Source organism: Chiloscyllium plagiosum, chromosome 1, assembly GCF_004010195.1.
Source record: "Chiloscyllium plagiosum isolate BGI_BamShark_2017 chromosome 1, ASM401019v2, whole genome shotgun sequence".
Lineage (NCBI taxonomy): Eukaryota > Metazoa > Chordata > Chondrichthyes > Orectolobiformes > Hemiscylliidae > Chiloscyllium > Chiloscyllium plagiosum.
In genome coordinates, this window is record NC_057710.1 from 86,076,171 (window position 1) to 86,148,259 (window position 72,089).

Genomic DNA, 72,089 nt, shown 5'->3' on the forward strand with positions numbered 1-72,089 from the left:
AATGTTCAGCAGATACTGATCCAACTAATCTTATCCAACCAGTCTTATCCAACCAGTCTTATCCAACCAGTCTTATCCAACCAATCTTATCCAACCAGTCTTATCCAACCAGTCTTATCCAACCAGTCTTATCTGCAACAGAGCTTGGACAACCTTCAGGTTAGGGATTTTTTTAAACTTCACTTGTGTGGACATAGTAAGACCTTGGCATACTGCTGCATGATAGATACTTGACCAAGGTAAAAGGTGACCTGGCTCTCAGGCTTGCAGCTGTATTGGAAAAATACTGCTGGAGATAAAGACTGAGGTTGAGGAATTATAGTTTGATGAAATATAGAGTGTATCTTCAGCTTGTTAGTCTCTCTGTCCTTGAGCAACATTGGGAACAAAGGGAGGAGCTACACTGTGCTTTTCTTTATCTTGAATTATTGTATTCAACATTACTTGAGTGCTGAATGTAATCTAAGTAAAACAAGCAAAGTTTTTGTATCATTGCATAAATATAGGCTGACTGTTTGGCTCGGGAGAGTGCTGTGAGACATTGAAGACTATGGCATCCTCTCCGTGAATTCACGAAAAATAAGACTTCTTGAAAACAAGACTTGAAATCTCACACTAAGTAATTTCCTCAACAACTTGTGCTATATGGACATCACTGGCTGGCCAGCATTTTTATTGGCCTTCTCTAGTTGCTCTTGAGAACGTGGTGGTTAGCTGCTTTCTTGAACATTGCAGTTCACAAGCTGTAGGTTTACCCACAATGCCCTTAGGGATCGAATTCTAGAATTTTGACCCAGCCACAGTGATATATTTCCAAGTCAGGAGGGTGAATGGCTTGGAGGGGAACTTGCAAGTGGTGATGTTCCCATGAATCTGTTGCACTTCTCTTTCTAGACGGAAGAGGTCATTGGATTTGGAAGGTGCTGTCTGAGGATCATTGGTGAATTTCTGCATTGCATCATATAGATAGTTCATACAGCTGCTATTAAATGTCAGTGGTAGAGGGAGTGGATGTTTGTGGATGTGGTGCCAATCAGGCTGCTTTGTCCTGGATGGTGTCAATTTTCTTGAATGTAGTTGGAGCTGTACCCATCCAGGTAAGTGGAGAGTATTCCATCACACTCCTGACTTGTGCTGTCTAGATAGTGAACAAGCTTTGGGGAGTCAGGAGATGAATTACTCACCGCAGTATTCCAGGCCTCATGATAAGGATGATAAGTGGCAAATAACATTTTGCTTTTGTCTTCACTTTCTAGGATACCAAGTAACATTGCAGTAAAGTTATAAATAAGTAAGTAGAAGAATGAGTGGAACTTAGTGAAAATACAAATCCTTAGAGAAGTGGTACTGAGCAAACTGATCAAACTGTGAGCTAACAGGGATTTCATCTTAGGCCCTTAAAAGAAGTGACTAATGAAATATTAGATGCATTTGTGCTAATGTTCTAACATTTACAAAATTTTAGAATGTGCCATCAGATTGGAAAGTAACAAATATAATCCCTCGGTTCAAGAAAGGAAGGACACACAAAAAATCATTTAGTTTTATATTCGTTGTGGAGATAGCATTAGAATTGATAGCATTAGAAATGAGGTTATAACAGTACCTTCAAAAAATCAAGGTATTATGGTGGAGTCAGCATAGATTTGTGAAACAAAAATCATGTGGTTAGGTGTGAGATTAAAGTGATGGGTAAGTAGGATAAGGTTAGGGTACACCAGGGAAGCTAGATTGAGGAGATTGGGGCTGTGGGGTCTGGGCAGATGGGGTACCAATGCAGGAGTTGGGTTATTGGGATGTGAGAGCTGGAAATCAGTCCTGTTGGGGTAGGAAGGGAAAGGTATTGAATGGATCTGGCAGTATCTCAGTGGTGAATTCAGCATTCAGGAGGGTAGTCCGGAGATAGTTGTGAATGGGAGTCAGTAGTGAGTCAGTGGGTGTTGGGGAGAAGGGTTTATTGTGACAGTTCTCTTTGGAGAGAAGAGGGCTAAGAATAAATCTGATAGAGGTTTATTAAAATCATTAGCGGATTGGATAGAGTAGGTAGGGAGAAGCAGTTCAGGCTGCTTGGAAAAGGAGCAAGAATAAGAGGGCATAGATTTAAAGTGATATGCAAAAGAAGCAAAGGTCATGTGAGAGAAAAAAAGTCTGTTCTGCTCAGGGAATAGAGAAGGTACGGAATGTTCTGCCTGGAAAGTGGTGGAGGCAGGTTCAATTGAAACATTCAAGAGGGCTTTAGATGATTTCTGAATAGAAATGGTATGCAGGTTATGGGGAAAGTGTGGGAGATTGGCAGTAGGTAATGATGCTCATTTCAGAGCTGGCATAGGCATGATGGGCTGAATGGTTTCCTTTTGCATCATGACAATTCTGTGTTCCTGTAATTCTACAACTACTGTCTTCTATCTGAACCCGTGGTCAACAGTTGAACAATATTGGTGGTGACAGCAAAGAAGCTGGAACCTTGAGGGTTACACTTCAAGGGATATTTGGAAAAAGGAGTTAATGCATCAGTTTAAAGCAGATGTGAGAAACCAGTGAGAAACTGTCTTGTGTATTCTTTAATCAATAACTCTGTTCAGCATTTATGGGGAGATTAGAACAAAAGAGAACAAAAAAGAAGTACAGCACAGGAAAAGACCCTTTAGCCTTCCCAGCCTGTGCTAATCATCCTACCCTAACTAAATTAGAAAACAAACCATGTACCCTTATTTGGTCTGTATCCCTCTATTCCCTCCTTATTCATGTAACCATCCAGATGTCAATGTGTCTGCTTCCACCACCTCTTCTGGCAGTGCGTTCCAGGCTCCTACCACTCTCTGCGTGAAAAAAATTTCCCTTCCATATCTCCCTCAAACTTTCCCCCTTCACCTTGAACCAGTGTCCCATTGTAATTGAAACTTCAACCCTTTGAAAAAAAACCTATCTGCTCCTGTCATAATTTTGTAGACCTCTATCATGTCTCCTCTCAGCTGCCATCTTTCTAGTGAAAACAATCCTAGTCTTTTTAACCTTTCCTCATAGCCAATACCTCAAGACTAGGCAACATCCTCATGAATCTTCTCCACACTCTCTCCAAAACTTCCACATCCTTCTAGCAATGTGGTGACCAAAACTGTACACAATACTCCAAAGGCAGCCTAACAAGGGTTTTAAGTTGCTGCAACATGTTTTGCCAACTCTTGTACTCCATGCCCTGGCCGATGAAGGCAAACATATCATATGCCACCTTAATCACTTTGGCTATCTGTGTTGCCACTTTTAGGGAACTGTGGACCTGCATGCCCAGATACGCCTGTGTGTTAATGTTCCTAATGTTCTGCCATTTACAGCACAATTCACACCTTTGATCCTCCAAATGCATCACCTTGCATTTGTCTGGATTAAATTCCATCTGCTATTTCTTTGCCCACATCACCAATCTATCCATATCCTGTTGTATCCTTTCACAGTTGTTGGCACTATCAGCAATTCCACAAATCTTTGTGTTATCTGCAAACTTACTAATCAGACAACTCACATTTTCCTCCAGATTATTTATATATATTACAAACAACAGAGGACCTAAGACTGATTCCTGTGGAACACCACTAGTTAGTAGTCTCCATTCTGAAAAGCATCATTCCACTGCTACCCTCTGTTTTCTATGACCAAGCCACTTCTGTATCCATCTAGCCAGCATATCCAGAATCCCATGTGATTTTAGATTTTATACCAGTCTGCCATGTTGGACTTTGTCAAATAGCTTACTAAAGTCCATATATACTACATCCACAGCCCTTCCCTCATCAATTATCTTGGTCACCACTTCAAAATATTCAATCAGGTTGGTGAGACATGACCTTCCCTGGACAAAACCATGCTGCCTGCCACTAACTAGTCCATTTTCTTCCAAATGTGCACATATCTTGTCCCTCAGTATCTTCTCCAAGAGCTTTCCCATTATAGACATCAGGCTAACAGGCCTATAATTTTCTGTATTGTCCCTGCTTCCTTTCTTAATTAAGGGAACAACATTGGCTAATCTTCAGACCTCTGGAACTTCACCTATGGTCAAAGAGGATGTGAAGAAATTTGTTAATGACCCGACTATTTCTTCTGTTGCCTCTCGCAGTAGCCTGGGATAAATCCCATCAGGCCCTGGGACTTGTTTACCTTAAAGCAATTTAGGATACCCAAGACCACCTTTTTCAATATATTGACATTCTTCATAGTATGCACACATTCATCCCAGGCCTCAACCATCAGTCATGTCCTTCTCCTTGGTGAATACTGAAACAAAGTACTCATTAAGGACGTCTTCCACTTAGAACATAGAACCTTACATCGCAGTACAGCCCTTTGGCCCTCGATGTTGCATTGACCGGTGGAACCAATCTGAAGCCCATCTAACCTACACTATTCCATTCTTGTCCATATGTCTATCCAATGACCATTTAAATGTGCTTAAAGTTGGCAAGTCTACTACTATTGCAGGCATTGTATTCCACGCTTCTTCTACTCTCTGAGTAAAGAAACTACCTCTAACATCTGTCCTATATCTATCAACCCATAAGTTAAAGCTATGTCCCCTAGTGCTAACCATTGCTATCTGAGGAAAAAGGCTCTCACTGTCCAAACTATCTAACCCTCTGACTATCTTATATATCTCAATTAAGTCACTTCTCAACCTTCTTCTTTCTAACAAAAAACAGCCTCAAGTCCCTCAGTCTTTCCTCGTAAGACCTTCCCTCCATACCAGGCAACATCCTCGTAAATCTCCTCTGAACCCTTTCCAAAGCTTCCACATAATTCCTATAATATGGTGACCAGAACTGTACGTAATACTCCAACTGCAGCCACACCAGAGTTTTGTACAGCTGCAGTATAATCTCATGGTTCCAAAACTCAATCTGTCTACTAATAAAAGCTAACACACCGTATGCCCTCTTAACAACCCTATCAACCTGGCTGGCAACTTTCAAGGATCTATGTACCTGGGCACTGAGATCTCTCTGCTCATCTACACTACCAAGAATTTTACCATTAGTCCAGTACTCTGCATTCCTGTTACTCCTTCCAAAGTGAACCACCTCACACTTTTCCGCATTAAACTCCATTTGCCACCTCTCAGCCCAGCTCTGCAGTTTATCTATGTCTCTCTGTAAACGATAACATGCTTCATCAATTTCCACAACTCTACCGACCTTAGTGTCATCTGCAAATTTACTAACCCATCCTCCTATGCCCTCATCCAGATCATTTATAAAAATGACAAACAACAGTGGACCCAAATCAGATCCTTGCAGTATCCCACTAGTAACTGAACTCCAGGATGAATATTTCACATCAAGTACCACCGTCTGTCTTTTTTCAGATAGCCAATTTCTAATTCAAACCGCTAAATCACCCTTAATCCTGTGCTCTGTATCTTATGCAACAGCCAACCGTGGAGAACCTTATCAAAATGCCTTACTGAAATCCATATACACCACATCAACCACGTTATCCTCATCCACCTGTTTGGTCACCTTTTCAAAGAACCCTGAGGTTTGTGAGGCATGTCACAAAACCGTGTTGGACTATCCCGAATCAACTTATTCCTTTCTAGATGATTATAACTGCTATCTCTTATAACTCTTTCCAACACTTTACCCGCAACCGAAGTGAGGCTCACAAGCCTAGAATTTCCAGCAGCTTCCTGTGGCTCCCCGCATAACATCCCTTCTTTGTCTTTGAGTGGGCCTACTCTTTCCCTTGCTACCTTCTTTCTTCTTATATATGTATAAAAGGCCTTGGGGTTCTCCTTGAACCTGTTTGCTAAAGACATTTCATGGCCCCTATTAACCTTCCTAATTCTGTGTTTAAATGCCTTCCCAGTTTCTCTATATTCCTCAAAGGCTTCATCAGTTTGTAGATGCCTAGACCTATTGAATGCTTCATTTTTTCTTTTGATGAAGCTTGGAATTTTCCTTGTCATCCATGGTTCCTCAATCCTGCCATTCCTATCCTTCCGTTTTGCGGGGACATGCATGCCCTGTACTTGAATCAACTGGTCATTAAAAGCCTCCCAGGCATGCCAGACGTGGATTTGCCCCCAAGTAACTGTTCCCAATCCACATTCCCCAGTTCATGTCTAATTTGGATGTAATTGACCTCTGCCCAATTAAGAACCCTCACTCGAGGGCCACTTTTGGCCTATCTACTCGACATCGCATGGAATGTGAAGGTCTCCAAGCAACTGAAGGTAAAAGCGCAGGAACGCTGGCTGTGCAGAATTGAGTTAAAAATCACACAACACCAGGTTATAGTCCAACAGGTTTAATTGGAAGCACAGAATCGAGCAGAGTAACTGCCCCGGGAAATAGCAAGCCACCCAACTTTAATAGCTGAGGGGAATTTGGACAATAAGAAGATGGATGGGTCCGATTTGAACTCTGCGTTAGTGGGTGGCTTTTGAATGAGACAAAGCCTCGCCCACCTACAGGGCTGCCTCAAATATCCCCCCCGAGCTATCAGCTTGAGCGAAGGGTTGGACTGCTGCTTTTCAGTAGAAACAAAAGATTCCCCCCAGAAGAAAAGGGGTGCTGGTTAGACCGGAACTTCTTCAAAGTCCGGTTTGAGAGTGAATGCCAGTACATGGTGTGTTTGTCTCACCATGTCCTCAGGACACATGACGTTCGGACATGTCGATACTGACGTGGGGGCTGTTTTTTAAGAGTGGAGATGCACAAGCAGTGAAAGTCCACCAGGATCTGAGTTGTCGAGTTGAGATCGTGTGGACCAGCATGCTGGGTTTCAATCTGTGTCAGTGCCGAGGAGAGGAAAGACCGCCGCGGAAGATCAGTATGAGGCACCCTCCCTGCATACTCGCACTGTCCCTGTTCCTGCTCTCCTGCTCCTGTGTCTCGCAAGGTACCGGGGTTACTTTCCACCTCTCCGCCTCCTCTTCTCCTTTGTTCTTTTCTAATTATATTTCTGCCAGCATTGTCTTACTTGATTCCATTCAAAGTGTTTTTTTTCAATTCCTTTAAACTTCAGTCTTTCTATTCTTTTTAAATCGTTTCTACTTTTATTCCGTTACAAAAAAAACACCGTCTATTACCGTTGATTTCACTGTTAAGTTTTAGAGAAAGCCTTTGATTTGTTTATGCAATAAACAACGCGTACCTCGGCATAAGTAGTGGTATTGCTTAACAAGGTGCAATATTGTACAATATCAATGATTAGTACTTAGTTATAACATAAAAGTAGCATGCAAAAAACACACTATTAAACTAACTTATTTGATGTAGTCTTGAAGGAGAGGAAAACAAATCACTGAATTCCAGGAAAGGACCATGTTTCTTTCGGTGTTAAATTTCATTGTTACATGCTTCAAGAGAGAACTACATTTTGTATATTCGTTCTAAATAAAATCTGGTTTATAGTTTTGGTTTCAAATTCATAAAATATAATACTATTTTCGTAAGTCATATTTTTGTGATAACATATTTTTTAAAATCTGTATTTGAGTAGTAAACCTAACACTGGATTTCAACTTGTTTGGTCACCCTGTTTTGCCACTTTACAGACAGATGGAGTACAATGTGGCAACAGGATTCTTCAGGTCAGAGAACTGAAAGTGCAACATTTACTATCTTAATGATAGTAACTATAGACAATATGCAGGATCAATAGCCAGAGGCAAATATACAATAATAGTTATAATTCTCAAATCAGCCTTTCAGTATGGTGTACATTCCTTTGTAGTCAGTTTTTCTTTAATGCAAACATATTATAATAGTTCTACTCACAGAAGTAAAATGTTCTCACCTTGAGAATATTATATGTTGTATCCTCAATTCACAATGTTTTCTGAGGACGTTTTTCACATAACTTACAAGAAGGCAAACCCTTAGCTATCTATGGTTAAACAGAAAAAAACCTGATAGTTCTAGTTTGTCTAGCTCACCTATTCCTTGAACTTAATAATCAAAATAAACATGCTAAAAGCCAAATTCACAATCTGTTTTATTATAAGTCACTTATCCAAAGTTTATAGTCTAACGGTAACAATTTTCAGTAACAACATGTTTCTTATTAATTTGATAGATTTCTCCAAAGAATGAATTGCATTAATGCCTATATGAGATTACACTAAATCTCTGTTTCTCCACCTCTCTGCTATTCTCCAAAATTGAATTATAATTTACTTCTTTATCTAAACTCCTTAACAAGTGTCAAGGGTCCTAATGATTCCTGCTTTGATTCAGTGTCATTTTTTGTCTGATTATATATTTTCAAAGTGTTTTCTAATATTTTACCAAACTAGAGGTGCTATAACAAGATGTTATTATTTTTCAAATCAATGCTGGTTAGTATCAAGAAGCAAAAAATGTTTTGGAATAATTTCTCTGACAATATAAAACTGGTGATGGCAAACCAGTCCCCTTATTACATCTCATCTTTTATTTACATTATTGTCATTCGCTATTGGCTTTTTATCCTATCACACGGAAGCTAAAATTTCTTCATTATTCTTAAAAATAATAATAAAAACTGAGTTAAAAGCAAGTATTCAATTTTGTTGTATCAGTATTGTATGACATTTGTAGTTTCTGGTATATAGGTGGTGTACACAATCTTATGTCTAACTTATTTTGCAGAGGTTCTTGCATCACCCCAACGGTTTCCAGCAGAACAAGAGCTACGTCTGCGGAGTGAGGTAATTGTAGCCAAACTGAATTTGAATGAATCAATGAACCAAACCCAGTTTTATTAATGAAAATGAGGAAGCAAGGGGTTGAAAAATATGTGTTGGGTGGCACACTGCAAGAAGTGAAAACTGTTGATATGGAAGATGTGATTATCTGAAAATTATGTCCTACTGGATTTGCCAGATTTAAGAACCACATCTATAATGCGTTTGTTCACAGTTCTTGGACAATAAACAATGTAGTCCTCCTGTAAATATCACAGATATGCCAACTCCATCAAGCACTTCATGAGTTTTAGCAGCTTTTTAAAAAAATGTAAATGTTTTAAAAAGTAATCATTATTTTGCATTTTAATAAATGTGATTAAGGCACATCTTAAGTATTGAATATTCTGAGAGATCAAGAGAAATACAACAATCAACGTAAATGTAAAAGTTGTACTCTATATATATCCTCCCATTTTGTATTTATCAACATTATATTTACTTAAAGTCAGAGATGTACAGCACAGAAACAGACCCTTGGTTCCAACTTGTCCATGATGAACAGATATCCCAACCTAATCTAGTCCCATCTGCCAGCACCTGGCCAATATCCCTCCAAACCCTTCCTATTCATATACCCATCCAAATGCCTTTTAAATGTTGTAATTGTACCAGCCTCCACCACTTCCTCTGGCAGCTGATTCCACCTTCTGGTGTCACAACATCCCTTCTTATAAACCTCTATAAGGTCACCCCTCAGCCTCCAACACTCCAGGGAAAACAGCCCCAACCTATTTAGTCCCTCTCTATAGCTCAAATCCTCCAAACCTGGCAACATCCTTGTAAATCTTTTCTGAATCCCTTCAGGTATCACAACATCCGTTCGATAGGAAAGAGACTAGCATTGCATATGGGACGATTCAAAAATCCCACTGACCATCTGCAAATTGAATGAGTAAATACAATTAGTGTACAAATAAAATCCCACATATATTCATTAAAAACATAATAATCACAAGGTAAGTTCTTTTACACCTTCAAGTTAAATAAAATCTATCAAGGTTAGTTCTTTTTTGCGTTTTAACATTCTTTGTATCTCCCGTGGACTTCTTCTATTTTCATAGAGTCATAGAGATTTACAGGACAGATACGGGCCCAACTTGTCAATATATGCTATGTTAAGATCTTTTTGTTATATTGTGTGCAATATATTTATAACCTAACGTTACATAGATCCAAGTAGCTTCATCCTGTTTCTCTTTTAGAAATTCACTGCCTATTTCTTGTTGTAGTGCTTTTGGAATGTTGCTGAGCTGAATTAAGCAAAGTTCTAGTAGAGGCATGCCTTATTTGCCAATGCTAATATCTCAACTATCTCTTTTAGATAGATGACCTGTGTTCTTCCTTTCTTTCTGCAGTTCCTCAGTCACAGGTGAGAACCAATGTGTCAATCCAATCATACTTATAGAAGAGTTAATGAAACTGTTTCTGAGAAATTTTCCCTTTGTTTTTTCAGCCATCCAGTACACTCAAAGAACTGTGTTATATGGCCTTGACAATTCTGGAGCGGCCCCAGGTAGTTATTTCTTTATATCAATGTGGCAGGAATTTTGTGAAATAAAATGTAAGGAATTTGAACTTATTGTATATTTATCATTTACCCAATTGATGCTTTTAATTTTAGAAACAAGCAACAAAGAGGTCACTTAAATGGACAATTAGGAAAAATGATTTATATGATTATCCTTCTCTGTCAAAAAGGCTCTACCAAATATCTGCAGATCCAGACCACTACTGTATCCAGCTCTAGAATGTTGTGCCATTGGGAAGATTGTAAAACCATAAGAAATAGGAACAGGAGTAATTCACTTGACCCCTCGAGCTTGCTCTGCCATTAGGTCCATGGTTGTTATGAAATTCCTCACATCCACTTTCCAGGCCCTACTCTGTAACCCTTGATTCCCCTACTGAGCAAGAATCTATCTCAACTGTAATATATACAAAGATTTTGTCCCTACAGCTCTCTGTGGCAAAGGATTCAAAGACTGCCAACACTCAGAGAAGAAATTCCTCCTCATCTCAGTTTTAAATTGGCACCCCTTTATTCTGAGACTACACCCTCTGGTCCTACACTGTTGCAAGAAAAGAAATATCCTCTCAGCATTTAACCTGCCAAGACCCTTAAGGATCCTATATGTTTTATGAGGTCACTGCCCATTCTTCTAAACTCCAATGAGTAGAATCCCAACCTATTTAGCCCTTGCTTATAAGACAATTCCCCATACTGGATATTATCCTATGAACCTTCACTGAACTGCCTCCAATGTAAAGAATCATTCCCTAAATGAGGGGACCAAAACTGCTCACAATATTCCAACTCTTACACTCCAACTCCCTTGAAATAAGGGCTAACATTCCATGAACCTTCCTGGTTACCTGCTGCATCTGGGTGCGAGCTTTCTGTGTTTCATACACAAGTACCCCCAAGTCCCTTTGTGTTGCAGCTTTCTGCAGTTTTCACCAATGAAATAATACTCTATTCTTGCGTTCTCCCTTGCAAATTTAATTTATTTGAAATCACTAGCTTTTGAAGCGCTGCTTCTTCATCAGGTGGTTAAGTGGCATTTTGAAAGCTATTGATTCCAAATAAACCTGTTGGACTATAACCTGGTGTTGTGTGATTTTTAACTTTGTCCACCCCAGTCCAACACCAGCACCGCCAAATCTGTGTAAATTGTTTGTAAACTGTCTGTATCCCTCTCATAACCTGCCTTTCCACCTATTTTTGTGCCATTTACAAATTTGGCTACAGTACATTTGCTTCCTTCCTCCAGGTCATTAATATATATTGTAAACAGCTGCAATTCCAGCACTGATCCCTCTGGAACCCCACTGGTTACATTTTGCAAACTGTAAAATAACCCATTATCCCCATTCGCTGTTTCCTGCCCACTAACTAATTCTCTATCCATACAATATACTACTTTGAAGACTATGGGCTCATATGATTTAGCCTTTCGTGAGGTACCTTGTTGAATGCCCTCTGGAAGATCAAATATAAGACATCTACAAGTCCCCCTCTATTCATTTTGGTTGAGAATTACTCAAAAAAGTCTAATAAATTCGTCAGACACAATTTCCCTTTCATGAAGCCATGCTGACTCTGCTTGATTAGATTATGATTTTCTGAATGTTCTGCTTTTACTTCCTTAATAATTGATTCCAATACTTTTCCAACAATAGATGTTAGCTAATTGGTCAATTGCCACCCTCCCTTTCTGAATATGAGTATCACATCAGTAGTTTTCCAATCCTTTGTATTTCTCCAGACTCCTGTGAGTTTTGAAAGAATACAGTCAATGAATTTACTATTTTAGGACCCTAGGAGGAAACCATCAGGGCCAGGGGCTCATCTGCCTTTAGCCTCATTAGTTTGCCTAATACTACTTGTTTAGTGATTGTGATGGTACTTAATTCCTCCCCTATATTCTTTAATATTAGTAGGATTTTGAAGTATCTTTCATCATAAAGTTTGTATATTCCTTGCTAGTGTGCCCTCGTATTTTATTTTCTCTGTCTTTATTATCTTCTTTGACTTCCTTTGCTAAATTCTGAATCTCTCCCACTCTTTCCTTTCACCCTTTCAGGAATATACTTTCTCTGGATTCTTGTTATCTCATTTCTGAAGGCTTCCCATTTTTCAGCCGCCCCTTTACCTGTGAACATCTGCCCCCAATTAGTTTTTGAAAGTTCTTGCCTAATACCGTCAAAATTGGCTTAAATCCAATTTAGAGCTTCAACCTTTAGATCTGGTCTATCCTTTTCCATCACTATTTTAAACCTAATAGAATTATGGTCACTGGCCCCAAAGTGCTCCCCCACTGACACCTCAGTCACCTGCCCTGCCTTATTTCCCAAGAGTAGGTCAAGTTTTGCACCGTCTCTAGTAGGTACAGCCATACATATTCTGCCTCACTTGACCTGATTTAACATCCAACAGGCACTTAGCTGGTTGGCAAATGGGTCCTTGGCATCTTAAGGACAGATAGTCCACCTCCAGGAGCTCCAGGACTGAGACTGAAGATCACTGCGGGAGCTCTGGACAAATAGTAGGTGAGAAAGAATTGCTGGGACCAGCTGGAGCAGCCCTGATGGAATGTGGGGCAAGAAATCTTCACATGTGCAGTCCTTGCCACTGGCCACAGTTTTATTTATTGAGCACAAGCCGCAGACTTGCTTTACTGGAGGCTTACCACATTCAGAAATTCAGAAGAGGCAGAATAAACCCTGAAGTGCACCTTTTGGGGCAAAAGGCACACCAGAAATAATTGGTCATGAGTGGAAGTGTGATGGGGTCTCCACTCTTACCTTCCTGCCAAACTATATGATTCCCCCTTCCAGATGTCCTTCAGAGGAACACTACGTTCTGTCATTGTGTCAATGCTAGTGGAGAAATAGCCATCCAAACTCAACCTAACTTTCTGCTTCTGCTATGAAGGGCTGGGGATTTCAGCATTTCCGGGAGACAGTCATAGAATCCCTGCAGTGTGGAAGCAGCCCATTCAGCCCATTGAGTCCACACTGAGCATCCCACCCAGCCCCTTCCCATCCCTGGATCTACCATGGCCAATCCACCTAGCCTGCACTTCCCTGGATACAATGGACAATTTAGCCTGGCTAATCCACCTAACCTACACATCTTTGCACTGTGGGAGGAAACTGGATCAAGTGGAGCAAACTCTACACAGACAGTCACTCAGGTTCCTGGCACTGAGGCAGTAGTGTTAACCATTGGACTATCATGCTGTATATTTTAAGTGTAAAACATATGTTTTAAATGTAATGAAAGTTTCTACTTCTAACACCCTGTCAGGCATTGAGTTCCAGATCCACGATCTTATGACGATGATCACTGCTTAAGTGCCAATTTTATGGTCATAAATTAGACCTCCACAAATTACATATTTCCTCCATCATATGCAGTAAATTTTAAATTTTAAGTAAGTTCCTCTTTAAAACACGACTCCAAGATTTTTGGTCAAAAGTCACACAACACCAGGTTATAGTCTAAGAGGTTTATTTGAAATCACAAGCTTTTGTAATGAAATAAAATTATGCATTAACATGTATACGTTTTTAAAATTTTAATTTGCTTTTATGTTTTTTTTGCTTATATTGTGCTTTAAGATGGAATATGTTTTAGTCAAAAATACCAAAATAATAGATAAGTATTTTGGAACTTTGCTCAGTGTTACTTGACGACAAGGGAGTGCTGGTATTTATACAGAATTTTGCTTAAGCAATCCACCTGTTTCAGTTGTGGTCTATCATGGATTTGGTCATGCAGTGCTATAGAGTCATATAGCATGGAAATAGGCCCTTTGGCCCAACTCATCCATGCCAACCAGGTTTTCTAAACTGAACTTGTTCCATTTGCCTACATATGGTCCATTTCCCTCTAAACCTTTCCAATCCATGCATCCGTCCAAATGTCTGTTGGAACAGTACCTGCCTCTACCACTTCCCCTGGCAGCTCATGCCAAACGTACACCATGTGAAACATTTGCTCCTCAAATCCCTTTCAAATCTTTTCCCTCTCACTTTAAACCTATGCCCTCTTGTTTCAGACTCCCTGCCCTTGAAAAGACTTTGGCTATTCATCCTATCCATGCCACTCATTAATTTATAAACCTATATAAGGTCACCCCTCAGGGAAAATTGTCCCAGCCTATTCAGCCTCTCCTTATAATTCAAGCCTTCCAGTCTCAGTAACATCCTTGCAAATCTTTTCTGTATCTTTTCCAGTTTAATAACATCCTTCCTATAGCAGCATGAACAGAATTGTATGCAGTATTCCAAAAGTAGCCTTACCAATGTCTTGTACAGCTGTAAAACATAGATTCATGCAACACACAAAAGGCCCATCGAGTCTGCACCAATATAGCTACCACGAAAGGTACGCTCACCCCAATTGTCCCATGTCCTTACATGTTGCTACATTCGAAGTGCTCATCCAAATATTTTTTAAAGCTTATTAAGGTTTCCAGCCTACACTACATTCCCAGGCAGTACATTCCAGATTCCCATTGTCAGCTGAGTGAATTTTTTTTTCCAAAATCCCCATTGAATTTCCTGCCCCTTACTCTAAAACTATGCTCTCTTGTGATTGACCCATCATCTAAAGGGAACAGTTGCTTTCTATTTACCCTGTCCATACCTGTCATAATTTTACACAGTTCAATAATGTCTCTCCTCAGTTTTCTCTGCTTTAAAGAAAATAATCCAAGCCTATCTGGTCTCTCATTATAGCTCCAGTTCTCCATCCTAGGCAACATCCTGGTGAACCTTCTTTGTACCCCCTCACGCTTTCACATGTAGTGAGGCGATCAGAAATGCACACAATACTCCAGTTGTGGCCTGACCAAGGCTCTGTACAACTCCAACATTACCTCCTTGCTTGTACACTCAATGCCACAGCTGATGAAACCAAATATCCCATCTGCTGCCTTACCTATCTCATTCATGTGCTCTGCTGACTTCAGGGATCTGCAAATAATTACTGAAAGATCCCTCCGTTCCTCTACGCTACTCAGTATGCTGGCATTTATTAAATAATCCCTCATCTTGTTTCTTCTTCCAAAGTGCATCACCTCACACTTATCATGGTTAAATACTATCTGCCACTGGTCTGCCCATTTGACAAACCTATCTATATCTTCCTGTAAGATACTTCTTCACTATTAACCACTCTACCAATATTGGTGTTGTCTGCAAATTTGCTTAACATTCCCCCCACGTTTTCATTTGTATCATTTGTTAAAAAAACAAACAATAAGGTCCCAGTACTGATCCTTGTGGTACACTGCTGGTTGCTCAAACAGCCTTCTACTACTACCCTTTGTGTCTTATTACTGAGTCAGTTTCTGATCCATCTCGCTAAGTTTCCCTCAATTCCATGTGCTTTAACCTTCTCAATCAGTCTCCCATGTGGAACCTTATCAAAAGCATTGGTAAAATCCATATAAACTACACCAACAAAACTTCCCTCATCCACACACTTGATCATGTTTACGAAATACTCTACCAAATTTGTTAGGCATGACCTCCATCTTACAATCCTTACTTAACTCTTACCTTTCAAAGTGGGTATTAATTCACTGCTTCAGAGTTTTCCCCAATAATTTCTCGACCAGTAATGTGAGACTTAGCAATCTGTAATTTTCTGGTCAATTTCTATCATCCTTCCTGAAAAGTGAAACCATATTACCCTTCCTCAAGTCCTCTGGCACTTCCCCAGTGTCCCAGCTCCTCTATTCAATGCTCTGATTGATGAAGTTAAAAATCACACAACATCAAGTTATAGTCCAACAGGTTTATTTAGAAGTACAAGCTTGCAGAGCGCTGTTCCTTCGTCAGGTGGCTAATATGGTAGGGTCATAGGACGCAGAATTTATAGCAAAAGCCTCCACATCCTGATTGATGAAGGCAAGCATGTCAACTGCCTTTTTCACCACCCTGTTTACTTGTGACCCCACTTGTAAGGAACTATGTATCTGCACTCCTAGGTCTCTCTAACCAAAAAAGAGAATTTGCTGTAAAATCTCAGCAAGTCTGGCAGCATCTGTAACGAGTGAAAAGAGCTGACGTTTCAAGTCTAACTGACACTTTGTCAAAGCTGAGGAGCTTTGCAGATGCTGCCAGACTTGCTGAGATTTTCCAGCATTTTCTCTTTTTTGGTTTCAGATTCCAGCATCTGCAGTAATTTGCTTTTACCCCTAGGTCTGTCTGTTTGACAACACTCCCGGGGCCCTACCATTAATTGTGTAAGTCCTGTCCTGGTTTGGCTCATCAAAATGCAGGTGACGCAATTACAAGCTATGGCAATTTTTTGTTTCCATGCCTATCAAAACTGATTAAATAATGATGAATTGGACTACTCAAAAACAGAACAAGAACCAGTGTGGGGCATTAGAACATAGAACAGTACAGCACAGAACAGGTCCTTCAGCCCACAATGTTGTGCCGACCATTGATTCTCATGTAAGGTAAACCTAATGTCCGAACCCTCAAATTTCTGTGACCATATGCATGTCCAGCAGTCTCTTAAATATCCCAATGACCTCGCTTCCACAACTGCTGCTGGCAACGCATTCCATGCTTCCACAACTCTCTGCGTAAAGAACCCACCTCTGACATCCCCTCTATACTTTCCGCCAAACAGCTTAAAACTATGACCCCTCGTGTTAACAATTTCTGCCCTGGGAAAAAGTCTCTGGCTATCAACTCTATCTATGCCTCTCATTATCTTGTACACCTCAATTAGGACCCCTGTCTTCCTTCTTTTTTCCACTGAAAGAAGTCTGAGCTCAGTCAACCTCTCTTTGTTAGATAAGCCCTCCATTCCAGGCAGCATCCTGGTAAACCTCCTCTGAACCCTCTCCAAAGCAATCACATCTTTCCTGTCAATGTCACGCTGCAGCCTACAACAGTCCTCTATACTGTCAACAACACCTCCAAACTTTGTGTCATCTGCAAACTTGCTAACCCATCCTTCAATCTCCTCATCCAAGTCATTAATAAAAATTACAAAGAGTAGAGGCCCAAGAACAGAGCCCTGTGGAACACCACTCACCACTGACTTCCAGGCAGAATACTTTCCTTCCACGACCACTCGCTGTCTTCTGTTGACCAGCCAATTCTGTATCCAGACAGCTAAATTTCCCTATATCCCATTCCTCCTGACCTTCTGAACGAGCTTACCATGTGGAACCTTATCAAATGCCTTGCTGAAGTCCATATACCCCACATCCACCGCTCGACCCTCGTCAACTTGTCTACTAACATCCTCAAAGAACTGTTTTTAAATTTTATATCTTCCATTAATAAATTAGTAATGAGAATCTTGTCCAACTTATATATCATTCTGGCTGAATTAATATGCGCCAAGAGTCGTGTTCTTGGATACTATTGAGTATTTCATTTCTGATGCTATGAGTTTCTGATGTCATAGTGTTTATGCATTGTTCAATGTATCCACCGTGTGGCCTCATTCTGTAAATATCTATGAATCTATGAATATATTTGGATTTCTGAAAGGCATTAGTTAAGGCTACATAAGGCTACTTAATAAGATAAGAGCCCATATTTTTGGTGGTGATGTATTAACATGTATAGTGGTTCGGTTTAACTCATAGGCGACACAGAGTAGATAGATAGGGCATTTTTGAGATGACACCTTGTAAATAATGAGTAACACAGGGATCAGTGCTGGGGCCAGAATTATTTACAATTATATTAATGACTTGGATCAGAGAAGTGAATGTAATACTTCAAGTTTGTTGTCATACAAAAATAGGTGGGAAGGCAAGAGGTGAGGACAACACAAAGACTTTACAGAGGGAAATAGATAAGTTAAGTGAGTGGGCAAAACTCAGCAGATGGAATGTAATGTGGGAAAATACAACCTAATGCACTTTGGAAGGAGCTGAAATAATTTAAATGGAGAAAGATTGCAGAAATCTGCAGCACAGAGGGTTGGGGATCCTCATGCATAAATCTCAAAAGGCGAGCATCCAAGTTCAGTAGGTAATAGGGAAAGCAAATGGACTTAAGATGCAGAGAAACAAGCTGAGCTTGAGTGACTTCAGAGTCAGTGTGACTGCAACACTAAGATGTTGGCTTTCCACAATATGTGATGGAGTAGAAACTGAGACATTGGCTATCTGATACTGCATTTGTTCACATGAAGTAGGCCATCACTTTGAGAAAAAAAGGATGAAGCTAAAGCTCTGTGCAATGCCCTTTGCCAGGTTCATTCTGATACATCCATGCTTTTTGGTAGCAGAATTTCTGACAGCCCTGTCAAGACACCGCACATTTCTATGTGCAATTCCATCAGGCTTTTCATACAATCTGTCCCATTGAAATCCTCATCTGAGTGTTCAGCAGAAGTTCTCTTGTGCAGTGTCACGTTCCATTGATCTGCCATCTCCATTGCCCTTTTCCTCTAACCTAGCTGCAGGCTACTTGTGTCTCATGATTAAGCTAATACTCATTTCAGCCCTATGCTATCCTCTGAAGTATGAACAATATCTGAGGTGATGGATACAGGTATAAGGTTGAGTGGAGTGTTTCATCACTATTAGTCTCTTCTTCCTCTTTCACTTCTCTCCTGTAACACTTTCTGATCAGCTGGCAGGTTTTGGATACCTGGAGACAGAACAGAGAAGATTTACAAAAATGTTGCTATGGCTTAAAAATTGCAGCAACCAGGAAAGGATGATTTGGCTAGGTCTGTTGACCTTAGAACTGAAGATGTTAACATTCTGACATCTTTCAGCCCATTCCTTGCCCATAGCTTCAGTCAGTGTAGCTACAATGATCTTGAGAATTGTCTCTTCCATTACGCTGAAGATATGCAACTGTTCCTATTTCCCTCCGGTTCGCTACCCCTGCCTTCATACTGCAGTGGAAAGGAGTGTGCATCAGTGAGTACACTGCAGTGGGCTTGGGTCATGTCTCTGTCATGATTAGGTATGATAGGAGATAAGAGATATGGGTGAGCTGAAGCTATGCATATTAGGTATGAGTTATGATTGACAGAGATTGTGACATGGTAGTTCAGTGGTTAGCTGCCACATAGCGCAAGGACCCTCAGGTGACTATCTGTGTGAAGTTTGTACATTCTCCCTGTGTCTGCGGGGTTTCCTCAAGGTGCTCCGGTTTCCTTGCATAGTCCAAAGATGTGCAGATTAAGTGGATTGGCCATGCTAAATTGCCTTAGTGTCTAAGGATGTGCTGGCTGGGTGGATTAGCAATGGTTACAAATATAGAGAGGGGGATGCATCAGAGCGGGCTGTCTTCAGAGGGTCAGTATGGACTCGATGGGCTGAATGGTCTGTGTCCACACTGTAGGGATTCTATGGTTGTTGCTAGGTGAGTGGTGTCGGTGTGGTGAAGTGTACGAGACTAATGTGCAGTTGGTAAGATATGGCATTTGAAGGTGTATTGACTGACCTTGATTACTTGCGTGAAGTTCATTGAAATTTCAGCATTGCCATTACCCCTAAGGGCAACATTGCTGACATTGCCTTCTCAGAGTTGGTTTGGTGGATCTCCTGCCTCCCTGTGGAGATAAGACCTCACTTTTTCTATTGATACACAGCACTAATACTTACAGTAGTATGTAAAAGAATCTTGGAACCTCCTCCCTGCCACAATGGGCCATTGTCATCTCTTTTCCAGCTCCAAGTCATTGGTGTGATGAACTCCAGCATTTGCTGCAGCCAAAACTTACCATCACTCATTGCATGCTTTGGACAGGCTGGATGTTACAAAGATAGATATGAATACATAACCACAGAGTCTACCTGCTGCTTACTTTGGAATGTCAGGGAGTGGTTACCTGCATCCATTTTCAAGCCTTGTCCAATCTTTCTACCTATGTATTACTTTCTACTATATTGTTTGATAGATTATAAATTTAAGTATAACTAGTGGTCCAACATTAATACCAGGCAATCTATTTACAGGATTCACAAGACAAGGGCGAAAACAAAAGGGTAAGCATTATAAATTGCAGACTTTAAAACAGAGTATGTATATATGAGGAGTCTTAAGTAATTGATATATTTGACGATAAAATACTTCTCCATTTTTTTGTGCAGTTCTTATTTCATTATTCTAAGACCCATGACACAGGCAACTCTAATTTTATGGTAAGTGATGTGGAGGACGTCTTAAACTGCCTGGTAAGATTGTGTTAAAGCCTAACTTTCACTCCACTCCAGACATTAACTTCCAAGTTAGTGATCATTAACCATACCACCAAGGCTTAAGGTTATTATTTTTCTGTTTATTGCAGAAGCTATTGTCACTACATTATTACAGCTTTGCTGGCTCAATCGGTGAGAGGAGATTTGATATTGCTTTTTAGAATTCCTAGCTGTAATTCCATAAGAACATAACATTAACTCAGCATTCTGCAGCCTCTGAAGATGCTAGCTTTTAATTTCTTCATCACGATAATGAATATTGAATGTGGGAACACATATAATTAAAACATCAGAAACTAATTATATTCAGACAAGCCTAGAGACCTTTTTTTTATTATTTTTCTTAAGGCAATAGTCTTGTGACAACACTTATCACAATGAAGTCCAGCTACTCTACTTCAGAGACTGCCTTGGTCCCAGTGGTGGCTACTGCTTGAATTTGGTGCTGTTGGGACTGCTGGCTAACAGCCCACTGAGCATTAAATAGCTGCAGGTAGCTCATATTTGCAGGGATAGATTCCCTGACAAATCTTCAGAGGGAAGTATGGGAAATCCTGTCATCTGAAAAGTCTGACAATGTGTGTTTATAAGATTCAGAAACATTCTCTCACTTTGCAAATGTCAGGAATATAAAATGAGTCATATCACATTTGCTTCTTCTGACTTGAATTTAGGAACTTACAAGCATATATCAACCTCTAAATGTTGTCAGGGTTTGTATTATTACAGTAATTAATTATTGTAGCATAGAGGCAAGAGGTGAGAAATTGGGCTCATTATAACTGTTTTTTGATTGCTACATGTGACGGTCAAGCTCAGACATGATGCTGCTGGCACAGTCACAGATCTATAGGATCATGTTGGACATCCTTGCCATGATGACAAGAGTCTGAGCTTCCACTTCAGCATCCAGTCATAAGTTAACTGCTGCAATGTGATGACGCATACAGCATCAGCATTTATCCCCAAGTGTGCGAATTGCGTTGGTTACCATTTCAGTGTTGATAAAAATGGAATTTAAGTTGAGTGCAAAACTCTGTTCTAAGTTGATAATGGAACACACCTTGATAGTGATTGTAAGATTTTTGTCCAGTTTCCTCATGTATCACCTACTTTTTGGTCCATACCCATCAACATTATACTGCAGATTGCCTCATCAATGTTCATATCTGAGTCTTCTGCAGTAGAAGTTGTTTGCAGCATGATAGTCCAGAACCTGCACTGACTCCTCTGGCTGTCTATGGCTAGTGTATGATCACATTTTGATCTATTCCTATGTTCTATTCAGATACATTTAGTGTCAATATCTGAGCTAGTACCTGTGAGCACAAAATGTCTATGATGCAGTGGAGAGATGAAGAAGGAGTGGGAATAGGAAAGAATTATGTGTGAGGAATTATATACGAGAAAACCAGCAATGATGGTTTTAGCCCTGCCATTGTCCATTCCCTAATTATTGGGCATTCTATTAATACTTGGCATCATCACTTCCATTGTTGGGTTAGGATCCGCACGAGCACTTATTCCCTCCGGTTAGCTCCTGCTGAAAGAGAGCAAAGTGTATGTAGAGTCACTGTTATTGTTGAACAGCTGGTAGTGTTTTTAATCTGTGAGAAGTGGGTGTGAAGTTTATAGCAATGCTAAATGTGTGAGGATGATCTAAACTAATGTCAATTATGATGGATAGAAAGAATTAGCAAGTGAGTGGTGGGGCTGGCGTGATTTGATCAGTAACTAACACTAATGATGCAGTTGGCGGGGTATGACATTAAAATTGACTTTAAACCTATGGCATTGTCACAATATTAGACCCCTGCTGAAGTGTCCAGTTACTGAACAACATGGTTATTCTGGCTGAATGCTGAGGTCATGGTAATGACCAGGTAGCTCAAAGGTTTGTACTGCAAATGTTGCAACTAACAGCATGAATGAATTGTGCATTGTGATTCCCATGTTTGTTTTCAGGAAGTATCCAAGTTAACCTAAGATGCAATTGTGCTTAATTCTAATTAATTTCATGATAGTAATGTCTTCTCCATTATTGTCAATGATGACAGATTATGGTTCGTCACCAATTTATGTATTTTGTGAATTCAGTTCTCATGAAGAATTATCACACTGACCTGGCATCAAGCTAGTAAATCTTCTCTGAATGACCTCCAATGCATTTACATCTATTCTTAAATAAGGAGACCAAAAATGCACACAGTATTCAAAGTATGGTCTCACTAATGCCCTATTTAGCTGAGTATGCCATCCTTACTTTTATGTTCAATACCTCTCATGATAAAGGATAACTTTCCATTCATCATTGTAATTACTTTCCAACTTGCTAAATTACTAAATTTATGCGACTCATGCACCAGAACAATTAGATCCCTGTACACATTGTTCTCCATTTAAGTAAGTCTCTCAAATGTCTGACTGGCTTTAAATATTTATGGTTCACTTGACCATCTAAGAGCACATCTCAGGACATGGTATTTCCTTGGCAACTCAACTGGTCCACTGCAGGCAGCATAATACCCAATTGGGTAGTATGTAATGTGTTCATAGAGCAGGTTTCTATATATATCTTTTGCCTTTTTCAGTCTGATAGGGGCAGGACAAATATCAAATAAGCATCTGAAAAATGTTGCATGATGACTTGGAAACCCTCTTCTATTCAACTGTGGCACAGTCCTCAGAGCTGTCAAATAGCTTCTAGTTAGCATGTTCCCAGGGCAGGAGAGATTATATAATTTTTCCATGTCTTGAAGCGAATATATTCTCCTTTATTCAAGATTTGTAAAGCATACGTCAGCATTGAAGTAAACAAGGTACTAAACAAAAACAAAATGCAGTTACTGGAAATTTGAACTAAAAATGGAACATATTGTCAGTAGTTAGCAGGTCAGGTAAAATCTATAGAAGAAAAAGCAAAGCTAACTTTTCAGTTTAAAGAGATTTCGCCAAAACCGTAAAAAGTTAGAGCTGCAACAGATTTTTTTTAAAGCACTAAAACAGGGAAGGGCAAGGGGTTGGGGAGGAGGCAAACAACAAAGGTACAGTATCCTATAGGGTTTAATGTATAAGATATCAAATGATAAAAGGGATGATGGTGCAAGTTAATGGACAAGTAAATGCATAAAAGATGTGTCCACAGGAAGCATAATGATAATGTCAGCAACATCACAAACAGTTGTGCAATAAAATGGGAAATGTGGTGATGATCTGAAATGTTTTGAACTGAGTTTTGAATCTGGAAAACTGTAAAGAGCCTAAACATAAAAAGAAGGGTGTTGTTACTTGAGTCTGCTCTTAGCTTCACTGAAATATTGTAAAAGTTTGAGGACAGAGAGGTCAGAATTGGAGTGGAGTGGAGAATTAAACTGGTAGGTGACTACAAGCTGGTTGTTATGCATGCAGACTAAACAGACGTGTTCCACAGAATGAATACCCAACCTGTATTTGTCTCCCAGTGTATAGGAAACTGCATTGTGAGTAGCAAATACAATACACTAAACTGGAAGAAGTACAATTCTTTGATTAAAAACAAAATACTGCACATGCTGGAAATCTGAAACAAACAGAGAAAGCTGAAGAAACTCAGCAGATCTGATGGCACCTGTGGAGAGAGAAACAGAGTTAATGCTTCAAGTCCAGTATGACTGTTCTTCAGAACTGAGTTTCTCCAGCATTCTCTGTGATAGTTACAAGTCCTTGATATTTTACCTGAAAGAATTTTCTGGGGCTGTGTGCAGTGAGAAGGGATGAAGTAAAACAGCAGTTATTTAATCTCTTGTGTTTGTTCAGGGAGGGACTGTGAGAATGAAGATGTGGTGTGAGGTGATTGAAGCATGGATCAGGGTGTTTGAAAGAAACTTTAAACAGATGATATGAGTCTTTTCTACTTCAGTCTTTCAAAAATCAATCAAAGAATATTAAATTTTTGGTATTGCATTCTCATTGTATGTGTCACTTTAAAAGAAATCTCTGCTGCTTGTCAGTAACAGATTTATAATCTGCAGGAAATTTTTATGCAAGTGACTTTTCAGCAAGAATCATTTCAGCCTGTCTGTTCTGTTTTGTTCCACATCATGTCGACATGGTTTTCTTTGAAAATGTACTGTTGTGTCACATGATCAGTTGATCATTGTTCCTCATATGTCCTTGTTCATGTCCTCTCAGTCCTCTGTCCTGCATCCTTTGCTGCAACTTGTCCCTGAGCTTCATGAGAGAAGAATGAAGAAAGGCAGAGGTGATGTACGTAATTCTTTAGTAATCCTGCCAGCACTGTCTTGTGACATTAACCGTTGTTTTTGTTTTTACAAGGAGAGATGGTCGTTTGGGCCAATGAACAGCTATAAGTGTGAATAGGTTGACATCAAATGATGAAGCCATTGTCGGTGGTTTCTACTTTTGTGAATTCAGCCAAACTAGTGTTTGCCCTACATTTGTCATTTGCAAGGTTTAAGGAGACCAATAGTCAATTTTCAAATTTTGTGCTTAAAAATTGTTCAGTGTTTTCTAACTTTAAGATCATGGCTATTCTTCAACCTTACTTCCATACACTTATTAAAAATGAACTCTAGGCTATGGCTAAACTCCAATTAGTACATCCATGTGTAGGTAGTTCTTTATGAGTTAAATGATTTGATAGTACTAAACTTACGACGTGGAGTGTTAAGCATGATAGGACTCTCTGTGGGAAATTGAATGGGAAAGTTCAGGACTGCTGTATCTGATCTTCCAACTATCAGTTTAAGTAGGCGAGAAGCTAGAGGTTGCATATGGCTACAATTTCCTACCCAGTATTCTCTGTCAGCGTCACACCTCCCTGAAAAGGATCCAATCGGGTACTATATTTTTTACTATCGATAGATATACATCAATACATCAAGAAAGATTCTTCAAATTTCTCTAAGCTGAGATATTACTTAGATGAATCTGTGAACGGAATAAATATGTGATATCAACATTGCTTTCTCTCAATGAAAGTCTTTTCAATATCCTAAGGTTGTAAAAGGCATTAGATAAATGCAAGTTTATTCTATTACAATAAATGGATGAGACTTATGTAACTTAGTGAGATGTGACAGTTAAGTACATTTAATGACTGCTTTTACGACAGTTAAGAATTAAGATGGTGTAATTGATTAATTCCTTCAAATCCCTATTATGTGCAGACATATTTTACAATCTTCTGCATTTTGGGACACTACAGATTAATATATTGACAATGGATAAGTACAGAGTAATACACTATTAAATTATTCTTTGTCTGACCTATATTAAAATTCTCACACACCATTAAAGTGCTGACTCACTTGACTGCCAAAGCACATTACTGCTGCATTAAATGCTTCATTTTAAAAGTACTTTGTAGAAAATCCAATTAGACCTTTTGTTTAGAAAATGTTGCAACTAAACTGTGACATTCCTATATTAAACACTTACAAACAGAAAGAATTTGAGATTTGTATTTTCCAGCCTTTCATAACTATTTCCATGACTAGATACTAAAGCTAGACCCCAATCATCGAGGATATAATATCTGCCTTATGGGGTATCGGTTACATGGATCTCAAGATAATATCAAATTAAGACTGAACATTAATAATAAGGACCTTGTTGTAATCTTTTTCTCAATAACTTCCTGCTTGTCACTATTGGTAACAATCAATGGATAAGTTCTAATCATCAACATTGGTGCAGATTGTTACTATCATATATTTCACAGGATAAACTACAGTGCCATTTTAACCATTGTCTGGAAAAAGTGCAACTGACTAGAAATACATATCTCATTCATATTATCGATTAATTCAATTCTTTTTGTTCTTGTTTTAGGAAGAATTTCAAGGACCAGGTGGAATTCAAAGTCGAGGTTTTTTTATGTTTAGGGTATGTGCAACAATCTGTAAACTCACATAACAATTCTGCAAACCTCTCAGCATTTGCATCCAAACTTAGATACATTAAATGGCTAGGATATGCTCAGTGGGGGACTTGGATTGGAATGGGGCATGGGCTGAAAACAAGGTTATGATGCAGCAACATAACTGTTAATTCATTGAACTTTCATTGAAAAGAAATTGATCAATAACATGTGATCAAAGTATCTGTACAATAGGTTTTCTGATAATTCTGCTATTAAAGTTCTTTTGATTGGCATAATTCATCAAAGTTTGAGCTTAATGGTGTATATTAATGGGCTTGATGTAAGTTTGCTCACTGAGCTGGAAGGTTTGTTTTCAGATGTTTCGTCACCATGCTAGGTAGCATCATCAGTGAGCCTCTGGTGAAGCACTGGTGGTATGGCCCGCTTTTTATGTATGTGTTTAGGTTTCCTTGGGTTGGTGACATCATTCCCTATGGTGATGTCACTTCCTGTTCATTGACTACAGTTCAGCCTTCAACACTATTATCCCCTCGAGACTGATTACTAAACTTACTGATCTCGAACTAAGCCGCACGCTCTGCAACTGATCCTCAGTTTCCAGACCTACAGGCCACATTCAGTGAAGATTGGGGACAATATTTCATCCTCATTAACACTCAACACTGGGGTGCATACTCAGCCCCCTACTGTACTCACTGTATACCCATGACTGCATCGACAAATACCAGTTGAATGCCATTTACAAGTTTGCTGATGACACCAAAATAGTCAGTCGAATCTCAGATGGCAATGAAACAGACTACAGACATGAGGTGGAAGACCTGGAAAAATGGTGCACTGAGAACAACCTAGCTCTCAATGCTGGCAAAGCCAAGGAACCCATTATTGACTTTCGGTGGGATGTTACTCATGCCCCCTGGCACATTAACAGCACAGCAGTGGAACGAGTGGAGAGAGTGTCAAGCTCCTGAAGTGGTCATCCACAACAAGTTTTCTTGGACTCCTCATATGGACACACTGGTTACAAAGGCCAAACAATGTCTCTGCTTCCTCAAGCAGCTAAGGAAATTTGGCATGACGGCGAATATCTTTGCCAACTTTTATAGGTTCGCCATCGAGAACATTCTGTCTGGATATATCACTACTTGGTACGGCAACTGTACCATTCAAGGTCGGAGACAGTTACAGAGTGGTGAACTCAGCCCAGTCAAACGCAAAGGCCAACCTCCCATCTCTTGAATCCATCTACCAGGCCCGTTGTCAAGGAAAGGCAGCCAGCATTCTCAAAGATCCATTCCACCCTGGCAAATGTTTTTCTACCACCTCTACCATCGAGGCGAAGGTACAGAAGCCTGAACACATGCACCAGCCGGTTTTAAAACAGTGTCTACCCTACTGTTGTTAGGATACTGAATGGACTCACAAACGCTTAACATTCGCCCATACCTGTTTTTGTTTTTGCCACAGTTTACTGATTATTTACTTATCTATGCTACTTAACTATGTGATCTGCCTGTATTGCTCTCAAGACAAAGCTTTTCACTGTGCCTCAGTGCACGTGACAATAAATTCAATTCAATTTTTCTCAGCGGGTGGTAAATGGGATCCAAGATTTTTGATAGAGTTCGGTTGGAATGCCATGCTTCAAGGAATTCTCATGCACGTCTCTGTTTGGCTTGTCCAAGGATGGATGTGTTGTCCCAGTCGAAGTGGTATCCTTCCTCAACGGTATATAAAATACTAGTGAGAGTGGCTCGTGTCTTTTTATGGCTAGTTGATGTTCATGTATCCTGGTGGCTAGTTTTCTGCCTGTTTGTCCAATGTAGTGTTTGTTACAGTTCTTGCAAGGTATTTTGTAAATGACATTAGTTTTGCTTGTTGTCTGTGTAGGGTCTTTCAAGTTCATTAGCTGCTTTTTTAGTGTGTTAGTGGGTATGTGGACTACCGTTATGCCATCTGATACCTGAAAAAGTCATCTTAGTGAGAGGATTAAATTATAACTTCCAGGATGTAGACAAGAAAGATTTCTTAGCAACAATAGAAACAACACTGAAAGACAACAAACTCACAGAAGAAATCCAGGATACCATCAGACAGACAATCACACCAACATTAAGCAGGAAAAAGGAGGGAAACATATTCAATACACAAGAAAGGAAAGACAAACTAAAGAATGATAAAAAACATTGTTATCCTACCTGCAGACATAGGATGCTTGACAGTCATTTTAAATCAAAGAGACTACATTTAGAAAGCAAAGGCACTGCTTGCAAATACCAACACTTCCCAACAAGTGATATAGATCCAACCCCACAACTGGATAACCGAATCACAGCCCTGCTCAAAAAACTTCATAAGTCTGGAGAAATAAATAAAACTGACTTCCAAAAAGTGAAACCAGATGGATCCAACACACCACTCTTCTATGGATTGCCCAAAATTCACAAACCAGGAGCCCCCTCAGACCCATAGTCTCGCCACCCAGAACACCAACTTACAGATTAACCAAAGAGCTATACCACACACTAAAACACTTAGGAGAAGACTCATGCCACTCCATCCACACCACCCATGAATTTCTGAAGACCATCAAAGACAGCAAGGTAGAAGAGAATGAAATAATGATCTCCTTTGACGTAACAGCCCTATTCACATCCATCAACATCAATCTGGCCAAGGAAACACTGGCTACACTATTAGAAAAACCAAAGACATAGACACCAAACACCACCAGCTTCATCAGCAATGACAATATCATCAAGTTAGTGGACCTATGCCTTACCACCCACTTCGTCTTTAACAACAAAACCTACAGACAAACCAACAGAACATCCATGGGATTTCCAATATCATGGTTCTTAGCAGAGGCAGTTAATGCAGAGATTCGAACAAGCAGCTCTGCCAACCATTCAACCCAACCTTTGGGTCCGCTACGTGGATAACACCTTTGTCATCACTAAACAAAACAAATTAGAGGAAATCTTCAAGACCATCAACAATACCCTTACTGGCATAAAATTCACTAAAGAGGAGGAAAACAACAACAAACTGCCATTCCTAGATGTTGCACTACAGCAAACATCCAATGAGGAACTTAAAACCAGCGTCTACAGGAAAACAACACATATCAAAGCAATCATCCTAAATCCACAAACGAAGCTGCATTAGAACATTATTTCAACAAGCCACCACACACTGCAGCACAGAGGAACTACACTGAGCAGAGGAATATCATCTATACAGTGTATTCAAAAAGAACGGGTACCCAATGAACACAGTCTGCCGATTTCTCAGCAACAATCTGAAACAAGCAGACAAAACGATTCCAGAAACCTAGGCCACTGTATCCTACATCAAAACCATCTCGGAAATGACTGCCAGATTACTCAGGCCTCTTGGCATCATGGTAACCCACAAATCCACCAACACTCTAAAGCAGCAGCTAATGAACTTGAAAGACCCTATACAGGCAACAAGCAAAACTAATGTCATTTACAAAATATGCAAGAACTGCAAGAACTGTAACAAACACTACATTGGACAAACAGGCAGAAAACTAGCTACCAGGTTACATGAACATCAACTAGCCACAAAAAGACATGAGCCACTGTCACTAGTAACTTTCACACGCAGGTGAGGAAGGATACCACTTTGACTGGGACAACACATCCATCCTCAGACAAGCCAAACAGAGACATGCATGAAAATTCCTAGAACCATGGCATTCCAACTGGAACTCTATCAACAAACACATTGACTTCGATCCCATTTACCACCACCTGAGAAAAATAGCAGGAAATGACATCACCAACCCAAGGAAACCTAAACACATAAATAAAAAGCGGGCCATACCACCAGTACTTCACCGGAGGCTCATTGGTCATGTTACCCCGTATGATGACGAAACGTCTGAAAACAAATCTTCCAGCTCAGTGAGCAAACTTATATCCAGAACCTCAACCTGAACTACAAATCTTCTCAAAACTCATTAATGTCTCTTAATACAGATTATTAGTGTTGAGTCTGACTGTCTTTGACTAACACTATGACAGGCAATCTCAGGGGCCCTATGGTTACAGTTTCAAAAGCTCAATTTTCCATAGATAATTCATTATTCGTTTTATATACTTTCTCTAGCCACGCAACGGAAGAAGATCATCTAGTTTTCGCTAACAGGTACTTTTCTTCAAATCAGTAGTCTAATCTCACGTGTTAGAATGATAGTTACAAAGTGATCATTTGAATCATTTACAAAATTTATTTGTCAAGATCTAATTATTCTGTTTACTTTATTGCCATTTTCTAGTGCAGTCTAATGATTTATTTCCGTAATTCAGGATATGTATTTTGTTTTCACTGTGAGCTTTGTTTTCTGTTGGTGATAAAATTTGAAGTTGATTTCTGTTTATGGATTCATAGCAACTTCCAGTTGTATTAAGCTTTGATATCTGATATTGTGCTGTGTCTAAGTTAGGATCACTGGTCCGTTCCATTCGATCATAGAAAATAATTCAGTTCCTTCTGCTATCTACCGGCAATGATTCTATTGGGAATAAGTTTGACATTATATTATCGTATAATTTTTTAATCACTCATGGATGTCAGCGTCACTGGCTAGCCAGCATTTATTGCCTGTCCCTAGTTGCCTTCGAGAAGGTGGTAGTGAGCTGTCTTTTTGAATTCTTGCAGTCCATGTGCTGGAAGTAGACACACAATTCTCTTAGGGAGCAAATTACTTGGGTGAATCTAGCTGCTGTTTTATATTCTTCCTGATATTTATTTCCCTTCTTTTGGACAGAGACATTTTGACCAATGTCAAATAGGCTGTTTATTCACTACCATTCTTTTACAATATCATACCAAGTAAAATTTATCTACAATTAGATTTTAGAAGATGCAAATCCAGAGCAAACTAAACAGTAATGGAAAAGTCCTGGGGAAAATTGATATACAGAGAGATCTGGATGTTCAAGTCCATTATTTCCTGAAGGTGGCAAAGCAGGTCAGCAGAGTGGTCAAGAAGGCATACCGTATGCTTTCCTTCATTGGGTGGGGTATTGACTACAAGAGTTGGCAGGTCATGTTACAGTTGTAGAAGACTTTGGTTCAGCCAAATTTGGAATACTGCATACAGTTCTGGTTGCCACATTACCAAAAGGATGTGGGTGCTTTGGAGAGGGTGCACAGGAGGTTCGCCAGGATGTTGCCTGGTATGGAGGGTGCTAGCTATGAGAAGAGGTTGAGTAGATTAGAATTATTTTCATTAGAAAGAAGGAAATTGAGGGGGACCTGATTGAGGCCTACAACATCATGAGAGGTATAGACAGGGTGGATAGCAAGAAGCTTTTTCCCAGAGTGGACGACTCAATTACTAGGGGTCACAAGTTCAAAGTGAGAGGGGAAACGGTTAGGGGAGACATACATGGAAAGTTCTTCACGCATAGGGTGGTGGGTGCCTGGAATGCGTTGCCAGCGAAGGTGGTAGGGGCGGGAACCATAACGTCATTTAAGATGTATCTAGACAGATACATGAATGGGCAGGGAAAAAAGGGATACAGATCCTTAGAAAATAGGCGGCAGATTTAGATAGAGGATATGGATTAGCACAGGCTTGGAAGGCCGAAGGGCCTGTTTCTGTGCTGTAATGTTCTTTTGTTCTTTGTTCCAATCTCTTTCTAAACTCTCACATTTACTCCTTAGCTTAATTTATTGTGTATTCTCATCCCTAAATATGACCTCTGCACAACTTATTTCACTCCTGAACTTTTAAAATCTTTTCTCACTATTATTTCATTCTTTAATATGATAGTTATTTTCACATTTACCTCAATCATTCTACTCATATATTATCTCTTGTTTCTTACTTTTATACCACAAGAAAGCTAATGAATGTTGCCCTTTATGTTTAGAAGATTGGAGTACAAAGACACAAGAGTTATACAAAACTCTAGTTAGATCCCACTTGCGGTATTGTTAGCAGATCTGGGCACCACATTTAAGGAAAGATATATTGGCCTTGGAGAGAATTATGTAAGTTTACAAGAATAATACTTAGACTTGAGGTGTTAAGTTATGAGAAGAGATTATATAAACTAGGTCTGTTTTCTCTAGAATTTAAAAAGTTAAGGGTGATCTGATCAAAGTTTTCAGGATATTTAAAGGATAATACACGGTAGTTAAAGATAAATTATTTCCACTGGTTGAGGATTCTAAAACTGGGAGTCATTGACTGAGAATTAGGGCCAGACTGTTCAGGAGGGATATTAGGAAGCACTTCTACACACAAAGGATGGTAGATGTTTCAAACTTTCTTGCACAAATTGCTATGGATGCTGGATCAGATCTGCGATGGACACATTTTCTAAAGCAAAGGAATTAGGGGATATCGGCCAGGTATATGGAGTGAGGCCACAGATCAGCCATGATCTCACTGAATGGGAAACAGGTTGATGGGAAGGCATGGCTTACTCTTGTTCCTATGTTCCACTTCATTTTATGCAGTTGCCCCATTTGAGCAATATACCGAATATTTAGAGCAGTGAACAGGTAAAAATCTCTTTGTATACAGAACTTCAAGGCTGTGAATTTTACATTTTTGGATACTGGTATCTGATGGGAATGCCATTTACAGCAAGTATATCAAACTTATGCTTCTTTCCCATGGACATAAGGAATAAGATCATAATATCCTCTGAAGTAGAAGCAGGTATAGATTATTGGTCCTGAGCTGCCGCTGAATGTGGTCTTTCTCTACTTGGTGCCTGCCTGCCACAGACCTTAAATTCTTTATGCATCAAAAACCTATCCAACTCAGCACAGAATATAAATCAGAATATTGACGAATAAACTCAGGAAGTCTGGCAGCATCTATGGAGAGAAAGCAGAATTAACGTTTCAGGTCCAGTGACCTTTCTTCAGAATGTTCTGGAAATTTTTTTTGGAAAATAATCAATGGAACCCAAAATTGATACGACTGCAGCAGTGATTACATTTCTGTTTTCCAGACACCAGACCATGTTTCCAGGATTCTGAATTAACGACCTAAATGCACAAATACCGATGGGTTTACATCAAATTAAGTAGAAGGCACATTACCTAATTAATTTGCAGGGATGGCCAGTGGCAGGTAAACTAATCCACAAATCCCTTCAATGCAATCAGGACTTTACATACATTGTTTATTTGAGTAAAGGATTGATCTGATAGTTTCATAGATTGAAACACCAAATAACCCCAGATTAAATTATTGATAACATTATCTTCAATATAATACATAATCCTCTTTTAGCCCCTTATTCCCATAACAATTATTTTACATTTGTCTACCATGAACCAATGTGAATTGCATTCGCTATGTATTAAACATGGTGTCTACCAAATTCTTAAGAAGAAACATTCAATAGACTGCCTCTTGTTGCTGCAATGTGACTGCTTTATATTCTCAATCCCTCTGCTGGCATATTGAACATGCTTTTTCAGATCAGTATAGAGGGCTGAAATGAACAATAAAAAACATTGCATCCTTCCCCTTCTTTAGAAATGATATGCATATTTTCTTTACCTTGAATCAATAAGCTAAAATAAATTGCATTGAAAGTAGAAGTCAAACATAATTTAAACATTCAACTTCACCAATGTATTATATCAATAATTTTTTTCACCATTTCCTTTTCTTAACATTAATATGTGGTACAGAATTTATGCTTAGTCATGTAGAATGAGATAAAAGATTTGCTAGGATTGAAAGTAATTTACTTTGCAGCAAAATAGCTAAAGCAGGATGGATGTAGGAATTGAGTCTGGCATCAGGGGTTGTCTCACATTCTCCATGTGTGTTGTTGATATTTAAATCAGATTCCATGCTCATGAATGGTGTTTTCAGTGTTTTGAAGAATGATATATTCTTGGTGATGACTTGTGAATCATACATAGCAATGATCATTAATCCCTTTCCATTGACCACAACAAATGACTGGATGTCACACAAGATTATTTGCTTTCCAACATGACCCACCTTGTTGCACAAACACTCTACCTTCTGGCTTTAGTGGTACAACTTTGATTTTCATCTTATACTGTGTTAACTTTCATTTGATCCTTCTGTACTTAATCATGCCTGTTTGCCTATTGATCATTCGTTATGGGAGATAGCTGTGGGAAGATGTGAGAGTGTTGGATGTGTGATGTTGAGCGTAGCTGGACACTTCCAGAAGTCACAAGGAGACTTGCTTGCAAAGTCATAATTGCAAAGAAAATACTCCAACCTCAGCTTCCACAGCTTACTCACAGCACTTGTATGCGTTGTGTGTATGAATGTCTTGAGTTATCCATTACTTCTCGGCCAGCAGGGTGCGTTTTTTCAATGAGTGCATTCCACATGGTTTGTGAAGTTGCTGAACACACCTCTGTTAGGTGGGAGTTTATTGTCACTTCTCACTGTCTAAGGGATTCCAAATAAAGTGAAAATCTGATCAAGCTTTGGAATTACTACCTTCATTGAGATAGACATAACTATTTCCACAATAGTTATCACTGTGAATCATCAGTGATAACAAATAAGCATTAGCCCATGAGAAAATCTGTGAAGTCAACACGAACTTCATTCCATTGGTGAGCAAGTTGACATGTTGAATGAATCATGAAGATTTTAACATTTAATTGTTTGACATGGTGAATGCCAAACTAATTTTTTGGTCAAATCCAGGAACCATACCCTATCCTAAAGGAATTGTTTGGTTTTGACAATTCCCCAGTGATCTTCATGTACTATATCTACACCATATTCCCTCCAGGATAGTAGATTGTCAGTGCTATTGCTTTGTAACACAAGACTGGTGAGCTCATTTCAAATATTGTGAAGATCTTGTCTGTGAGAGGCTTTGCTTGTAGATAGGCTATCAATAGCTATAATATATAGTTGGGATGCCTCATCTTGTTTTAGTGACGCTGTGACATCAGCTAGTTTTAGTGACTTTGACACCACATTTAGGCCTACATTGTTAGGATGTTGTTCAGTAATCTTTTCCACATTACTGGAACTGACAATGGATATTGTGAAAGGCATTGTGCTGGCTTGAGTGCGCCTGGCTGACACTCAAAATGAAATTCATGCTCTTACAGTTGAAAAATCCAATGCTCTATTAGAGTGGATGATTTCCTGTAAGAGTTGTTAAACAAGACTGTTGTCTGTAATCAATTATAACTTTATACTCACTTCCATATAAATAGAGATAAAAATGTGAAATACTGAAGCGATTGACAACACCTCTCTCTAGTTGCAAATATTCCTCTACAACTTTAGTGGTTAGTTGATATTGTGGCAATTGATGTGTTTCCAGCTTTGTCTCTCTGCACAAACACTGCCCCTAAACCCACTGGGCTCACAGCCTGGGTTTTTTTTTTGGACCATTGGAGGCATTTGTGCAACTTGCTCATAACCACTGGTTTATCCAATATGCAGCCTATTTGAACAATTTAGTCAACTCCAACTTTGCGTCCTCTTTCATTGGATCGCAGGTGGAAACAGACAACATATAAAGGTCAGGATTGAAATGACCCCTAACAGGCTCTGGACTTTCTGCACAATCACAGGATTTGCAAATTTGCAATAATTTCCATTTGATCAGATGATAATCCACTGAACGCTATGACCAACAGTGCTGTTTCTGTTTTCATTCAAAAAGCACTTATTTTCGTACAGTGTATGGTGAAATTTCCCAAGACATTGTAAACATGTATGCAAGTGTGTTGGAACTTCACTTTCAGTGTGACTTTAGATGAGAATGTCATCATTAGTATTCAGCGTGCCTTCAAGTCCTTGAAATGCAGACTGAATTTGTGCAGAAAAACTCAGCTACTGAATTGACTTCAAAGTTGAGCTTCTTGTTTAAACAAATTTTTCATTGCGAATAGAGACCACTGTTTTCCTTCATTCAGTGACAGTTCATGTGCCAGCTCAGTTTTGACACACCGTGCCTGCAAAATGATACATATGTAACCACTGGAATAATGCAGTAAGGGAAGTCTGCAATCTCTGTAACACCAATCAACCTAAATATATCTGGCAAGAAAAGACAACAATATATAGTTAGCTCTCTATGAATGGGAAGTCTCAGTCACCCCCTCATGTAACATTGGATAGTTAACTGTATGACATTACAAATATCTCCAATTCCAGAATGAAAGGAGCCTGATGCTTAAAACCTCAGTGCCAAGTCAAAGATATTGGGACCCTGAATGCCCAGTGATGGGTAGTGTTATTGTCAAAGGTTATGTGAATAAAGCGTAAGTGTGTGTGTGTGTGTGTGATTCTTTATTTGTTACTTGACAAATCTGGCTGCCTTGTTTCGACATTGAGCTAAATTTGACAATCTCACCTCCACTTTTAAATTCAAAGCTTTTCTGATCAGTGGAGGAGTGGGACATGACAGGAATCAGATCACCCCTCCCAACTGGGTTATAGCAATCACAGGAACAACCAGTACAAATCCATCAGTCACTGACCCATAAATAGTTGATGATCCCTTTCAGTAGAGTTAGTGGGAGACCTTTTCTGCTGAGTGTGTGTTCAGCCACGTGTCATTATTGGATGTACTGAACCAATGCATTGAACTGCAAAATGGCAGAACCAGGGTCAACAGTATTGCAGTGAATCAATGTCATGATCTGTTTGCGCTGCATGATCATTTCAGGTCTCACCAATATAGAAACTCACACAAGTATTCACACAGGAGTATTCTTCCACTGAAAATGCCATCTGCTCCTTCAAAATCCTTCCTGGGATTCAAAATGTCCAAGCAACCCAGTGATATGGATGCACATTTTCACTGATAATGTGACTAGGTGTATCATCATCTAACCTACTTAGACTCATACAACATGGAAATAGGCTCTTTGGCTCAACTCATCCATCTCGACCAGGTTTCCTAAACTGACCTAGTTTAATTTGCTTGCATTTGGCCCATATCCCTTGAAACATTTCCCTCTAAGCATTTCCTATTCATGTACCTGTCAAAATGTCTTTTACATCTGCCTCTACTACTTTCTATAGCAGCTTGTTCCATATACTCACCATCCTCTTGTGTGAAAAAGTTGCCCCTCAGGAAGATGTTCAGCCGTGATCTCATTTGAATGGTGCAGTAGACTCAAATGGCTGAATAGCCTACTCCAGTTCATATTTCTTATGTTGTTGTGAGATGGAGCTCCTGTTTCATCTCTTCTGTGCTCTGATTTTGCACAAATGATCCAGTATGATTTATCTTTTTAGAAAGGGGCAACAGACCTTTGTTGATGACATTCTAATTCTTCTACATGACGTCCCTGAATTTGAAGCCAAGCTTTATGGGAGTTTAAATCCTGCTGTCCCACAGTGAAGGACAATAAGGAGTTAGTGGGAGACCTTTTCTGCTGAGTGTGTGTTCAGCCACGTGTCATTATTGGATGTACTGAACCAATGCATTGATCATGCAGCGCAAACAGATCATGATATTGATTCACTGCAATACTGTTGACCCTGGTTCTGCCATTTTGCAGTGGAAGAGAGGGTTCTTGAAATTAAAGTTCACAGTTCTCTGGAAGTGGAGTCACAAGTAGACAGGGAAGTGAAGAAGGTTTTTGGCACACTGGCCTTTATTAATCAGGTCATTGAATATAGAAGTTGGGAAGTTATGTTGCAATTATACAGGATGTTGGTGAGGCTGCACTCGAAATATTGTGTTCAGTTTTTGTCACCTTGTTATAGGAAGGATGCTATTAATCTGGAAAGAGTGTAGAAGAAATTTACAAGGATGTTGCCTGAACCCAATAGTCTGAGTTATATGTACAGGTTGGACAAGCTAGGACGTTTTTCTTTCAAACTTAGGAGAGGGAGGGGGGAACCGTGTAGTGGTGTATGAGATCATGAGAGGCATGGATAGGGTGAATGCACTCAGTTTTTTTCCCAAGGGTTGGGGAATTGAGGACTAGAGGGCATCAGTTTAAGATTAGAGGGGAAAGGGTAAAAAGGAACCTGAGGGGCAACTTTTTTATACAGAGGATGGTACGTATATGGAAGTGGTATAGGCGGATACATTAACAACATTGAAAAGGCATTTGGACAAATACATGGATAGAAAAGGAGATGGACTAAGTGCAGGGAAATGGGGTCAGCATGGATGGACATTTTGGTTGGCATGGACCAGTTTGGACCAAAGGGCCTATCTTCGCGCCATAGGACTCTATGACTCCCTAACAGTATTATGCCAGTGAATACCCTTTTCAATTCTGTGGAGTTGTAATTAATTTAAATGGTTTAGGTAATTTGAAAACTAATCTCCAGTGAAAGAGATTATTTACTGTGTAACTATTACAATAATTTCATTTTGCAGGAAGACGAATACCTGTAGCAATGATTGACATACATGATGATATTGGTGTGCAGACAGCAATGTACAAGCAGCCATGTATACGCCCTTCTACACTGACCTGTTTAATTGCTTAGTTTTGTCTTTCAAGTACTGCGCATGCTAACTTAATGTGCTTTGTTAAAAAAATTGTTGTTTTCTTATGAATTGCACCAGTAGAATTGAAAGTAAATCAGTGAAATGTTACAGTGTATTTTAGCAAATTATGGCTTAACTATAATTAGTGTGTAAATATCACTTTAAGGCCAAACATTGATGTAATATGCTGCATGTTACTACATTCCATTCTCTGTTTACAATGCCATCACTACATGTACAAGTTAAATTAAAATTCTTAATAATGATTTTGTTTGCCTTTATCTTAGGAAATTCCCCGATTTGATCATGTATTCTTTAAAAGTGCTGTGAAATACCTGCAGTGTTTCATTCTATGCCACCATGAACATACTACTTTTTGCAATTAAGAAATTATGAGGGTAGTTCTCTCATTCACCCCATCTGTGGCTGTCCTCCAATTGCAACAGGTGCCAGTCTTGCAATGAGATTTTGGGTCATCTACAAAAAACTTTGGTTCTTTTCTCCATGATAAATTTTAATCCCTAGTTACACCATTCCTCAAACAGCTGTAAGAAGGCTAGTTACAGTGGACAAATATAAACTCTCCTCCTCTGCACTTTCCTCCACTCCCATCTATTAAAACTCAACCCCATATACTTTATGATGGAGAGGCAATGTTCTGACAACTTCTGGATTGCTGCCAATTACTGATATTTCCAAACAGATTGCAAGTTGGTTTCTTTCATCAAATTGCACTGCTTATTAACTATATATCAATTGGGTATTTCATTGCATTAAATATGGTGGACATCACCTGTGCATATATATATTACAGGCTAAAACTATGTTGGACATGCACAATATGTAATGTGTTTCTTTGTGTATAAATGCTTGTAAGTGTGTAATGATGATGCTATAGTTCTGTCCTCCACTGCCTAGACATCTGATTTCTAATTATGTTAAACTCACCAGTTTGTAGTTACTTTAAAATACAGCAAAGACAAATGGTAGGTGGTTTCTTCATTATTTGATTATGTTGACTTCTTCAGTGGGATTGTTAGTTTTTGTTGCAAAAGATGAGAAATCTAGAGCTTAATTTTTAAATGATCCTAATGTTATGCTCATCAAGTATTTTGCAAATCCTGAAATGCTCAAATACCAGCTAACGGCATTAAGCCAGTTTCTGGAATCAGAAACTAGGAAATTAAATAGATCAGTATATTTTTGCAGCTCAAGTGATTGACACTGCTGTCTCGTCAGGTTTCCAACTTCATCATCGTTGGCTTTAGTAACATTTCAATACAAATGTATTGAGGAGGGAGAATGATCAATTATTAAGATTGAATTGAATAATTTATTGTTACTTCTTGTGCTCTGCTTGACATTGGTGGGGTGGTCTCAACAATGGGCTCCAATCCCACCAACACCACCACCTCACAGTCTATTCCAGGAGTATCACACCAGGCTACTGCGTTGCCACCAATGCAACCAGTGCAAATGCTAAGCAAGAAAAATATATCTGCAAATTTTTATGCTATATGGCACATTTGAGCTAAATGCCTGAACTGTCCCTTGAATGGGGATTCTGACTTCATGTATTCCAACCAAGTGGTGCCCTTTCCTTGAGGAAATTCTTTGATAGGGTGGAATGTAGAAGAGATTAACTACCAAGAGAGATGATAGTGAAAGGCAAAAGAAGACAAGTAGCAAAGCAAAAAGTAGGTCAACAGCAGGTTTAACATATGTAAGAAGTTTCAAAATAGCAGTAGAAGGAGACGATGTGGCCCATCGACCCTGCTCTGGCATTTGATAAGATCGTGGCTGATGTGTTTGTGTTCTGATACCTGTCGAAAAAGGTGATACAAAGAAGAACAAAGAACAGTCCAGAACACATACAGGCCTTTTGGCCCAGCAAAACTGCACCAACACCTGATACCTTTTTAAAAGTAAAAAATCTTTTGCCTCTAGTATCCCTCTATTTCCTATCTATTCATGTATCTGTAAAAATGCTTCTTAAATGTTGCTATTGTATTCGCCTCCACCATCTCCTCTGGCAGACACTCCAGGCACTTACCACCCTCTGTGTAAAAGCCTTGCCTCTTACATCTCTTTCAAACTTTCCCCTTTTTACCTTAAACCTATGTTCCCACATAGTTGACATGTCCACCCTGGGGAACAACGACTCAGACTATCCATTTTATCCATGCCTCGCATAATTTTGTAAATTTCTATCAAGTTTGTCCAATTTCTCCTCATAGCTAATATTGTCCAAACCGGGCAATGTCCTGATAAACTGTTTTTGTGTCTTCTCCAAAGTCTCCACATCCTTCCTGTAGTGTGGCAACCAGAACTATACAAATATTCCAAATGTGGCCTAACCAAATTTCTATACAGCTGCAATATGATTTCCTAATTTTTACACTCTGTACCACAAATGATGATGGTTAGCTTGCCATGCACCATCTTGACCACTTTATCCACTTGTTTTGCCACTTTCATGGCATTATGTACCTGACATGTAGAACCCCCTAAGGAGTCTGCCATTTTACTGTATACTTCCCTCCTTCATTAGATCTTCCAAAATTCATCACCTCTCAGTTGTTTGGATCTAATTCTATCTGCCATTACTCTGTTAGATCTGCAGCCTATCTATATCCTGCTGCATCCTTTGGCAATTGTCCTCACTATCTGAAACTCCTCCAATCTTTGTATCATCCGCAACTTATGAATTAGGCCACCTACATTTTCCTCCAAACCTTTTATACATATATTTAAAAACAATAGGAGTCTCAGCACTGATCCCTGCAGAACACCACTGGTCACAGATCTCCAGTCAGAAAAACAGCCTTCCACTGCTACTCTGTCAGTTCTGTATCCAATTTTCCAGTTCACTATGATCCCATATGACATCATCTTTTGTATCAGCCTGCCATGAGGGACCTTGTGAAAGGCCTTTGAAAACTCCATTTAGACAACATCTACTGCCCTGCCCTCATCAATAATCTTTGCCACTTCCTCAAAAAAACTCAATCAAGTTTGAGACATGACTTTTACCGTACAAAGCCCGCTGCCTAATGCTAATATGTTCATATTTTTCCATATGTAAGTAAATCCTGTCACTAAGAATCTTCTCCCATAATTTCCCTATCACTGACGTAAGGCCTGTAATTTCCCAGATTATTCTTGTTGCTCTTCTTAAACAAAGGAATAGCATTGGCTATCCTCCAGTCTGCTGGAATCTCTTCTGTGAATAAAGAGGATACAAAGATTTTGGACAAGGTACCAGCAATTTCATCACCTACCTCCCTCAGCATTTTGGAATAGATCCCATCAGGTCCTGGGGAATTGATTTTCAAAACACCCAACACCACCTCCTTGATATTGACATGCTGAGAATATCAACATACTCCTGTCAAGACTCATCATCCACCATGTCTTTCTCCTTTGTGAATACCCACTTCCTCAGGCTCCACACAGATTCCCTCCTATGTTCTTAAGTTGATCTATTCTTTCCCTAGTTACCCTCTTGCTCCTTGTGTATGTTCTTGTGTATGAAGTGTATTTTCTTCAATTCTGTTTGTGGGAGACGTTTCATGGTCCCTTTAACTCTCCTAAATCCTTGTCTGAGTTCTTTCCTGGTATCTTTATATTCTTCAAGGGCTCTGTCTCTCTTCAGTTTCCTAAACCTTTTGCATTCTTTTTGACTAAGCTCTCAATTTCTTTTGCCATTCAATGTTCTGAATCCTGCCACCCTTATCCTTCACTTTCAAAGGAACAAGTTGGTTCGGAACTCTAATCAACTTGCCTTTAATAGATTCCCAAGTGAAAATTTGAATTTACCGTCAAACAGCTGCCCCCGATCTATATTTCCTAGTTCTGAACTAGTATTGTAGTTGTTAGCCTTCCCTAGTTTAGTACTTTCATCCAAGGATTACTCATCCATATCCATTAGTAGCTTAAAATTTACAGAATGATGGTCACTGTTCCTGAACTGCTCCCCCACAGAAACATGGATCACCTGGCCAATACAGGTTTGATATGGCTCCTTCCCTAGTTGGATTATTTACATATTGCATCAACAAATCCTCCTGGACACATCTAACAAACTAGCCCCCACTCCTACTCCACCCAAGCACCAGTAGAGTCCCAATAAATATATGGAAATTAAAGTCACCCATCACAACAACCCTGTTGCTTTTACATTTTTCCATAACCCAGTACACATACCTGTTCCTCTGTCACAACACTGGCTGTTGTAAGGACTGCAGTACAACTCCATCAAAGCGATTGAACCCTTCCAATTCCTGAGTTCTATCCATGAAGCCTTGCTCGATGAGCCCGTCAAGGTGTGCTCCCTCAGTATAGCTGTGGTATTCTGCCTTATCAACTAAGGCAACTCCGCCATCTCTTTTATATCCTCTCTACTTCACCTGAAATGTCTAAATCCTGGAATGTTTACATCACCTTTCAAAAGGCTTTTGATGACATTTCACACAAGAGATGTAGGTTGTGTTCTGACACAGATAGAGAACCTCAGCTACTCACAATAGATACTCATGGTTTAGATGAGGGAACTACATAAATAAAAACCAAAAGAACTGTGGATGCTGGGAATCAGAAGCAAAAACAGAAATTGCTGGAAAAGCTCAGCAGATCTGGCAGCATCTGTGGAGAGAAATCAGAATTAACGTTTTGGGTCTAGTGTCCCTTCTTCAGAACTAAATGTAATATCACTAAGCTTGCAGATAACACAACGCTGAGTGGGTGGGTCAACTATGACGAGGATGCAGAGGAGTTTCAGTCTGATTTCTACAGCCAAGAGAAAACTTGGACAATACAAGTCAGATATGAGAGGTTAATACATGGCTCAAAGACTGGCATGGGAAAGGACTGTTCCAGTTCAGGGGCACTGACACCTGCACTGGGGAAAGTGGCATCTATACCAATGGGACAGTCTCCGTCTGAACTGTCTTGGAGCCTATATTCTTAACAACCACATGACTAGAGAAGTAGAGAAGCTTTTAAATCAAATAGTGAAGGCAAAGAATCAAATTGGGGAAACTGGTAATCCAAAGAATCAAGGCCAAAGAGAAAGATACTAACAGTGGAAAGATAACCTAATTGTAACAGGAAGAGATAGAATACAAATCTAAAACTCAACCAACAGATAAGACTAGAAATTACAAAGAGTAAAAGGATAAAATTAAATCTAAATGCACAAAATGTTTGAAAAAAAAAGATGAAGTGAGAGTGAAAATAAAAATAAATAAGTATGATCTAGCACCCAGTACAGAGACATGGCTGCAGGATAGCATGTATTAGGACCCGAATCTTGAAGAGTACAAGACATTATGAATAGCAGGAGACTAGGAAAAAGTGGAAGGGTGGCTCTGTTCGCTAAAGGTTGTATTGGTACAATAAAGAGGAACAATTTGAAGTTTAAGAAACGGTGGAAACAGTTCAGATAAAACTGAGACATAATAAAAGCAACAGTCACTTATAAGAATGGTGCAAAGGCCACGAACAGTAACCACATGTTCAGGCAGAGCATAAAGGAAGAAATAATGAAAACGTAACAAAAAGGCCCAGTGATAACTATGGGAGAGTTTATTATATATATCAACTGGATAAATCAAATAGGCAAGGGTAACCTCAATAAAGAGCTCATAGAATACTTTTGGGAATACTTTTTTTCTTAAAACAACAGTGAAACATAAAAGAAAGGAATAGGAGTATGACATTCAGCCCTTTGAGCCTATTCTACCATTCAATGTGATCATGGTTGATTATCCAGGTCAACAATCAGTTCCCACTTTGCCCCCATATCCTTCGATTTCTTTAGCCCCAAATGCTTAATCGAACTCCTTCAATATTTTGGCCCCACTGCTTTCTGTGGCAGCAAATTCATCACGGTCTGAGTGGTGTTTTGAGGCCAATCATACAGCAAACATTAGTAGACCTGATATAGAATCATAGAGATGAACAGTAAGGAAACATACCCTTCAGTCCAACTCGTCCATGCCAATCAGATATCCTAAATTAGTCTAGTTCCATTTACCAGCTTTGGCCCACATCCCCCTAAACCCTTCCAATTCATATACTCATCCAGACATCTTTTAAATGTCTGAATTTAAGATGATTTTAAGGTCAGAGGGAGAGATTTAAAATTGACTTAAGGGGCAACTTTTTTCATGTAGAGGGCGGTACATGTATGGAATGAGCTGCTAGACAAAATGGTGGAGGCTTGTATAATTACAACAGTGAAAAGGCATCTGGATGAGTATATGAATAGGAAGGATTTAGAGGGATGTGGTACAAATGCTGGTAAATACTCTAGTTTTGGACTTGCCCAATCCAGGGAAAAGCCCTAGTCTATTTACCCTATCCATGCTCCTCATGATTTTATAAACCTCTATAAAGTCACCCCTCAGCCTCCGCACTCCAGGGAAAATAGCCCCAACCTACTCATCCTCTCCCTTTAGCTCAAAGCCTCCAACCCTGGCAACATCCTTGTAACTCTGAGCTGTTTCAAGTTTCACAATATCTTTACAAAGCAAGAAGACCAGAATTGCATGCAGTATTCCAAAAATGGCCTTACAATATCCTGTACAGGCGCAACATGACCTCCCAACTCCTATATTCAATGCATTGACCAATAAAGGCAAGAATGCCAAATGCCTTCTTCACTATCCTATCTACCTGCGACTTCACTTTCAAGGAACTATGAACCTGCACTCCAAGGCCTCTTTGTTCAGAAACACTCCCCAGGACCTCACCATTAATTGTATAAGTACTACCCTGATTTGGCGTTCCAAAATGCAGCACCTCATATTTATCTAAATTAAACTCCACCTGTCACTCCTCGGCCCATCTGATCAAGATCCTGTTGTACACTGATGTAACTTTCTTCACTGTCCAATACACCTCCAATTTTGGTGTAATCTACAAACTTACTAATCATACCTCCTATGTTCACATTCAAATCATCTTGAAAAATGTCCATATTACAGAAGAGTAGGTGCTGGACCTCTTAAAATAAAGGCGGACAATTCCCCAGGATCAGACCAGACACACTACAGAACTCCACATGAAGCCAGGGAAGCGACCATTGGCCACTCCCTGCTGAGAAATGCTTAATGGGATAGGATTAACTAATGATCACATAGTGGAGACACCCCTTATGTAGCAGCAACTATTATATAGTCGAACTTTACATTCTGTGTGAGGGAGAGAGAGAAGGCTCAAGACCACTTTTTTAAAAAGAAACTGAATAAGAGAAATTGTGAGGGCATGACAGCAGAGTGAATTTGCAAAAGAGGTTAAAGGATAGTCAGTAGCAATGCAGTGGCAGATATTTAATGGGATAACTCAGAGTATACAGAATAAATACATTTGAGCAAGGAAGAAAAATTTCAAGGAACAGACAGAGTATCCATGTTTAACCAGAAATATTAAAGATCCTGTCAAAGTAAATGAAAAAGCCCATCAATGTGCAAAGACAGGTGGCAAGCCAAAAGTTGAATGGAATTGTAGCAACCTCCTGGCTGCTGAATCACAGATAGATTGCTAACTTGGCCAAACTGCATGCTGGTTACATAGGCCAAGTAAAACTGAAATCACGAAACCCATACAGTAGACACACTACAAACACAGCAGCCAAGTGCTAATGACATTAGTATAATGTAAAAAGCAACAGTTATTCTGGACAGACATATCCCCCAACAACTTATCCACTAAACAAAGGAATGCCTAGACAGAAATACACTGGGTCCTTCTACACAAAGAAGCTAACAGCACGTTACCATCTAAGTGATTGGCTCTTGTTTCAAACTATTAAGTGTATTTCCCTGACTGGTCAGAACTATAGAAAGTTCCAGAAAACCATTGAAAAGGTTTAAAAACAGAGTTTACCTGTCGACCTCTGTCTTGGGACTCTCTTGAATCGTCTGAGGCCTTCTCAGGAGAACAGCATGGCAAGAGGCAGAGACCAGCTGACCATCCAGAGAGAGACAGGAAGAAAGCAGCTTTGCAGACCCAGAAACAGAGCCATAGAGAGAACGACTGCGTAACTTTACAATGACTCCAGAAGTATTGTAACCTTAAGGGGCCAAATTAGAATAGGGATAGTATGTTTGATATTAAAGATTATTGTAATTTTATTCCTAATAAAATGGACTGTTTTACTTTAGTACCAGCTTGTGTTCATATTGATTTGGCCGCTTTGGTATTGTGGGACACCTGGGTAAATTCATTCATAACATTCTGTTTGGAGTTGTCTGTAACTTGTTTCAAGAGGAACCAGACAACAGAATATTAAAACAGCAAAGAATGACCAAAAAAGTAAATAAAGCAAAAAATTAGAGTTGTATGAAAGCTAGCCAGAACTGAAGAAACAGAAATGAGTTTCTGTGAATACTTAAAAACAAAGAGCTAACAAAGTGAGTGGTGGACCAATAACAAGTGAAACTAGATAATTAATAACAGAAAATAAAGAAATAGCAAATGAATTGAACCATCAGTCTTCATTATAGAGGATACAAACAACATCCAAAACCAGTGATAATTCAGGAAATGGAAGGGAGGGAGGAACACAGGAAATTGACAACCAGGGTCCTTAAAATAGTGGCCAACGAGCTAGTTGACGCATTAGTTTTCATTGTCAAAAACTCCCTTGATTCTGGAAAAATCCCATTAGATTGGAAGAGAGTGAATTAAACTCCTTTATTCAAAAGAAAAGGGAGACAGAAAGCTTGAATGTACAAGCTAGTTCAAAAATATCTATCATGGGGAAATGTCAGAAAGTATTATTAAAGAAATTGTAGCAGAGCACTTGGATAAGTTCAAGGTAATTCGGCAGTCATGTAAAAGGGAAAATCATGTTTGACCAATATATTGGAGTTCTTTGAGGGTGGAACACTTCTTTGAGATAGAAGAACTGGTGGATGCATTATACTTCTGCTTTCCAGAAAAGTTCTTGCAGAAAATAAAAACTCATGCCATAGGGGTTAGGATATTAGCATGGATAGAAAATTGGCTGGCTTTACTAGGAAGTAAAGAATAGGCATAAATCAATCTTTTTCAAATTGGCAAGCTGTAATGAAGCAGGAAGCAGGGGGTATGTTTTTCTAACTGGAAGCTGGAGTCCAGTGGGGTCCCATAGGGATCAGTGCTGGGGCTTTTCCCATTTGTGGTATGCACTTGGGCAGAACAAACAAGGTAAGGGAATACATGATGAATGGTAGGAACATTTGAGCGACCAAGGATCAGAGAGGCATTGGCATGCATGTCCACAGGGCCTTTAAGGCAGTGGGATAGGTAGAAATAATAGTTAAGAAAGCATATGGGATACTTGCTGTGGGATATAGGTAAAGCAGTGTTGCTTCTGAAGCTATAATTGCTCCTGCAAGGTGATGAACTAACTTACACAATTGTATAATTGTTTCAGCAAAGATCTGAGTTAGCTAAACTTGCATGCAAAGATGAAACTATATGAAGGGAGTCAGTTAAGATTAGGATGAGCAACAATGGAATATGTTACGGACAAGTAGATAAGGAGGATAGTAGGAATGAAAGGACACTGAGCCATGCCAGCTCAGCAGATTGCCTTCACATAGGCACCAGAACGAGCCAAGTTAGTTGCAAATAAGGGATAAAACAAACAAGAGTAAGGGGCGCCAGGCTTAGAGTAGTGGGAGAAGTAAACATGGGCGGAGCCCAGCTAGTCAGGGGCGGAATACAATAGGGAATAGTGATAGGTTTGATGCATAATATGCTAGGCCAATGAAGTAAATGGGGAAGTACCAAGAGAGACTCAATTAAACTGTATAAATTGTGAAGTAATTTTTGGACCGGTGTGCCTTCTTGTTAGACACCCGTCTTGCAAGAACGTTTCAAGAAAATCTGCTGCTTCAGAATTTGACTCGGACTGAAATTTATTGATATGTGAGCTTTGTTTCTCACACTTGCCTTTATTAGCTGAAGCATAGAGCTTAAGGGCAAGGAGGTGATGCTGGAACTGCAAAAAATGTTGTTCAGACCACTATTAGAGTATTGTGTGCTGTTCACAACTCAGGAGATTTGATACAACCAGGACAGGCCAGGAAAGCTTTATTTTTATCTTCAGAGTGTTTTGCTAGAATTAATACTAAGCTTTTGGTGTAGCAGTTAAAAATAGACCTTGAATCCAAACGTACATATGCCGCAGAACTTACCGGATACTTGCCCAGTTAATATTCAGCTCAACTAGACAAGTCTGTGAGCACTACACAGAATTTCTTTGCGTTGGCATGCCTAAAGCAATTATTCAGTCATTGGAGAAACTAACCAGCCATCAGATGTTTAGGACACCAGTGCCAATGCAGTTGCACCTGCTTTGGAAGGAGGCAAGTACCTTTTTAAGATAAACCATCACTTCTTAAATGTAACTGCTTACAGTATATAACACATATAGCAGACATATGAAGATAATGATAACTTTCCAAAGGAGATTTAGACACATGCTTGTAAAGGAAAAATGTGCACAGATATGGGGTAATCAAGGGAGTGAGACTAATTGAATAATTATTCGAAGGAAGCGCAGATACAATAGGAACAATGACTTTCTTCTGTATCCTAATATTCTATGATTCTCAAAGACAGCTCTGGTGTTTTTGAGGTGATTTCTGTCAGGTAATTATTCATCAGAGGGATTATTTTGCCTCAATAGTTGTAACACTGTCACCATAATATATTGTGACATCGCCGAGTAAGTATAAATTCAAACCAGGATTGTTGTGATTGCAGAGATCTAGGATTGGAATGTTTCATTGTGATGTATCGTATTTATTTACAATTATCAGACAGTTACTTGACAACTTAATCATTTGATGAAAAGCTTTCAGTGGCTCAAGTACTATTGCTTTCCAGTGATTTTAGTACTTTGGAAATGGATTGCATTTTGTTTAAAGAGTGTTTCTGTCTCTAGCCAAAACTATTTTTACACAATTGCATAGGTTTTCACACTGATTCTTCAATAATTTTCTGCTGTGGATAAATCTTTCAGGAAGAAGAAAGGGCAAATACAATGCAGGTAACAAAATGAATTGAATTGTCTAAAAACACGTTATGTGCACTGGAGTACAGCACTATCCATTAATCCCTCAAACCTTTCGTAGGGTGAAAAATGTCCTTTTCTACATGCATTCTAATTGAATTATTTGGTGTCATCCAAAATCTGATTGTCGCATTTGAGTGGTTCATAAATAAGAAATACCAACTGGATGGTATTGGTGAAGAATTGTTTATATGGTTCAGTTGGATTGCAATTATTAAATCAAAGGCGTGATTTCAATCCTGCCCACCTGTCAAAACTGGGAATGTGGGCTGTTATGCTTGCCTGTGGGACTTAACTACGCTCGTATTTTCTTTCTGGCTTTCTGATTTGGTGGTGGTAGAGGGTTGTTTTTCAGACGGGTGGCCTGTGACCAGTGGAGTGCCACAAGGATTGGTGCTGGATCCTCTACGTTTCATCATTTATATGAATGATTTGGATGTGAACATAAGAAGTAGAGTTAGTAAGTTTGAAGATGACATCAAAATTGGAGGTGTAGGGGACATCAAAGAAGGTCACCTCAGCTTACAACAGGATCTTGATCAGATGGGCCAATGGGCTGAGAAGTGGCAGATGGAGTTTAATTCAGATAACTGTGAGGTGCTGCATTTTGGGAAAGCAAATCTTAGCAGGACTTATACGCTTAATGGTAAGGTCCTAGGGAGTGTTGCTGAACAAAGAGACCTTGGAGTGAAACTTGAAAAGGTTCAGAAAGGATTTACAAGGATGTTGTCAGGGTTGGAGGATTTGATCTATAGGGAGAGGCTGAACAGGCTGGGGCTGTTTTCCCTGGAGCATCGGAGGCTGAGGGGTGACCTTATAGAGGTTTACAAAATCTTGAGAGGCATGTATAGGGTAAATAGACAAAGTCATTTCTCTCAAGTGGGGGAGTCCAGAACCAGAGGGCATAGGTTTAGGATGAGAGAGAAAAGATATAAAAGGGACCTAAAGGGCAACTTTTTCAGGCAGAGGGTGGTACATGTATGGAATGAGCTGCCAGAGTAAGTGGTAGAGGCTAGTACAATTGCAACATTTAAAAGGCATCTGGATGGGTATATGAATAGGAAGGGTTTGGAGGGATATGGGCCAGATGCTGGCAGGTGGGACTAGATTGGGTTGAGATAACTGGTTGGCATGGACGGGTTGGTGCGAAGGATCTGATTCCGTGCTGTACATCTCTATGACTCTATGACTCTAATTGGCAACCACTCGAAATCTGAGAGGTTCTTCTTTCAGTATACAGATCAGGCTCCGATGATGTGATAAATGCCCAAATTCTTTTTCAATCCAAGTCCTGCATGTGAAAGCTATTATAGTTTCTCTTCCAGTTCTATCATGAGAGACTATAATCAGGAGAAGCTGTAAAAGATAAGCACTTTTCCTTGTTTTGTCAGGGAAGTAGGGGTGCCCAGTAGTGACCTCCTGCTGCCTAACACTATTTGTTTGTCCACTATACATCTGCTCCTTCCTGATCTCATGGTCGGACTGTGATGGAGCCCATGCTCAGGAATGCTGCAAGAGGCTCATTAATAATATTAACAGAAAACAGCAGTTTTCATGTGTTTGCAAGCATTTGTTTTGACAACTAATGTAGAAATCATGACACCAATGGTCTTTGTTATGTAGATTCCAAAAAGGTTGACAAAACTATCCATGGATTTTAAGAATCTGATAAATAAGAGGCTTGATTTCTATAAGATCCTGCCAACCAAGCTTTTATATCCTCACCGTAGTGCCACAAGTTGCCACACGTCCTGTTTTCTATCATGCTCTTTACAACACAAAAGCTGCTCCAGGTATTGTTTTCAAACTCTAATGATGTGCTGTAAAATTAGATTTCTGTTATTTTGTATAAAATTGAAGAAGAATTGCATATTTTAAAAATAAAAAAACTGAATTGGATCCTATGTGAACTCTGTGTCTATTACAATCCTATAGTGCATTTTAAAGTATTTTCTTTGTTTATCATTTTTGTTTATTTTTTGTCCTACACTGCATACTCTTGAGAAATTATTGAAAATTTAACTGAGGAACAGTTTCTTGCAGTGGCACAGTGGTTCACTGTTTAGTACTGCTGCCTCACAGCAGGGGACCTGTGTTTGATACTACCCTTTGGTGGCTGTCTGTGTGGAGCTTGCACATTCTCCTCATGTCTGTGTGGGTTTCCTCCAGGTGCTTGGTTTCCTCCCACTGTTCAAAGATATATGGATTAGGTGGATTGGCCATGGAAATGTGGTATTACAGGGATAGGGTAGAGGTGTGGGTCTGGGTGGGATACCTATGGAAGGTTGGTGTGGACTGGATGGGCTGAATGGCCTGCTTCCACACTGTAGGGAATTTATGATTCTAATTATCCTTATGTGCACACTTCAGACACAGGAATAATCTGTTACATAACTCAAAGCAGTAGGCAAAGGGATATTTGCCAAATTAGCTGTGAACTAATGAATGCCATTCCTCTATCACTTCTCTCTGTATTCTGGATCAGTTTCTAGAAGTTGTTCAAATACAAAGTACTTAATCCTGAGCGGCAGTAGCATTCAGTAAATTTGTGATTTTGCACAAAAACTGCTGAACTCTCATGGCACAGTTCTACAGGGTAATTATGGAGCAGTGATCATGTTTTTTGAATGAAAGAAATGTGAAAATAGCATTACAATGCTGTCATACAATATTACATATTATGTAGGTTTCCAAATTGAGCTGTTAGTTCTTGACTCATTGCCAAATCATGAAATGCATCTCGGAGGAAAGGATGATGTGAGCAAGCTGTTTGGTCCAAAGAAGCTCCATTTGGACACTGGCATCAACATTTCAGGGATGTTCCATGGGCACCAGCCACATGCACCCTACGTTCATGGACTTTGGCATCAGACTTTTGCAAGTCTCTAGGAACCCTCCTCTCTGGTCCACTTACAAAATGCTCTTGTTCTTCAACGCTGTATCTTGGGTTGCTGTGGCAATAATCATTATAATGCTAATGCAAGGAAACTGTGCACACAGGCCATGGGCCCAGCTTGTAGACTGGACCATGCCACATCTCCAGGCATCCCCTTGCTTTTATAGCACTCACTCACTCACTCTGAGCCAACCTGGATGTCTACAGCATCCCAGTCTTGCATTGTCTAACCTTACTTTTTTACCACTGCAGTAGATATGATCTAATTAACCTATTCGGAGGTGTTCTTACACAGCTCTAAAGCAGGTGGGTCCTAAACCCAAACCTCCTGGCTCAGAGGTAGGGACACTACATTGCTGTCTTCTTTAGTGCAGCCTCAAAACTAGGAAGCTTGTCATGATTATGAGCAGCCCTCAGTAAAGGGAGATAGTCTTTGCTGAGGACTTGGCACAGTACATCAAGGACAGCCCCCGATACCAGTCACTTGCCAGTCAGTCAGCCACTTGACAGATAGAGTCAACATGCCCACGAAAGGGGTGAGGAGCTAAATGCCAGATAGCTCACCACCCGTCTTAACTCTCTCTGCCCTATTGTGAGCTCTTTTCTCCTTACAATGAGAGAAAGGCAGGCATTGAAGGAGATACAAGAGCATGGCAAAGCATTTTCTGTTGGTGCAGGTAGGGAGGCGTCCCAAGTGAGTGAGTACACAGTGCGCAGTACATGCAGTGTTAGTGGTGTCAGGGGTTAGAATGGGTAACAGGGAGTGAGGAAAGATGTTGCAGGTAATAGAGACAATGGTAGAGCATGAGCCTTGGAGGGAGGTGGATGCTGTTGCAAAAATAGACATATAGAGACATGAGCGCTTAAGCTGTGAAAAGCCATTGACCTTCCTCCTACATTGCCGGGTATTCCTCCTGATAACTAAGACTATACTGATCTAGATGGCAATCTCAGACAAGGTTGGTATAATCTAGTGGTTTGCCTTCCTCCGTTGGTCCTAGTAGAAGAGGATTACTTACAAGTGATTGTTTAGTGTCCACTTCATAGAAAAATGTAAACTTGGTCTGACAAGTATTACTATTAACAATTTTAAAACAAAACAAAACCCCTATAATTTAGTTTACTTTTGCTCTAGGATCCCAATGAAGATACAGAATGGAATGATGCCTTACGAAGTTTTGGCATTATTCCTCCAAAAGAAAAACCAAGGGATGAGGTTGAAGAAATAGTCTTGCGTTTAAAGGAAGAAGCTAAAGGTAAAAGTTTAATTTTGTCTAAAGGTGCACTTGAAAGCAGTATGTTTTAATAATTGAGATAAGGACGTTATGATCTCAGCTGATGTCACTAATAAACAAGTCAAATCCCAGAATCAAATCTGGCTTGATTGATCATATTTTGTTTTTATTAATTTGATGTAGAAGAATTTCACTTAAACATAACGTGCCAAGTTGCAGATCTAGCTTTCACAATAAAACAGAAATTTATTACGCAAAAGAAATAAAAATAAACTAAAACAAAACAAGCTATCGGCATGTAATGCTACTTAATTCTTTTTCTGCTACTTAATTTTTTTTCAAAAGCCTGGCAAAGCAAAATGTAATCTATTCTTTAGAATCTAGATAAGTTTTCCTTCCATATTTAAATCTGTAGCTTTGGCTTAACCACTTCTTCTCTCACTTCATTTCCTGTGAGTTCTGACATCTTTTATTTGAATCCTCATATCACTGAGATCTCAGAATCCCTCAACTTTGAGTAACTAATTCAGATTTCTAACCAAACCCTTCCAGTCTTAAATGCAGTGTTAATGCATTTCTACCATTGCTTTTAAACATGCTACTTATACATACCTATTACAAAAAAGAATGATGGGACGCTAAGTAAATCTTTCACATCACGTGTACTTTGTCTAAATGCTAATCTTTGCTCATAATCTGATGATACTTCAGCCTGAGCTGTTTTCTCCACTCTCAGGGGCTGGACAAGTTAAAAATAGGATCACTGGTTTCAGTCACAATTGTCTGTGTGTAATAATTCAAATTTATAAGCATACAAGGCTTCCACACATCCATGGATTATTTTTTTGTTCTCTTCAGGATGCTTTTCTATGCCTGGCATATTCCTGCATCTCTGTGTGCCTTATTTCCTTTTGTAGTTCATTACCAGAAAGGACTCAAACACTTTATGACACATTTGCTGGCAAATGAGCAATTGCTAATCGTAACCAGCTCATTAGCATCTTAACTATAATGCCATGGTTGTTTAAAACCTGTACTCTGGAAGGAGAATTATTTTGCACCCAGAACAATGGACAGAAGGAGATGGGTAGCCTGGCAAAATGACAGGAGAGCACTTGGGCTGAAAGCTTTTAAGGTTTGGCCATTGTTGAAAGCTTACTAGAGCTACCTGTATTGCCAGGTGTAGACCATAATTATCGGCTGCAGGTAGGCAAATTGATCCTCTTTGAGACCCAAGTCACAGATATTTTCCAGACTTTTTCAGAATTTTCTATGGGCACATGTAAAGAATGGAGCTCCAGAGCTTTGACAGAGCTAAAGAGATGAGAGCTCAGCAACAAGCCAGTATTGCTACAGATGGTAACCCTTGCAAGGAACAACATTTGAATTAGCTGGAGGATGAGATTGAATGAAATGCCTGTTAGAAAAGCTGTAGCCTGCACTAACTCGATCGAATATATCAGAGCTATGGAGACGATTAGGCCTATCCGAGATGGATCTCACCTATGCAGAATTAGGGAATTTTGAAAACCTAACAGGTGAAGTCTGCAAGTAACATTGGATTTCATCTCCTCCAGCTCTGTGTGGCCTCCCTTTCAGAGCCTTTGACTTGCACTACCAAACTGCTGTGAGCTGCCTCCCCTTGAATTACAGCATCTGCTTCTCAAATATCAAGAACTGCTCACACTGCTGGATTGGCTCCCATGCCTGCTGGCCATTAGTTGGATGGCCCTTAAAAGAAGCAAAAGTGGCATATTTGTAATGCCACTGTGCCTAGTGATTTAGGGACCCAAGCCCGAGCAGGACACGGGTTCAAAACCTACCATTTAATCAAGTTAATTTATTGAAGTGACAGATCTGGAATTGAAAGCTAGTCCCAGCAACAGTGACCATGAAAGTATCATTGATTGTTGTAAAAGCTCAGCTACTGTAGATCACTACTGCGCTTTAGAAATGTCAAATGCAGCCTGTATTAGTCTAGTTTATTGACTCCAGACCTATAGCAATCTGAGTCACATTTAACTGCACTCTGAAAAGTGCAAGACACTATACTATATAAAACTGCTTGTGAAAAGTCCTTTCCTGAGGGACTGCAGCGGTTCAAGAAGACCACCTTCTCAACAGTACTTAGGGATGAGCAAGAAATACGAGTTTTGTCAGTGATATTTGTATCCCATGATTAAATAAAAAAATGCATTTCCTCTTCCACTGCCCACCCATGTGACTGCTCCACTTCACTTTGGACACTTTAAGTGTAATATTGTTTCAAATCACTGTTTCAAAGTTTACTCCTTGTTCCAAAACCTATTTGTTCGGAAAATTGTTCAAAAGATCAAAGTGTCAATTTCAGGGAGGTTCATGGAGGGTTTCTCTCCTGGAGCTCTAACAAATATCCTCGCACAATCTTACAATGCTCAGCTCATTAAGCGTGCACAATGTCTCCATGGCACCGCTCTCGTACAATCATGCACTTTCCAATGTCAGAATTTCTCACTGTTGCTAGGGCCTTCTGAGTTCTCCGATGCTAGATCCATCTTTACAGACCAGCTATGAACCAGGTCAAACCCTGTTGGCCAGAAAATGGACTTTACAGTTTCATCATGTGAAAAATTGCAACAGAGATAGTCAATAAAGGTAAACCGGCATCCTGCTTTGCTGATGAGAACTTGGAAGTTCTGGTAGGAGGGGTGGTAGACTGGAAGGCTGTCCTCAGGACCATCAGTAAAAAGCATGACATCAGTCCCAGCAGCATGACCCAAAGTAATACAGAAGAAGATGAATGATTTTCTGTGCTCTAAAGTGGTAAATGCACTATTTTTTCTCAGATTCACTAACTTTGCCACTGCACATACCTCCCACCAAGGCTCTTGGTATCCCACGCCCAGTGTTGAATGCAACATCTTCCCTCAATCACCCGAGCTCCAAGCTACTAACCTTTCCTGCCATCTACATATCCTATTCACTCACTTGGGACAGCTTTCACCAATTGCAGCAACACTAACAGGTGTGCCAGGCATATTAATCTCATTCAATCCCTGCCTTTGTCTCATTCCAGTATAAAAATACACACAATATGACAGATATCACCAAGAGAGCTGATGGGGCACTCGACATTCATCTGCTCATTCCCTTAGCAAACAGAATCCTTGCCTTTCTGGGAGAGGATCACAACTGCTTATATTTTGTTTCGGCAAACAACTGTTGTCAAGTCCTGCACTACTCTTTCATTGCCACTACTTTAAATATATTCTTAACATGCGCAAGCATTCTACCCCTATTTTGCAGATTATTCTCTCGCTTGTCTTCTACAGGCACAAGTATCCTGCACGCAGCCTCTGTCATGAAGAGACCAGCCTCTCCAGCTAACATCTCCTCTTCTACCTCTGAGGAAGAGGACATAAATCAATCAAGGAAGCATCAACAAGGCTGCCTCCTCCATTGGCTCAGATACTGATTCTTTAGTGGGTATTTTAGATAGATTAAAGTTGAGAGTGCATTCTGATAAACACATTGGTGGCACATCACCATAGCTTGCAGAGGAAGAAATGTCCCAGACTGCTGGCACTCAGTGGGCTGCCGAACATGAAGCAACCACTCAGTCTGAAGTAGAGGAAGATCCTGTGCTGCTGGCCATTAATTACTTCCTTGAATTGGAGTTCTTGCAAACGCCTTGATGAGTGCAAGATGAAACGTTTTGACAGAATCATTTTTTTCCCCACCAATACTATTTGAAAATCTTAACAATGCACTTAGAAAATCATAACATGATCAGATAGAGTCAACATGATTTACAAAAAGGGAATCACTATTTGATAAATTCATTAGATTTTCTTGAGGATGTAAATAATGGTGTAGATAAAGGGGAATTAAGAGGTGTAAAACATTTTGATTTCCAAAAGACATTCAATACGGTACCACGCAAAATGTTAATTGTCAAACTAAATGCTCATGGAATTGGGATAACAGACTAATATGGATAGAAGGTTGGTAAAAGTCAGAAAACACCAAACAGGGATAAAAAGGGCAATTTCAAGTTGGCAGATTGTAACTGAGAAGTGAGGCAAGGAACAGTGCAGATCAATGCTTAGGAATTTATCCCTGACTCATATGATGAGACTGAGAGTAATGTATTGATTTTGCTATTGGTACAAAGCTAAGGGAGAATGTAAGCTTGTGTGAGAATGACACAAAGAGGCAACTCAAAAAGGTGACAAAGGGCCATAGACGTTAGCTTAATAGGCTACAAGGAGATGGACAGAGCATAATGGGGGGGAATGTAAGGTTGTTCGCTTTGGTAGTAAGCATTGAAAAGGAGAATATATTATAAAAGGTGTGAAACTTCCTGATGAAGGGCTTTTGCCCGAAATGTTGATTTTCCTGCTCCTTGGATGCTGCCTGACCTGCTGTGCTTTTCCAGCACCACTCTAATCTAGACTTTATTGCCAGGATATAGAGTATAAAAATAAGACAGTCTTGATATAATTGTATGCTTTGTTGGGGTCATGCCTGGACTACTGTGTACAGTTTTAACTGAGGGTATACTTTCAATGGGAGCAGCACAGCAAAGGTTCACTATATTGGTTTGTGGGATGAAATTGTTATTCAGTGATGACAGGCTGAGTAAATGTGGTTTATATTCTCTGCAGTTCAGACAAAGGAGTTGCTAAGATACAGTGTTTCTCCCAAATAGGATTTCTAGAACATTGATCCACAGACTCAGAATAAGAGATCAATAAGAGCTGAAATGAGAAGAAACCTCTCACCTGAAGGGTAATAATCTTGGGAGTTCTCTACCCCAGGCTTGTAGATGCTCCATACTTTATTATATTTAAAGCTGAGATAGTCAAATCTTGGTTTCTTAGGCTATCAATGGAGATTTAGAATGGGAAGAGGACAAAGAGAGATGAGGTTGATGGTCAATCATGATCAAGTTGAATGGAGAACAGCTTGAGTGGCCATATGATGTTCTCCAGTTCCTATTTCTCATGATCTTCTATTCTTTTGTCGCATGCTCACACACATAGATTCTTGTAATGCTTCTGACAAAGTTATAGGGACACTGAGCAAAGTTCTAACATTGGGCATCATCAATACATCAGTCATTTTGAGTCCAATGTCAAAAGTTTTTGCTTTTTACAGTTAAACCCTATGAACGGATGAACCTTGCAGAGTTAAAAGAAGCAGAGGATGAGTTTGATGGGGAGGATGAACGTGCTGTTGAAATGTACAGGTTAGTGCAAACAACTCTTTTTCTACAACAATAAAATAGCACATGGGAAGGATCTGTTTCAATTGATTCACTGAGTATTACTTGCCTTCAGATTGTAAAGTGGAGACCTAGTTTTATACATTTTAATTTCAGATATATTGTAATTGATGAGCAATTATATTTCTATACATACACAAAAAATTGAAATTATTTTGTAGGAAATTAATGCACTAAATATTATAGACTGTATATAAAATCTTAGATACTCAAATGCAATTAATGCAGCATCTGCAAATTCTTCTCCATAAGTATATGGGGAATACTGAGTAAGTACTACAGTGAGGGTAAGGATGCGTTCCTGCTACTTCTTGAACTGGTTCTGTGATTCCACGGGTCCTTTTAAGGAAAAGCTCTTGTCTTGCCTCAAACAATAACGTCATTAACTAAGGAGTAGACAGCTGTAATTGTCAAAGCTCACACATTATCAACATCTCTACCCATTCAAGGTGCATGTAAAGATTTGTAGCTCGGGTGCTTGTGTAATTGTGGGTATGTTAGCCGAGCTGGGAAGTTGATTTGCAGATATTTTGTCCACTGTCTAGGTGACATCTTCAGTGCTTTGGAGCGTCCTGTGAAGCGCTGCTGTACTGTGTCTTCGTGAATTTATTTGGTTCCATTCCTGCTGCTTCTGGTTGCCAGTTCTGGCTGTTCGTTGTAGTGGTCGGTATATTGGGCCTAGGTCTATGTGTCTGGGCAGATGCCTAACAACCTCAACTCCAAAGAGAGAGAAGCCCTAAAAATGCTCAAAAATGACAGGAACATAATCATAGTACCAGCAGGTAAAGGCAGAATGACAGTTATTATGGATAAGACCAAATATATTCGGAAAACAGAGAAACTACTTGCAGATACTAATGCCTACCGACAGAGGGAGTATGACCCCATGCCACAGCTAACCAATAGAATAATCAATACATTATGGAACTAACAAAAAAAAAATGGACTGATAACCAGGATTGACCAACAAAGAATGAAACCAGAAACCAGAACCTAGACTCCAAGATTTTACGGACTACCAAAGGTACATAAACCAGAAATACCACTTAGATCCATTGTTGCACTTTCAGGAACTCCATCACAGAAACAGGCAAAAGAACATCAGCAAAAACTGAAACATTTTATCAGCTGATCCAAAATCCATACAATCATCACAGGAATCCCTAGACAACATCAAAAACATAAACATAGGCAAGGACGAAGCAATGGTCTCTTTCAATACAATGGCACTGTTCACTTCAGTTGACAAAATTCTAGACAGAGAGACAGTAGCCAACCTCCTGGACAAACAGAACAGATGACACGATGGGGAACCTATAAACAAGGACTGCATAATCAAACTACTAGACGTGTGCATGACGGCGCACCTCACATTCAACAACCAAATATATGAACAGATCAATGGGACACCTATGGGCTCACTCATCTCCGGGCTCATAGCAGAAGCAGTGATGCAAAGACTGGAACAAACAGCCCTCCTACAAATCTGATCCAAATTACAAAAGTGTCATCCACATATCTGATCCAAATTCTGGATCAGATATGTGGACGACACTTTTGTAATTATTAAAAGAACTGAAATCGAGAATAAACATGGGATCATCAACACTATACTCACAAATCTAACAACCTCTACACCAAAGACAGAGATGCCCTAAAAACACTCAAAAATGCCAAGAACATAATCATAGTACTAGCGGATACAGGCAGAATGACGGTTATTATGGACAAGACCGAATATATTCGCAGAGCAGCAAAACTATTTGCAGATACCGATTTATGAGAGAGGAGGAAACCAACAATTAACTCCCATTCCTAGATGTGAAGGTAGAAAGAACACAGATTGGTGAATGCACCACAACAGTGTACAGGAAAGCCACACGCACCGACCAGATCCTGAGCGACATCAGCAACCACCCAAACACACATAAGGGACACACTGCAGCACTCCCAACCTGTGAAGAGAAGAAGAAGAACAGCTCTACAGAGTCTTCGCCAAGAACGGATTTCCCCACAACTTCATCAGCAGATGCCTAACAGACAAACAACGCGGCGAGGACATGCCACAACAATACACACTAACCACTCTACCTTATGTAAAAAATGTCTTGGAACTGACAGCCAAACTTCTCCGACCACTTGGGTTCATGACAGCCCATAAACCAACAGCCAAACTCAGACAACTCATCAGGACAAAAGACCCTATACCCATCACGTTCAAGACAAAGGTAATTTACATGATTCCATGCAAAGACGACACAAACATTATATAGGACAACTAGCAATCCACATCCATGGACACCAACTAGCCACTAAATGCCACAAGCAGCTGTCCCTAGTAGCCATATGCGCAGATGACAAGGACCACACATTCGCCTGGGGCTACACAACAATCATAGGACAAGCTGAACAGAGGACAGCCAGAGAATTTCTAGAGACATGGCACTCATCCATGGATTCCATCAACAAACACATAGACCAAGACCCAACATATCAGCTGCTACAATGAACAACTGGAAGCAACAGGAAAGGAACCAAATAAATTCCAGAAGACATAGTATAGCAGCGCTTCACAGGAGGCTCCAAAGCATTGAAGATGTCACCTAGACAGGGGACGAAACGTCTGCATACCATCTTCCCAGCTCGGCAAACATACCCACAATTACGGCATCTCTACCCATTTCTTTACTAAAAGATATTTCCAGAAGGGGAAGAGAATGAAATGCATTTCCTTAATCCACTATATCATACATGTCTAACTTTTTCATATGAAGGGCCACTTCTCAATTCTTTTTCATTCAGAGGGTCATAGACCAAATTTTGGAACAATGAGGGATTAGAAATTCATTTCACTTTTGTTAAAAATAATCAAAAAATACTTTCTCGTAAAAATGTGCCCTTACCTCTTCTCTTCCCTTTCAAAATGCCAATAGGATCCCCCTGGTCCTCACCTACCATTTCACCAGCATCCATCTTCAAAGGATCATAGATCGCCATTTCCGCCACCTCCAATGAGATGTCACTACCAGACACATATTCCCTTTCCCTCTCTTGTCAGCCTTTCACAGGACTGTTTCCTCTGGAACACCCTGGTCCACTCTTCCTCCATTCCCAACACAGTCCCACACCCCCAAGGCACCTTCCCCTGCAATTGCAGGTGTAAATCCTGCCTGTTTACTTCCTCCCTCTTCACGATCCAAGGGTCCAGACCTTCCAGGTGAAGTAGTGATTTACCTGCACTTCACTCAATCTAATCTGCTGTATTCATTGCTCATAATGTGGCCTCTTCTGCACTGGTGGGATGAAACACAAACTGGATGATCACTTTGCAAAACACCTGTCCGCAAAAATGATTCTGAGCTCCCAGTTGCCTTTTGAAGCCAGGGTGCTCCTGACTATGGATAAACTCACTTCCCCATTTCTTTCCATCACAGATCCAGGTGCATCACTTCATGATGCCCAGCACCAAATAGTACCTCAGATGATGGCCAGCCATCACAAGCTGCATACATTTCTCATCCATGGATATTGATATCTGACATTTACAAACTCCCATGACCATCATGCCACCTCTCCAATCCTTGCTCAGGAAGCATAGATTTGTACTTCAGGGCACAAAGCAATGAGCATCAAAGGGCTGCTGCAAAGACACTTTGCACCCATGTCTTGATATGTCAGTTAGTGCATTTATAAAATAAAAAGCCTGCTTTGCTCGTCAGCAGTCCTCAGTTAAGGGGGTGGGCTTCTTGCTGTATGGTAGTGTTGCTATCAGTCTCATTTGCAGCCTTTTCCTGTCACCAGCAAAGAAAGTCAGACATTCCCTTCCTTGCAGCTTCTTCCATCCAGGAATCTTTCCCCACTCCATCTAAACTCACTATCACTTCCAATATCAAGGCTAAGGCTGAATGTGGCCACTCATCATTGCTCACTGCTCCTCCCTTCCTATGCTGTTTCTGTCCTGTGTTTGCTTGTGAGATACTGTGAGCTAATCAATAGCAAAGCACAAGAGAGAAAAAGTCTGTGATTGGAAGAACAGCTACTACCAGACTCTGTCACTTCCATTTGTGTGTATTTTGAAAATTGGTGGTGGCCCAGATGGAAGCACAGGGTGGGCTGGATTCTGGCCTGTGGGCTGCATATTGGACAGTCCAATAAATTGAGGCAAATTTCTCTGCAACTCAAATTCTGCCCTGCAGGGCCTTAACAGAAATCCTAAAGAACTGGAGTTAATCTATGTAGGAGGGTTTGGGCTAAAAATGACTACTTTTCAGAGCCAAAAAAGTGTGTGTACATTTTCTCTGGCACAAATTAAATCTCAATGGTATTTATGATGTGTTAGCTATGCCCTAGTCCATCTTACAAGGGCACATCATCCTCGGCATTGCTGCAGAGTCCTTGTAAGCACCTTTTACAAAAATCACTCTCAAACTTTTGCAACTAGTTCAGGCTTGATGTCAAGATAGATGAGTGCTTCAATTACTGCAGCACAATGGGACCTCAAGCATTCAGTTCCTGAAGAATGAAAGAAATGAAAATATGGGAAAAAGAGAAAGGGAATTGTAGAAAAGAGTTTCAGTCTGGAGTTATCACTGGGGAGCCACAAAGGGATAATGATCTTCCTTCCATAGACATTTCTGATTGTAAATACAGTAACAATGTTTTCTGATTGATAGGTATACAGATATGAATTCAAGAGCCATCTTTGAAACGAACATTTAAGCAGACCAGTGCCATATTGAAAGTGACTCATGTTTGTGTTTTAGGCGCAAGCGTCTGGCAGAATGGCAGGCTTTACAAAGAAAAAGTAAGTTTGGTGAGTTGGCTGAACTCCAAGGAGATGAGTATGTAAAGCAAATTACTTATGCGGGAGACGAAATATGGGTCATACTTCACCTTTATAGACCTGGGTATGTTGCTAATCCATTTCTCAGACATAACAGCCTTTTTAATTGTGTTATTAACTTCAGTGTTTCAACATGCAGCAATGATAAAATCAATATTTAAGACCATAGCATCTTGCATCATATTTATTACCAATGGATTTTTTTTACACTCGGGAAAATTTACTAGTATTATTGAAATGTTTTAAATTGCAGTATAGTGCCAAGGGAACAAAATTAATGGTCTTGGTTTTGTCCATATTACAAAGTCCTTAATTTGGAAGTTTCTGGAAGCCATCTAAATATATAAAACATGTGACTGGTTACAAAGTTCTATAGGAATTAATCAAATCATTGAGTAGAGCTGAATGCACAAAACAACCAAGACCTAAGCCAAAAATCTATGGAGAGAGAATTAGAAAAGAAATGTCTCAGGCTTTACAAATCCAAAAAATATTACTAAATTTATTTTTCACTAAGTAATATTTTCAATAAAGTATACATTGAGATACTCATGAGTCAAACAGAAGATACAAGCACACTGTTAATGCATATTCTTGGAATACTAGTTAATTTAAAAGATGGTTCTGACCAGAAAGCCATCCTGAAGGTTCTGAAAAATTAATACTAAAACTTTAAATCCAGTTTTGGAAATGAATTTTTGCCTCCCACCCAATACGTTTCCCTGTCTGCTCTGCTAAGAGCTCTGATTGGGTCGGAGTAATGCAAATACCCACAGAGCTGTTATGGTGCAGAATTCAAGTGACATACATGATCATAGGATGTTGTGGTAGAGTCCTTACTTTTGGGCCAGGTAGGCACAGGTGTAAGTTCCACTGGCTCTGGAGATGTGTCATAGCATATCTGAACAAGTTGATTAGAATATTACACATGTCCATTTTTTAGTCGTGACACATGAATCTTGCTGCTTATCCAAATATGTTTACACACCTCTAGGATATATATAGTCGTTCAATGTTAACTTGTATAGCGAAGTGGATATGGAAGCCTAAACATGACCCGTTTTCAGGATTAGTGGTACTCAATGCAGTACACTAGGCAGTGGTTTATTGTCCTCATCAAACACTGATTCAATAGAAGAAAGCATTTAATGTGAACACATTAATCAGTTTGCAAAAGACATGCAGTACAAAATGAAAATTTGTGCATCCAGATTAACAAAATAAAAATCCAATTTTTGTGGCAAATCGTCATTGAGGAGTTCAAATTACGAGTAATTAACTTTTGCATAAAAAATTAACGGCTTCAAGTTCTACAATTGAATTTTATGATTCAATCTCACAATATCAGCAAAAACATCTGAAATCCATATAATTAAAAAGGAATTTGGTTTAACATTAGATTTTTGTCTATGCTTAATTAAGCCCATACATCATGAAATAACATTTTATATGTTCTGTATTTCTTTTCAACTGTAACAACCCACCAGCTAATGTGATTGTTTCACACTGCTGGAATTAGTTCAATCAACAATCTTGGCTACTAAATGTATTATTTTGCTTAGAACACCATCTTGTGGTTAGGCTTCTCTCAGGTGCCAAGGAACAAATTACTGCAGATAGAGTTATAGAAATGTACAGCACAGGAACAGACCCGTCGGTTCAACTCATCCATACCAACCAGATATGCTAAATTAATCTAGTCCCATTTTCCAGCATTTGGCCCATAATCCCTCAAAACCCTTTCTATTTATGTACCCATCCAGATGCTTTTAAAAGTTGTACTTGTACCAGGCTCCATCACTTTCTCTGGCAGCTCATTCCATACATGCACTTCCCTCTGCATGAAAATGTTGCCCCTTAGGTCTCTTTTAAATCTTTCCCCTCTCACCCTAAACCTATGCCCTCTACGTTTGGACTCCACTACCCTGGGGAAAAGAACTTGTCTATTTACCATATTTATGCCCTTCATGATTTTAGACACTTCTATAAGGTCACCCCTCATATTCTGATCGTCCAAGGAAAATAACCCCAGCCTATTTAGCCTCTCCCTTTAGCTCAAGCCCTCCAACCCTGGCAACCTTCTTGTAAATCTTTTCTGAAACCTTTCAAGTTTCACAACACCCTTCCCATAGCAGGAATGCAGTATTCCAAACATGGCCCAACCAATATCCTATACAGCTGCAAAATGACATGCCAACTCCGATACTCAATGCATTGACCAATAAGGGCAAGCATACCAAATGGCTTCTTTACTGAGCTAAACTTTGTAGCATCCCCATTTCCCCACTCCACCCTCATCCACCCTCCCCACTCTCCCCCTTCTCATTCTGGGGAGCTTCACCTGTTATGCACACTCTCTCCCCATCACAGAAGACCTGTTCAAAATCATGCATACGTCTCTAACTTGTCACACGAGCATGTGACGTCACTGCGTAGAAACGCATAGTTTCCAACATCTCTGTCATCAAACACTGCCTTAAAAATAAGGGTCTCCCACTTAAGATGAAGGTTAGGACAAATTTCTTTACTCCAGTGGGTCATTGGTGCATAAAAACAAGGCGGGGAAGGTTATTCATGCCCTCGCGCTGCTCCCTCATTAAGTAGTCTGCTCTGATTAAAACCTCAAATCCATATTAACAATTATCTGTGAAAACGCTTCATCCACTTGCTTAAGAGTCAATCCATCTTTGTCTTAAAAATATTCAAGGATTCTGCTGCTACCACCTTTTTAGGAGTTCAAAGACTCTCAAACCAAAAAATTTCACCTCATCTGCCTTAAATGAACAATCCCTTATTTTTAAACAGTTACGCTTAGTTCTTGATTCTTCCACAAGAAGAAACATCCTCTCCATATCCACCCTGTCAAGAATCCACAGGATTTTATATGTTTCAGTCAAGTCACTCTTATTCTTTGAAGCTCCAGCACATCCAAGATTAGCCTGTCCAACTTTTCCTCATAACACAACCCACCTATTCCAGTTAAGCCTGGTAACTTTCTATAAGATGTTTCCAACACATTGAATTCTTAAGTAAGGTAACCATTATAGTGGTTAGGACTTAAAACATGGTCTCACCGGTGAGCTGTATTTTGTTTTGTTCACTCTTGGGACATGAGCATCGCTGGCTGGGTCAACATTTATTGCCCATCCATAGTTGCTCTTGAGAAGATATTGGGGAGCTGCCTTCTTGAACCGTTGCAGTCCAAGTGCTGTAGGTGGACTCTCTATACCCTAAGAGAGGGAATTCTAGGATTTTCAACCAGAAACAGTGAAGGAACAATTCTCTTACAGCCACTGTGTTATTTGGCGAGTCCGGTTGAGACTGTACTGAAAAAAACCAATGCTCGAGATCACAGCAGGTCAAACAGCATTCGAGTCTAGATGACTCTTCAACAGAGCTGCTGTCTCCCCATGGATGCTGTGACCTGCTATGATCTCCAGCATTGGTTGTTTTCAAGCAAGTGCTGAAGATTTGTCACTGAACTGAGGACACTAATTAACCTAAACTGGAAAGAAACCTCATGAGATTAATTGAATGGTAACCTGTGAAATAAAGACTAAAATAAATAACATCTTTACGCTGAGGCACATGAATATGGATGAGAAAAATTGCTTTCACTTATACAATACATACAATATAATAAATATTTCAAAGAAGGCATTTGTCACAGAATGTCATAAAGAAGAAACAGAACAATAGCAAAAGAATTAAGGATGTGATCATAAGAGAAAGCACAATGGGAACCTATTGGGACGTGTCACTAGAGGAGGATAGTAGATGTATGCTGCAAACATAATAGAACAGAAAAAAATCTTACTTTTAAGAGAAAACCAAGACACACAGGATAAAATTTTCCCCTCTCAGGTGTGGTGTGGGTAATAGGCAAGAGTGGGAAAATATGGTGAGAATGCAAAAATCAAATTCCTGAGTATAAGAAAGATTTTCCAAATTTTCCTCTCAACCCTCAAGTGGCAACTTCAAACTATCGCCACTGAGCATTACCTACTTTATTTCCACACATTTGAATCTCATTAAAGCCCAAAATCACGTCATTTCTATGCCACTCTCAATTCTCCTCTCCCTCACCTGGACACTAGATGACATAAATGTGAATGGGTATCTGACAAATGCAGCTTGCTGAATGCTTGTCTTGGCAACATTGCAACTGCTCCTTTTGACATCCTGTGTGTTCCATGACCACGATCCTCTTTCATCCATGTAAGTTGTAATGGCATACCATCAGGCCCTTGGACCACTGCAGACACCACTTCAGCCCTTCACTGATTTACCTTAGGGCTCAGGAATACCTAGAACTTGCATGTTGTTCCAAGGTCAGTTTGAACACAGGGATGCACGCATCTGCACAGGATGTATCTATGACTCTTAGCTTACTTTCTTAGTACTCTAACTTTACTCTTGCTTAGAGTCTATCTGTGTACTTCATTTGCTTTCCAGCGCACACTCACTGACTTCAGCACTAACTTTATAAGCCACAACCTCTATATCCCTTGAATTGCTTTCTTAGTGCACAGGGTCTTTAAAGTTCTCAGTTACAGACTGCTGGTCTCTGTGCCTTGCATTTCTTTTTAACACAGATGTTGAGGCAGGCAGATTGTAACCATGGGAAGCACTAACCAGTCAATCTACCAGTCAGGTAAAGGGTAGACATGTTACTGTGCAGCATTATGCGATATCAATGTCACACCTGCAGCATGAGAAAGCAGTTTAAATGGCAAACATACTGCATGTGCTTTAAGCAAATGCACAAGCAGCAGAGTTGCTTCATATCCCCGGTGAATGAGTAGGAAGAGCAGAGAGCAGGAAGAGTTCATTGTTTGGAAGAATGAGATGGGTAGGAACTGTTGAATGGACATGATGCATGAAGTAGTAAGAATAGCAATTTTTATAATATGTCTGTTAAGTAGCAGATTTAGAGTGAGTGGTGCTCTGTGAGTGTAAGAACACTTCTAACTCTCCTACCACATAATTCTCCTGAGAAAGGTTCCTGCGGACATGGTTATATAATGTATGGGGTGAGGACGTTGAGGAAAGTCACTCTGAGCCATGGCAGACTAGACACCGTGAATCTCACTCAACAAAACACTTAAATTGAAAATGCGAAAAGTTTACCTTCAAATCATAAGCATAATCCCTTTCAAGCACGCTTGTTACACTGTTAATAGTTAATACTTTGTATGTATTGGAAACATTTTAAGGAAAATACGAGTTTGCTTTAATTCTTTAGTCTCACCATATTCGAGGTTTTTCAAAATGAAGACAACTGCAAATATTAGGAGTGAGTTACATCATGATTCTGTTATTTGTCTTTATAATTTGAATAATTTTCCAGATGTTTTCCTAGCTCTTCTACTGACACTCGGATGGATGAACTGGATAACTCCTCTGGAGAATTACTCAACAGTTCAGCTTTATTAATTTAAATGCAAAAATTAAGCCAAACTATAATTTGTTCCTTTCTTTATTACAACAACAGCATACCAATGTGCATTTTGATCAATCATCATTTGAGTCAACTAGCTAAGAAGTATCCAGAAACAAAATTCATGAAGGCCATTGCAAACATTTGTATTCCTAACTATCCAGATAAATATTTGCCAACAATTTTTGTGTATTTTGAGGGCCGAATGAAGAGCAGGTTTATTGGAATGGAGTGTGGAGCTCCAGATCTGAAGTTGGAAGGTAAATTATTTGAAGTACTGCTTATAGTTACAACATTTTGTGTTGGTATCATCAATTTGATATAATAAAAATATGATGATGTTGGCAATTTTTGAGAAGTTTTGTAGCTCAGGTTGATGATAAGTATATAAGTTTGCTTGCTGAGCTTGAAGGTTTGTTTTCAGACATTTCATCACCATACTAGGCAACATCATCAGTGAGAGCATGCGGTGAAGTGCTAGTGGTATGTCCCACCTCTCTATTTATACATCTTGGTTCCTTAAGGCGGGTGAATCATTTCCTGTTTTATTTTCTTTTCAGGGAAGGTAGATAGGATCTAAATCAACGTGTTTATTGATGGAATTCTGGTTAGAATGCCATGCCTCTAAGAATTCTCATGCTTGTTTTTGTTTTGCCTGTCCTAAGATGTGTGTGTTGTCCCAGTCAAAGTGGTGTCTTTCTTTGTCTGTATGTATAGAAACTAGTGTTAATGAATCGTGTCTTTTGGTGACCAGTTGGTGTTCATCTGTATGTTCTCTTCGCCCTGACTTTCTGTTCTTCTTTAAAAACACAAACGTTTTGTTGGGCTACAGTGTTATTAACACTGGTTGACATCTAATATGTCAGCTGAGTGAACATTTTTCATATGTGAGTCCTGGTGATGCGTTTACAAGCTGTTGAAACCTGGGACATTATGGTTAAATCCAATTCTGTTATCGTGCCATACTTTTATAAGCTCATTGACTTATATGTACAGCCAAACAGTACACACATATACATACTCACCTATTCAGAGTCATACAGCATGGAAAAAGATGCATTTGTCCAACTTGTTCATGCTGACCATATTCCCAAACCAAACTAGTCCCACTTGCCTGCATTTGACCCATATCCCTCCAAACCTTTCCTGTTCACATGCTTTTTAAATGTTGTTCAAAAATAATTTAAAATTATTTTTTCTGCTATATAAACAAAACAGACACATACAATCTATCAGCAGCCCATTAATATCTCATTAAAGCGCCTTCATGTGTGAGGCCAGATAATGAAGAACTGATTTGATGAACATATGCTATTGATCAGAAAATTCTGGCAGATAGAAGTTTCAATTACTTCATCTAAGTTATTGATACACATCGTGAAAATCTATATATCTTTAGTTGTTGAAGGAGAAGCACCCCAGTGTAATTATCAAAATAAGTAACAGAGTACCAGGAGTAAGCAAGTATCCAAATAAAATATTATTGTTATTTTGTCTCTCAAATGGCCTTTAAAAATTCAAGTCATTTGCTTTCAAAAATTCAGTGCTTATTGGTTTAAAAATACACATCACATTAATCTCCAACACTATATTTAATACCTACAAAACATCAAACTGAATTTGTGTTCATTGAAAAAACATTCACCCTATTACTGCAGGATCTCAGTGTCTGTCCCACAGATTTGTTGAGATCAAGATTCGTTAATTTATTTCTGCGAGATGCACACAACAAATATGCACTTACGTGTAGCTCATGAGTTTTCAACCTCAAAAGGTGCATACAATTGCAAGAAAAATCTGTAAGTCATCGATATGTGTGGTGAAATGTTGATGTGCACATCCCCAGGGAACACCCATTTTCCAAACTTTGCCAATCTGGGGATGATCCCTTTATCCCCTTCTCTACCCAATCAAGTATCAATCCACGTCATAATTTGTCATTTTATTTCACTCAATTGAAATCACATGAGCAACCTTATCAAATGGCCTTTGAAACGCAATACAAACAACCTACAAGTCCATAAGACCATAAGACATAGGAGTGGAATTAAGGCCATTTGGCTCATCGAGTCCACTCCACCATTCAATCATGACTGATGGGCATTTCAATGCCACTTACCCGCACTCTCCCCGTATCCCTTAATTCCTTGCAAGATTAAGAATTTATCAATCTCTGCATTGAAGGCATTTAATGTCCCAGCCTCCACTGCATTCCGTTGCAATGAATTCCACATGCTCACCATTCTCTGGCTGAAAAAATGTCTCCTCATTTCCGTTCTAAATTGACCCCCTCTAATTCTAAGGCTGTGCCCACAGGTCCTAGTAACCCCACCTGAAGGAAACAAATTCCTAGCATCCACCCTTTCAAAGTCATGCATTATCTTGTAAGTTTCTATTAGATCTCCCCATAACATTCTAAACTCTAATGAATACAATCCCAGGATCCTTGGCCGTTCATCATATGTTAGGCCTAAATGTAGGCTCACTCTAGCCTTCATGTTTTTGATCATCTCAAAATGTTCAACCAGATCAGTCAGAC

General features: G+C 39.6%; 2 protein-coding genes across 5 annotated transcripts in view; both read left to right on the top strand.

The window, feature by feature from the left end:
* Positions 1-6,610: 6,610 nt before the first annotated feature.
* nmu (neuromedin U) lies at positions 6,611-39,779 on the top strand. Of its 4 annotated transcripts, XM_043701676.1 has the most exons (10): positions 6,611-6,894; positions 8,628-8,686; positions 10,047-10,094; positions 10,179-10,238; positions 20,194-20,223; positions 20,329-20,379; positions 24,607-24,681; positions 26,269-26,322; positions 30,458-30,496; positions 38,686-39,779. In XM_043701676.1, the coding sequence occupies exons 1-9, from the start codon at positions 6,666-6,668 to the stop codon at positions 30,491-30,493; spliced, it is 642 nt and encodes a 213-aa protein (XP_043557611.1). In that variant the 5' UTR covers positions 6,611-6,665; the 3' UTR covers positions 30,494-30,496; positions 38,686-39,779. The 4 variants fall into 4 exon arrangements, with proteins under 4 accessions (XP_043557611.1, XP_043557631.1, XP_043557621.1 ...); XM_043701696.1 differs by lacking the exon at positions 24,607-24,681; XM_043701686.1 differs by lacking the exon at positions 20,329-20,379.
* Positions 39,780-47,569: 7,790 nt separating this feature from the next.
* Positions 47,570-72,089, top strand: part of LOC122554981 (phosducin-like protein 2) — a 28,978-nt gene continuing 4,458 nt past the window's right edge. The window contains exons 1-5 of the mRNA XM_043700479.1: positions 47,570-47,623; positions 53,902-54,022; positions 59,141-59,231; positions 64,031-64,174; positions 69,605-69,810. Of these exons, the coding sequence (XP_043556414.1) occupies positions 47,570-47,623; positions 53,902-54,022; positions 59,141-59,231; positions 64,031-64,174; positions 69,605-69,810 (616 nt within the window). The remainder of the gene's footprint in view (positions 47,624-53,901; positions 54,023-59,140; positions 59,232-64,030; positions 64,175-69,604; positions 69,811-72,089) is intronic.

Excerpts from the sequence above, each read along its gene's own strand:
- nmu (XM_043701676.1), top strand. The coding sequence starts at position 6,666 with ATGTCGATACTGACGTGGGGGCTGTTTTTTAAGAGTGGAGATGCACAA. Across the intron at positions 20,380-24,606 it reads CAGGCAACTCTAATTTTATG|TCCTCTGTCCTGCATCCTTT; the intron begins GTAAGTGATGTG and ends ATGTCCTCTCAG. Across the intron at positions 26,323-30,457 it reads GAGGTTTTTTTATGTTTAGG|CCACGCAACGGAAGAAGATC; the intron begins GTATGTGCAACA and ends TACTTTCTCTAG.